The following is a 72,089-nucleotide window of genomic DNA, read 5'->3' on the forward strand; positions in this document are numbered from 1 at the left end:
ATGCCTTCCTTGCCTGGATGGACTGTGTTCCTGTGAACTATGAGCCCAAATAAACCCTCCCTCCTTTAAGTTCTCTCTTCCAGGTAGCAGCAAGAATGGAACTAACACTAGCATGTGGTTATTCTTGTAGGGAAGATATATCTGTATCAACACAGTCTAAAAGGATAAACGTTTTTACTTTCTTCTTTTCAGTTTTTCTAGAAGTGTATAATGACTTGTATAACTTACTTTTTTAAATAGCACATAAGATATGCCCATACAATAATGTGTTTTACCTTTTACAAGCCTGTTTTGAATTTGCCTATATGAAATGTCCGTTACTAAACACCGTCTCAAAAGTATTTTATCATTTCTTCAAAATGTATTGTAATCCAAACTTATTCTTTTCACTACATGTATTTTTTTTATTACTTCTTAGGACTGATAACTTTTTCAAGTACATTTGAATTCTTTCATTCTGAGGTCTGAGTTAGAAAGTGTTTATATTTTAAAATAAAATTGTCAATAAGAAAAAAAATAGCACAATCTAGTTTTTAAACTATGAGACCAAAGCTACTACTAGACAGAAATTCGCTATGGATAGCTGCCACTCTGAACCCTTTTTATTTGAAAGCCAGGAAGGATCACTGGTGAAATGAACATCAACAATAACAAAAGCCTGGTATCGTGATAACCAATGCCTGTAAGAGTTTGGGTGTAGAAAGTGCCAGGACACAGTGTGGTCAGGTCTCTGAACAAATGTCCCTCCAGCTTACCAACTCTATCACATTTTGCTGTGTTACAACGGCTCATAAAGAACCAGACAATGAGGGGATTTCACTGGAAATAATTCTAAACACTCATGGCTGGTTCCATTGGTCAGAAATCAGCCAATGACCCTGTCTACCAACAGTGAAGACTAAAAAATATTTAGTGCTGGGACTAGAAGGATAAAAAAAAAAAATCATTTGAAGCAGCTAGAGATTTGCAGCCCTGCTAGTAGCAGACTCAGACACACTAACTAGTAATGGGGGGTGGTGCGGGGGGGGGGGGGGGGGGGGAGGTGCCCTGCCCAGAATTAGAAAATGAGGATATGAAACTTAAGCTCAAAACAAAAAAATAAAAGGAAACTTAATCTAGCTAAAACCAACACAAATAGATGTGAAATATATCTAAATCTTAGTCATTTGAACAGTGGCTAGGAGATAATTAAATAAATGGCTTAGTGGTTAAGGCCGCCTGCTACTCTTCAGAGGACCCGAGTTCAGATCTTAGCACCTATATCAGGTGTCTCATATTCACCTATAATTCCAGCTCTGGGGTATCTGATAACCTCTTCTGACCTCTGAGGGTGTCTGCACACATAAATAAAAAGAAATCTTAAAAAGGAAATGGAGGAGGAGGAGGAAAAGAAGGAAGGGAGGGAGGGAGGGAGGAAGAAGTGGGAGGCAACAACGATGAAAAGGACAGGGACCCCATTCTTAAGGATGCTCTATAGTCCACAACTTGATCTTTTCCAAGTATCCAACTCATTATCTCCTTGCTTGAATGAAATCACTCCACTATCCATCGCAACAACTACAGGTTGGCTAAATGCAGATGGACAGAGGTCTGACAGCATCCAGGCTGAATTGGGGCAGCTTTGGTCCTATCTTCAGAAACTTGATGTGCTGGGCAGTGGTGGCACATGACTTTAATCCTTTCAATTGGGAGGCAGAGGCAGGCTGGTCTCTGAGTTCAAGACCAGTCTTGTCTACAGAGTGAGTTCCAGGATAGCCAGGGCTACACAGAGAAACCCTGTCTTGAAAAAAACAAAACAACAATGAAAAGAAAGAAAAGAAAAATGAAAAGAAAGAATCATGACTATGTCTGCAGGTCAGAAACACAGCACAGCCAGACATCTATGTAGTCAAAGCTATTAACTTAGGACCAACAGAGTGAAGGATGCTTATTGAAGAAAGAATAATTAACTAATAGGAAGATTCTCTTCTGAAAGTTTAGTAAAAGGAAGAAGTGAGGGTAAGGATTTGGAGGTTTACTCATCACCATTCAGGAAGACATCAGACCACACTTTTATCTTAATCTTCACTGAGTGCCACGGCTTCCTATGACTGAGTTCCTGAGAAAGACTATAAAATAGGTTCTAGGACAAAAAATTCAGGGTCATTTCAGCAGATGAAGAAACCAGCAGTCAGGGATTGTAAGTGAAAACCTACTGAAGTTTTCAGCAAGGAAAGTTTAACTTTGATACTGGAACCCAAGAGCCAACCAGCTTAAGGCAACCTGCATCATATTGATAGCAAGGGTCCCAGGGGTTATACTAAAAATATGATCCTAAAAACCCCAAGTTCTGGAGTGTGCAGGAAAACACTTTGTGAGCACTGAGCATTCCCAGTCAGCGAGAGACTTCCCCTAGCTTCCAAATGGACTGTGTCTCAATCCAGCGACTCAAGTAAGTTTGCCTCCTAGATTCCCCTTTCGTTGGCAAGATCTTTTCTGTATACAAGAATTGGTTAATGCAAGGTCAGTCATTTGTCTATTAACACATCTGAATATTCATCAACAGAGGCTGCTTTAGTGTTCCCAAACTGTGCTTCATGAATAATTCATATGTTTGACAGCAACCTATGTTATTCAATTTATTTAAAGACTACAATCAATATAGCATGCTGCTTCAAAGCGTCACAACCGTGCCTTTGAGTGTAGTGTGCTTTGAATTTTCTCTCCAGCTATTTTTCCATCACAGTGAACCACAAATATAAGGTAATTACTAATAATTCTATCTCCATTTTGCATATCACCACAATCAACATATTGATTGCTTTTTGATTATAATAAATGGTTGGTTAAATTGTGGGTTTGTGATTAAGAATGTTAAGCTCCAATAGTTATTTAATTCAGCTGCACCAATTTAGGTCCTACATGGTAATTTCATAAAAAGCTATTGAGAATCAGAGTAGTTATTTGAATAAAGTTATAAAGACAACCCAGTTTCCCCCAGGAGAATCTGACATTTAAGTCAATTACTCCAAGTAGGGGTTTGGTTTTGCCTCTTGGAGCATACAAAAAACCCTCCAGCATCATGCTCATTTTGGTATGTAAATACAGTAGAACACTTAGTAAATCCTTCCAAATAAAAAGATGGTATGAAGACACACTGACACAAAATCAGACTGTAGATAAAAGAAGGATCTAAACTATCTGGTCAAACACACAAGCAATGGCCAGTAAGATGGCTCAGTGCACGAAGGCACTTGGTACCAAGCATGATGGCCTGAGTTTGGTCCCTGGAACTCACATAATGGAAAGAGAAAACTAACTCCTGTAAGTTGTCCTGACCTTCAAATGAGTGTTATGGCTTGATACCCTTGCATGGGTGTGTACAAATGTGTGTACATACCACACACACACACACACACACACACACACACACACACACACACAACAAATGTTTTTAAAAGATACAGACAAGAAAAAAATGACAAAATAGTCATTTAAAAGACATTATCTAAATTTTAGTTTAACACAGAGAAGCACATTTCAAAAAAATGAAAATGCAACATATTTTAGAATCCCTTAGGAGTAAATGGCCATGTCTTTGTGTAAATCTAGATTTGTGACTAGCAAAGATTAGTCCAAAGTAGAATGATCATTGTTAGGAAATTCTCACTAGAATTGTCTAGGACGCATTCCATTTTGTTTCCTATAATTCTATCTGAATGGCCATCTCTCAACACCTTTCTCATTTTTCATTTAAGAAATGTATCTTCCCATGAGGCCTGTGCCTTTTCCCTTCCATCAACCAGAGGCATGCTGAAGTTACATTGAAGCAGCTTTTGGATTTTCTTCTCAGGGCCTTAAATGTTTACTATTGAGATTGTCTAAAGTCATGATGCATGATAAATATATCATTGTAGATGGAGTTTCTCTGTGTCCTGGCAGCCACTCCCAAATAACCATTCAGAGACTTATTATTAATTATAAATGATCAGCCAGTAGCTTAGGCTTGTTATTAGTTAACTCTTGCATTTTAAATTAACCCATATTTTTTATCTACCCTCTGCCAAATGGTGGTACCTTCTTTCAACATTGCACGTTCATCTTGCTTCTCTCTCTGCATCAGCTCACGACTCCTGAGACTCTGCCCTTCCTCTTCCCAACATTCTCTCTGCCTGGAAAATCCTGCCTAGCTATCTGCACGTCAGTTCTTTATAAACCAATGAGAATAATACATATTCATATTGTACAAAAAGATTATTCCACAGCATTTCCCCCTTTCATCTAATTAAAAAGGAAGGATTTAACTTTAACATAGTAAAATTATACAACAAAAACAGTTATCAAGTAAGAATTACAGTCCATTCGTATTTGGCAAAGTTAGAGAAAATATTCTATTATCTATCTTATCTTTGTGAGTCTATTATTTTATACCTAATTTGCCTTCTACCAAAACTAAGGAAAACGATAAGTTTAACTACTTAGTCTTTAACTCCATTAAAGATCCTAGAAGGGTGAAATGTTACCTAATGACAGGGATGTCTGGATGCCTGGAAAGTCACCCAAAATTCTTCTGTAATATTGGGGCATCCATCTTTGGCCTACAGGCTCAGAATATCTGACAGATTTTTCTGTGAAGCAGGAATTTTGAAGGACTGTCCTGCCTAGTCTTGGCAAAGTTTGGCAGTCATTGTGTGTGTGTGTGTGTGTGTGTGTGTGTGTGTGTGTGTGTGTGTGTCCTGCTTGTCCTACTTGGACAGCATACTGTCAGCAGTTGAGGCAAAGGCAGTTTCCTGTCCAGTGGCTAGTTTTGCTACAAAGAAAGCAAACTCCATATGGTATTTGTTTGACGCTTATCATCTTCTCTGAAGTAGATTGGTATTGCCAGGAGCAGACATGTCTCATTGTCATAAAAAATCTTATATTATTAAAATACCTTAAATGCCATATTCTGTAGATCTTTGAAGTGTCTGAATACCATCTATCTATTAAATGTCTGTTTATGACCTTGAAAACATACTTAACATGACTATAAGTTTGACCATTATAGATGACTATTAATCTGTATTTCTTTCTTTTTTTTTAAAAGATTTATTTATTTATTATGTATACAGAAGAGGGTGCCAGATCTCATTACAGGTGGTTGTGAGCCACCATGTGGTTGCTGGGAATTGAACTCATGACCTCCGGAAGGGCAGTCAGGGCCCTCAACCTCTGAGCTATCTCTCCAGCCCTAATCTGTATTTCTTAATCACACATTGCACTTTTAAGTGAGTTACATAAACACAATGCCCCAAACAAGAGTAGAAACATGCATACAGTATAACAAGATTAACTTTAAATTTGTATCAATAAACCAAAATCCATACCAATGTAAAATATTTTGAGATTAATAGCTGTTTGTGGATTAAAATAGATTCAGTAATCTACCTTTTTCCTATCATTCCTATATCATATCCCCCTTTTTCCTTTAGAGAGAGATCTTTGAATTCAAGTCTTTTGTTTAGCCCTTTTTCTGACTATGACCAATGACAGCTTGTAACAAACCCCCCTTAAATGATAACAAACATCCATAACCCATCTTTTGGGAATGTAAGAGTCATTCTTTAGACTATTTCCTGTTGTCTGTGGGCACTGGTATGTTTGGGAGAACCTTGAAAAAATCAGGATAATTGTTAGGTTTTAACTGGAATATTTTATGAGCCTGGATCTCAGTCAGCAACCCTTAAGTTGTTCTGGATGCTCAATCACCTGTGCCATCCATTTTTATTGGTGTCTAGTCCCCTTGCTCTGAAAATATATAAACTTTTAAAGGTAACATACATATCAGCATTAATACAAGTATAGACTGTGCATTGTACACAAGTCAGCCAAAGACGATTTTTTGTTTTATGTTTAAGCAGGTAAAATATACATCATGTGTCCTGTAGCTCTTCTACGTTTATTTCTCTGTGTTTGTAGTCAGGATTTTCAGGGGATCTTCCCCAGTCAAACCTGATCCATATCAGCCTGGAATGAATCCACAGCCTCTCATCTCCTGTGGAAATAAAAGTATAACTTTTTCCCCAAAGTAATAAATCTTTTGACTTCCATTTTGAAGTCAAGACATTTAAAAAATATATAGATTGGTTTAATCCAGCAGTTTTCATAATCCAATGTGTCTTAGCAGCAGCTGTTGTTCATTAGCAATCAAAAAATCTAAAGACAACACAATAACATACAGCTGTGTATTTTGCATCTTTATTGGCTTATTATATTTTTTATTACTTTATTCCTTTTTAAGAACTTTATTTTATTATTTTTAAACTAATTTCTTTTCATCTATGGCTGTCTTTCTTTGTTCTCTCCCAAGCCTATCTATATTTTTAAACACACTGTAGCCCATTTAGAAGTTCTTTTGTTTGTTTGCTTTTCCTTCTGGACCTGTCTTTACTGAGCATTTGTATCGTTTTTTGATTGAATGAGATGAATCTTAAGCTGCCATGTTAGTCACCAGCACTGCTCAGCTTGGTGAATGGTTCCAGCACTTGACAGTTGGCTCCTTCCCCTGTGGTTCCCTGAGAGCTTAGCCTCATAGTGGAGGTACTGGTGGGAGCCATGTTTACCACCTCAGCTCTGTGAAGTTGTTGGATCCACGCTGCCACCGAGTAGCACACTGCCTGCTGTTCATAAACCCTATTTAAATGTTCAGTAGCAGGGCCTCTTAAAAGAGCTGCACCTGTGTTAGCCACTAGCACCAAGCCAAGGCAGCCACCTCTTAAAGGAGCCATGCCTCTGTTTGCTACTAGCAATCAGAGCTTACCTGAGAAAAGGTGGTTACCAAGACGCCATGTTTGATTCCATCTTTGTGTGTTTGGAACCTTTTTTTTTTTTTTTTTTTAAGCTTTCTCAGGTTTTTGTTGTTTTTTTTTGTTTTTTGTTTTTGAGCTGAGGATCGAACAGAGGACCTTGCGCTTGCTAGGCAAGTGCTCTACCACTGAGCTAAATCCCCAACCCGTGCTTTCTCAGGTTTTATGTCGATCTATGTTGCCTGACAGTGGGTACCATATGTAGGTGGAGTTTCTCTGGGTCCCAGCAGCTGCTCCAAAATTACCATTCAGGGATTTATTATTAATTGTAAATGCTTGGCCAATAGCTTGGGTTTGTTTCTAGCTAACACTTACATTTTAAAATAATCCATATTTCTTATCTACCCTATGGCCACATGGTGGTACCTTCTTTCAACATGGCACGTTCATATCATTTCTTGTTTTCCCTTCAAAGCTGCTATTAAAATGGATGGCCTCATTATTCATGTTGTATTAAAATAGAGAAATTATGGTACATTCATTGCTCACGGGCTCATCCAGCTTGGAGTTCCCTTGGAGGGGTGCCTGACTTCTTACAGAAACCCAGGTCACTCCTCTGCATAAAGCTACTCTCTTAATTACTATTGCTGTGAAGAGACACCATGACCAAGGCAACTTATAAAAGAAAGTTTATTCACGACTTGCTTACAGCTTCAGAGGGTTGATCCATGACCGTTATGCTGGGAGCTTGGCAGCAGGCAGGCATGGTGCTGGAGCAGTAGCTAAGAGTTTACTTGTTGAGACAGTAGCCATGAGGCAGAGAGAGAGAGAGAGAGAGAGAGAGAGAGAGGTAACTGGGAATGTGGAAATAACTGGAAATAATGGAAACCTCAAAGTCCACCCCCAGTGGCACACCTCCTCCATCGAGGCCTTTCTAATCCTTCCCAAACAGTTCTATTAAACATACAACACCCTGGGGGCCATTCTCAAACCACCACAGCTATGGTGGAGACCTAGTCTTCCAAAACCTGGTTGTTACTCATCATGGCTTACCCCATGTCAGCATTTAACCACATTCATGATGAAACTTCCTCATCAACTCTTTTCTCTCAGACTCCTGTCCTCACACTGTTTTGTCCTTCCTTTCTCTTGCTTCAACCCATTGCTCTTCTCCTCCTCCTCCTCCTCTTCCTCCTCCTCCTCCTTCTTTTTCTCCTTCTTCTTCTTCTTCTTCTTCTTCTTCTTCTTCTTCTTCTTCTTCTTCTTCTTCTTTTTTTTTTTTGAGACGGTTTCTCTGTGTAGCCCTGTCTGTCCTGGAACTCACTCTGTAGACCTAGCTGGCCTCAGTTTCACAAAGATTCACCTGTCTCTGCCTTCCAGGTGCTGGGGTTAAAGGTATGTGCCACCACTGCCCAGCACTGCTTTTCTTCTTTCAAATTCTGCCCATTATACCCTGGATAATTCCTCTGGATTTTTAATTCCATAAAATGTCAGTAGGTCCTATTGCCTGAGTAAAAACCCAGCCTGGAAAGAATCCACTTGCCCTCTGCATCCCTCTGAATACTCTGACTTCTCTCTTCTCCTATTTGGGTATCCCCAGGACAAGAGATTAGCTGGACAGCATCTTCCTTCAGTGACACTGAATTCAGCCACCATTCTTCCACCCCAAATACCATCTTCCTTTCCTTGAAGGTCCCATGATTTGGTTTCACTTTCCTTCTTCTTCATCTATCTGTCTTATTGACTTGCTCATCATGTCTCATCACTTCCTGTAGACCCTGGTTCCTCATGCATCATCTCCCTCTTCCCCAAGTCTGCCTCTGCTGATGATTGTTTCACTGTCCGTATACAAAAATGCATCCAGCATTCCCGAGTCTTGTTTATTTACTCTTCAGCCCCATTTTCTAACATATTTGCCTACTCCAGTTGCTATATGTGAGACCCCGACACCATCACCCAATATCATCCTACTCTAACTCTCCCAACATCCACTAACCTCATCATACTCTCCTATCCTCACATCTGTCTTACCCTCAAGTCTCATTCTTTGGTCCTTATTTTCCTGTATCTTCACTCTCTATATTTCCTTTTCAGCCTGATGTAGATGGTACAGACCACGGCTCCAACACTGCCAGTTTCCTCCAATCCTCCTTCTGTGATCCTTCCCTCATATCTGCCAAAAAAAAAGAGGAAAAAAAGTACCAACCTGGATAACCCATCCATCTGCTTCCTATATCAGTCAAGATCTGAAGTACAGCAGATGTGCGGGAGGTTTGCTGCGTGTGTGATCAATAAAGGGGAGAGAATGAGTGTAGCCTGTGACTATTCAGATCAAGATGTTATTGAGATGCTTGTGGAAGGAGAGGAGGAAGGAAGGGCAATCAGGTACTAAGAGCCTCAGACTGCCAGGCAGTCCTAAGACCGTCTCAGCCAGGCCCATGGGGAACTATGGATCTAAAGTTGCTTAGAAGAACTGCTATATTGTCCAGGAAGTAGGGTCTCGGCCTGAGCATGGTGCTGATCCCAAGTGGGACCTATGTCTGTCAATCAATGGCTCCTCATATAAGGTTCATCCGAGGGAGGTCTGAGCGATGCACTGTCATGATGCCCACACATACTTAGACATTTCAGTCTTGGCAAGGCCAAAGGATCTCACTGGAGCCCTTTAAAAATATATTTAGGGGCTGGAAAGATGGCTTAGAGGTTAAGAGCACTAGCTGCTCTTCCAGAGGACCCCGGTTCAATTCCCAGAACCCACATGGCAGCTCACAACTGTCTGTAACTCCAGTTCTAGGGGATCTGACACCCACACACAGACAGACATGTAGGCAAAACACCAATGCACATAAAATAAAATTTAAAAACTAATATTTAAACTGTCCCCTGACATTTTTGGGTCATTTGCTTGAGAATGAAGTCAGTCAATTTCATTTGCTAAGACACCAGCAATTCTGATTCCAAAAAAGATATGGGACCACTTATCTTTACAGCAATAATTCAGTTTTCTTTCAGTTCAGATCTCTATCTTGAGGTCCAGATCCATATGAAACTACCTGCTGGTTCTTCCTATTTGGATATATTGACACAATTAAAGCCACCATAATTTCCCCAAGCCTAATCCTCCATGTGCATTTTATACTTCACCAATATCTTTCCACTTTCTATGGTAGAAATTGGAAACCATAGTACCAGCTGACTCCTGGGGCCAGTTGCCCATTACAGTCTGTTGATTCTGCCTTCTTGATATTTTCTGTATAGCTCTCCCCTTTCCCAAGGATGCTCTATTTCCAGTTAACCTTCTTACCTCCTTCGGTTCATTCTTTACACCACAGCCACACGATGTCTCCTTGATGCAGGTCTCATAACATCACCCTTTGGTTCCTCTTTACACCCAAAATAAAACCCGAAATCCCTTGTTGTAGTACACAAGGCTCTACACATCTGGACTTCTGTTCACCTGTACTATTTTTGTCTCTCGCCATCCTCTTCTCCCACCTGAGCTGCTTGCAGTCTGGAAGAACTTTCGGGTCTTCATACCACTTGTCCCCTCATGCCCAGCATACTGTCCCACTTCCTTGGGATCTCTAGTTTCTGGAGACTGCATTAGAATGCCCTTCCTTTGCAGGTCCTCCTGAAGGCCAATGTCTCTTCCCATCTTTACCAAGACTGGGCTAGGTGCCCTTCTCCTCCTATAGCATCCTGTCATTACATGGTCCCCAATGAATAATGGGAACCTTGAAACTGTGGGCAAAACACTTCACTGTATCATCCCTAGCACAAAGTACAGTGCCTGGTACAACGTATGTACTCAAAATAAACACTTGTGTAGAATTGAATGGACAAGAGTACTGTCCTCGTATAGAGTTCTGTCCTCTATACCAGACATGGAGTCTAAGTGATGCACAATGAAAACTATGAGTAGTGGACAGAATGCAGGCCATTCTCTGGATTAAGCCGTATATGTGCAGAGCATCTTTGACCTTCCATTTTCTCATCTATTAACTGGGAAATACCGACTCTGGGGTTGCAATGATTAAGGCACTCTTTGTAGTATAGTGTCTGGAATAGGGAAGGTATACTCTCATAGTTTAGTTTCTCGGCTTGCTCCACTTTTACGACATCTCAGTTTAACTCTTCATGTTCTGGAATACAACACGCCTTCTTCATTCTTCCCCCCACAGAGCTGTTTCTTTCCTGTGCATGAGCCTGCTTTCCCACAACTCGTCTACACAGCCACCTTCCTCTTTTCTTAGATTTCTTTCAGGAGCCCGATTCCTGTGCCCTGCTGCTGAAGCAGACAGCATTAATGATTTTTGCAGGAGCTGTGGCGTCAGGGGCTGCATTGGATCCATAAGTGACTACACATCCTTGTGAGCAGAGCATAGGCTTAACTCCCAGGTGAGAAATGATAAATATAATTGCTGAAGTGGATGCCATTAATGGTTTTTGCAGAAATTGTACCGTCAGGCCCTTTATCACATGGATACTTGAACTCCCAATAGCAGCTGGGGTGATAAATTCTGGTGTGACAAAAGTTCTTAGACAGATCTTCCTTATTAAAACCCAGTCTTGTGTGAGCAGCCGACGGGAACAAAGCAAAAGCTAGACAAGAAATTCTTCTCTGGCTTAAAAAAGAAGAGGAGGAGGTGGGGAGAGGAAGAGGAAAGAGGAGGAGGAGGAGGAGGAGGAGGAGGAGGAGGAGGAGGAGGAGGAGGAGGAGGAGAAGAAGAAGAAGAAGAAGAAGAAGAAGAAGAAGAAGAAGAAGAAGAAGAAGAAGAAGAAGAAGAAGAAGCAGCAACATCTGATGGTCTATAGATCAACAAATATCGATTAGCTAACTAATGAAATCTGGTAATATTTACTAAGTGTCTTCTATGTTCTGGGCACTGAGAATGGGCTAAGGAAATGTGGAGTTTGGCATGAGGAATATTTAGCACAGGGCTTGACATCGTGGATTCTAGATCGTGTATATCTAGAACGCAAGTCTAGACCTCAATTGGTTGACTCCTACTCTGTAAGTGGCAAGGAGTGACAGCAGTATTTTTCTGATCTAGGTTGTAAGAAATGATGAATTAGCCCCTACTAAGGCCACTAAGACCCCGCTTGCCACAGACTTCACTTTTATATGTTAGTCAATATTAGTGTCAGACCACAGAGAATGAAAGGGTACTCTATTCAGGCTTGGGGACCAGGACCAGTTCCCTGGAGGAAATGATCTCTAAACAGAGGCTGGGTAAGAAAAGCATAGAATACATGGAGGAAAGACTCTTAGAGAGAGAAACAGCATGGACAAGGACACCATGCAATGGCAATGAGTCAAGGTGGAAGACTGCAGGGAGTTGCGTGTGTGTGTGTGTGTGTGTGTGTGTGTGTGTGTGTGTGTGTGTGTGTTAGGAGTAGAAGAACAATAGGAGGTGAGAGACATTGACATGTGTGCCATGGCTTCCATTTGCTCCCTCTGGTTCTCTTCTCTGCCCCTCTCTCTGTCCCGTGGTTGACTGCCCTGGACTACTTGGTATCTCCCTTGCTTCCTGATGGCCAGGTGTATGTAGCCACTGGGGATCCCTGGAAGGCCAGGAGAGGGAAGAGGGTGGTGGAAGCTGTGAGGAGGAGAACTAATTCTCCTCCTGTGGGTTTCCCTGAGCAGGCTCCCCAGCAAGGTGAGGAAAGAATCCCAGGCCAGGGACACCTCAAACCTCATCCATCTTCTTCTGATCCTCAAGTTCTCTAAGACCTTCCTGATATTTTTTTCTCCACATCCATGGTCAGACTTGGGAAGCAAAGAGAAGCAAGGCCACTCTCCTTCTCTCTGTATACCCTTTCTTTGCCTTAAAAACCACCTAGTGTCAAAAGGCTTAGAATTCAAATGTTCACTATTCTGCTGTTTTCCTGGTTTGTCGTTTGTTGGGGCCAATACCTTCATGGCCTCGCCCTTTAATGGAAGCGTGTCCACTTCAGGCCATGATGTCAATCTCATGAGTGACTCTAGGGTAGTCCATATCCGCAGGACAGCTTGGCTTCAGGGACTACTTAGGCTAAAGACTTCCTTTTACTCTGCTTACAATCTTTTACTTTATGCCATGAAGCTAAGCCTTAATGGATGTATTACGTGCTATGCAATGCCTCACACACAACAAAGCTTGGCGTAAGTGCCAGTTACTATCTTTTAAGTAATAGTAGATGATGCGTTACCGTGACTACTATCAATTTTTTCTCTCCCTCCCTCCCCCTCCCTCTCTACTTTCTTTCTTTTTTTCTTCCTTCCTTCCTTCCTTTCTTTCTTCTTTTCTTTCTTTCAACACAGTCTCACTATGTAGCCAAGGCTGACCAGGAGCTCACTGTAGAGATCAGGCTGACCTCAACTTTGCATAGATCCACCTGTCTTAGACTCCCAGATACTACGGTTACAGGGCACCACCTGGGCCTTGGTTAGTATTGAATCTTAAGCAATAATTCTAAAGGGCTCTCTCTATTGAACCCACAGAACCTACAGAACTATTTACAAAGCACTTTGATCTTTTGGTGTTTTATGGTGTCAAACCCCACATCTGGGATTCCTCCTTGTGAAGCTAGGGTGGAAAAGAGTTGTGTCAATCCTGAAATCATCTTGCAGGTTTATATGTCAACTATGGTGGTTCCCAGCACCTCTTTATTTGGAAGGAGTCTGGTGGAAGATCCACCTCAACTCCCCTCCCCATCTCTTTCCCTAAACCCGCCCCTTCAAAGCCCACCAAACACAGCTCCTCCCCCAGGGAGGCTCAAGACCCACAGGGTATATAAGTGGCATCCCAGAAAACAGACATGTGGTTCTTCTGGTCTCTCAGCCCGGTCTCCTCTCTGAGGGGCCGAGGAATCACCCAGGAACATTTTACCCATTAAACCTGGGCTTTTTCAATTTGGTCTGATTCGGTTTGCTGCATTGGCGGAGAGGCCTTCAGAAGGCCTTAAACTTATCATCTGGAGGTTCCACCCAGGGGGTACTGATTTTTCCCCACTGGCCTAGGGCTGTGTGGTGGGAAAACAACCCTCTCCCTCACACCTGCTCTCCGCCAGACTAAGATCTGCTCTCGACTGGGTAAGTTGCCCTTTCAAAGTCCTTATCTAGGAGGCCCAGGGCCTCTTCGTTTTTCAGGGTGTCTTGCTGGGGATGCAGCCACACCAGGCCCCTGAGCCGTTCCAGAGCACATCCTACCCATTCCAGAGCACAGGGCTGCCTTTGTTCCGTGGGACCCCTTCTCCAGAAGATGTTCTGTTGAAGGGAACCTCCCCCCCCATTTTTGACCCAAGACTTACCACAGTGGACGCATTGTGCTAGGCTTCGGGTCCGGCATAGACTTGAGAAATGGCACTTGCCATTCAAAGCCTGATCCCCAAACACCCCTGCGGGGTCTTTTACAAAATATTCAAATTGGGGCTGCAGAACTGCTCTAAGTCCACAGTTTTTGGGGTTCTGTGTTCCTGCCCTCCCTACAGGGGCCAATGTCTCACAGCACCGGTCCATTTGCTGCTGGAGACACTGACCCCCTCCTCCACTTCCCCAGAACTCTACCCAACCCCCTCCTCCAGGGTCACAAATCTAAGACCAAATTCCTCCTCCTTACTCTCCTTCCTGTCCTCCCCTCCCACCACTGCCCCCCCATCTCCCAATGCCTCAGTCTACACACTGGCCTAATGCCCCCAAATCTTCCCTGGTTTCTTCTTATACTCAATCTCACCAGACTCCTGACTTCCCACCCATTTCATTTCTCAGTCAACATGAGATATCGGAATTTTTTTTTTTTTTTTTTTTTTGGTTTTTCGAGACAGGGTTTCTCTGTGTAGCTTTGCGCCTTTTCCTGGAACTCACTTGGTAGCCCAGGCTGGCCTCAAACTCACAGAGATCCGCCTGGCTTTGCCTCCTGAGTGCTGGGATTAAAGGCGTGTGCCACCAACCCCCGGCCAGAAAAAAATTTTAAAGGCTGAGGTGATCCCCAAACTCCCCTACAGGAATTGGTGAAAATGGTTTTTAAAGTTTTTAATGCTCGAGAATGACAGCCGAGTCAACCTGACAGAAAAGACTACAACAGAATACACTCCAAGCCTTAGCAGATGCTCTGAGGCCACCAGGGCTCCCACAAGGGGTACAAGGGAAGTTGGCCATGAGGTTCCATCATGCCGGAGCTCAGTCCAAGTCAACCCCTCCAAAAACCTGCTTCAAATGCAGAAAGCAGGGCCAGTGGTCATGGCATTGCCCTGACCCCCAGCCGCCGAGGAGGCCATGCCCTGTCTGCTAACAGCCTGGGCACTGGAAATCGGAGTGCCCCCATGCAGGCTCGTCCTCTATGCCATGCCATGGAGGTCTAGCCTCATCAACTCTGACAACTGAGAACTCCTAAGCCTGGTGGAGAACTGACATGGCCTAGACCTGCTGACTCCCATTGCCCTCTCCGAGCCTAGGTTGTTGACGCTGCAGGTAGCAGGGAAGTCCATTGACTTTCTTCTGGACATGGGAGCTACCTATTCTGTTTTGACATCTCACTCAGGTCCTACAGTTCCCTCACCAATTTCTGTCACGGGGGTGGACAGGATCCCTTCCTTCCCACTTAAGACCCTGACACTTCCCTGCATTCTTGCCGGGCAATTCTCACAATCTTTTCTAGTCATACCTGCTTGCCCTGCACCTCTGCTTGGTCACAACATTCTCAGCCTTTTTGGGGTCACACTCACATTGGCCCCCACACTCTCCTGAGTATCTCACAGGTCTGTTCACAGGGGCCTTCCAGATCTGTCATCCTCTGCACCAGCGTTGAGGGCACCAACCAGGCGAGGATTGGCAAGTGGACTTCACTCACATGCCCACACCTAAAGAACTCCGTTACCTCCTAACTATGGTTGACACCTTTGTCCTCAGGAAAGGTTGAGAAGGCCAATGGACTCAACAAACAACAGCTCATCAAGCTCTCCATTGAAGTCAGGTTATCTTGGCCCTCCCTTCTCCCCATTACCCTTACCTCCCTCCGGGCCACCCCACGCTCTCCTACAGGTTTGAGCCCTTTTGAGCTCCTTTACAGAAGGCCCTTCCTCCTCAATTACCACTTCCCAGCCCAAACTCCCCCACTGGCCGGGTACCTCCCCTACCTCTCTCTTCTGAGGTCCCTTCTCTGTTCATACTGAGATCCTCACCACCCCCTCAGCTGCCAGGCTCCTGGGATATTCATGCTGGTACCATCTCTCGGCCTTGTCTCCTCTCTGAGGGGCCAGGAATCACCCAGGAATGTTTTACCCATTAAACCTGGGCTTTTCCGACTCGATCTGATTCAGTTCACTGCGTTGGCCAAGAGGCCTTCAGGAGGCCTAAAACTTCTTGCTCTTCACTCTGCCCCCGCAAAGAAACAATACAGACATCTACTACAGCTATTCCTGAGACCAGCCGTAAGAGGGTCTCCCCCATGTAAGTCACTCGGGATGGCTAGCAACACTTTCTATAGATCTAAGTGCTGCTGACACTCCCAGGCTTGGTCTCAGAGGTCTTATTATCTCCCTACTCACTCAGTAGGAAGGGCTCAGGTAGAGATCACAGAAACACAGAAGTTTTTAATCCTAAAAAGTCAAAGACTGGCTTTTGTTTGCAAACTCCATGTCATAGAACTCTCTTGGTGAGAGTTCTGTGCATGAACTCTGAGTTGAAGACAGTTTGGGGGTAACAGTACAGAAAGACAGGGTGGTTTCTACAGTTCCTTTAGAACCCTCTAATTCTTTACCTGTAGGGGCCTCTTTGTCTTGTCTGGCCTTCAGAAGCACTGCTATGAGGCAGCCCCAGACTCTAGGCATTCTACCTTGTTTCTTATCACTGTACCTAGACATTATGGAGCCTTCTCGACACTGGAAAGCCTGTCTCTGCCCATGACCTATTTCTCCTAATTCTGTTAGTGTTACCTGACTGAAAGCAGTGGTTATTAGAGTTGGTTCTTCCAACATGTGACCTGAGGATCAAAGACATCGGAGTCACTTCCATGTACTATCACAGAACATTTGTTAATTGTTCAAAGATATGTTGCATTTGTTTAATTATGTAAAAATGTATTGCATTTGTTCTTGTTGTGGAATATTTGTTAAACTGTGTAAAGATGTGCTGCATTTGTTTAATTATGTCCCATTGAATTGCCTGGGGATTCCTGAGGCTGAACCAATCCCATCTCAACTCCCATCTCCACCTTCTGACTTCCCGTTTATTTTTAGGTTTCTTCTACCACAAATTTTTCTTAATTACCTCTCAGCTTTCTCTAAACGCTTTAGCAGGTTGTCTCTCTTTTGATACATCAAATTTTGAGCCGTGTGTGTGTGTGTGTGTGTGTGTGTGTGTGTGTGTGTGTGAACTGTAGTGATGTATGGTAGTCTGTTGTGTGTAGAACAGTCTATGATTGACAGGAGATAGTGGGTACAAATGAAATGCCATCTTGGATGTTTTCCTTGGAAAATTGTGAAGTTCACTAATCTTGCTGAATATCCCATTAAAATTAGAGCTGGCCCCAAATTCTGGTGTTCTTGATAGCCTAGCTTTTAGATTTATAGATCATAAATCTTCAAAAAGAATGGATAAGCCAAGCATGGTGACATATGCCTATAATCCCAGCCCTCAAGAATACAAGGCAGGAGGATTGCTGCAAGTTGGAAGCCAGCTTGATCTACATAGTGAATACCAGGCCAGTCAGGACTACATCAAAAGACTCTGTGTCAATGGTGATAACATAATAATATAGCCGGGCAGCGGTGGCGCACGCCTTTAATCCCAGCACTCAGGAGGCAGAAGCAGGCGGATCTCTGTGAGTTCGAGGCCAGCCTGGTCTCCAAAGCGAGTTCCAGGACAGGCTCCAAAGCGACACAGAGAAACCCTGTCTTGAAAAACCAAAAAACAAAAACAAACAAACAAACAAAAAATAATATAAAATAATCACACTTACCCCTCAATTATGAATGTTACTTATCACTATTGCTCATTAATTACACCATGTTTCTCAGTGTACATTCTTGTTCACAAAGGTTAACTAAGCATGTCTAAAAACTTAGAGCAAACACTGCTTACATACAACTATTTGTGTGAATGGAAGATAAATACTTCCTTGTAAATACATAGCAGTGAATTTTATATAGAAAATTCCAAAAACCATACTCCATATTTATTTGTATGAGAGTAGCCATGAAGAAAAAGCCATCCATTTGGCATTCTACAGGAAAAAGCTTGAAGGCCTGAGGTAATGGCTTAGGAGTGAAGGACCAGCAAGATGGCTTGGGGTAAAAAATCACTTGCATCACCAGACCCACATGGGAGGAATGAATAGACAAGACTCCCACAAGTTGTCCTCAGACCTCTCCATACATGTGCTGTACCATGTGCATGTGCGCACACACACGCACGCACGCACGCACGCACGCACGCACGCACGCACGCGGAAGGGCCAGACATGGTGTTGTATACCTTAATCCTAGCACGAGGGAGGCAGAAGCAGATAGAACACTGTGAGTCTGAGGCCAGCCTGCTCTACATATTGAGTCCCAGGCCAGCCAGGGATATGTAGTAAGACCTAGTCAAAAGAAAAAAAGGAAGAAGAAGGAAGAGGAGGAGGAGGAAGAGGAGGGGAACAGGAAGGGCTACATTCTAGTGAATGTTGTCAGTGGTAGTAGTGCACTCCTTTAATCCCAGCACCTGGGAGGCAGAGGCAGGTGGATCTCTGAGTTCGAGGCCACCCTGGTCTATAGAGCAAGTTCCAGGACAGCCAGGGCTACACAGAGAAACCATGTCTCAAAAACAAAAACAAAAACAAAAACAAAAAACAAAAAAAAAGCAGAGAGAGAGAGAGACTAATGTAAAACTGCAATTCTGTTTGCTTTCATCTTTCTCTGCAAGTTGGATCTACTTTTTATTCGAAAGTCACCAAATCAAACTAAACCAAAATGAAAGCAGAAAACTAGAACAAAAGCCACAAAGACTTAGTTTCCCTGCTCTGTCCACGATATTCTGAGCAGAGCCACCTAAGCACACAGGTGAGACAATCGTCTGCGGGACCTCATTTGTGCAAATGGGGGGCAGCTGGTGAATCTGAAGACCCAGACCAGCGCGTCAGCCAGAGCGAGGAACGCATTATGCAGAAAGCAGGGGTGGTTCATGACCCTTCATTTACTCAGTAAATATTTACTGCGTGTCTGTCGCTATATGACGTGGGGTGATAAGACAGACACAGCCCACCTCCTGGTGGAATTTATTGTAAAGTGAAGGAGATAAATAATTGACAAATTATTGGAGAAATGGCTGTGTGGCATTGGTGACAGTAATTACCACAAAGGAAGTGTGTACAGTGCGGTCTGAGATTGCCTAAGAGGCCCCGGCTGCCAACTCATTTTCTTTGTTGCCAAGCTTTTGACATTTACATAAAGGATTAATCTGGAAGTTGTTAAGCTTGTCTCTTACCTACGGCATTGGCCTTGTCTGTGCAGTCCACCCTCTTTTCTAGAGTTCTGGCGAACCACCAGACGTGTGTGGCTACCGTGCACCCAGAGTTTATAATCGTCAGCACCACCTTGCTGCACTGCATCTTGTCTTGGGCACAGCTGATTAGGAGAGCTATGGCTCTGGAAAATGCAGAGAATATCTCTCGATTTCCTTCACTTCAAAAGTGGATCTGCATTGTCTGTACAATGCAACGGGGCGGGGGGGGGGGGTCTTCATTAAAAGACAATGATCTATGGTCCACTCCCTTCTCAAAACTTCTCTATTCCTGTCAATGGCAATGAACAAAATAAGTTGGCCGCTTACAAAAGAAAGAAGTTTATTTGTTACCAGGATCTAGAAGTTCAAGGGCACAAGGCTGGCATCAGCTCGGCTCTGGTGAGCTCTCAGTGGTGGAGGGCATCAGAATGTATGTAGTATGGTCAAGAAGGAGTGGTCGCCTGGCATGTCCTTCTGTAACAAACCTCCCAAAAGAATTAACCAGAGGCCGGGCGGTAGTGGTACACGCCTTTAATCTCAGCACTCGGGAGGCAGAGGCAGGCGGATCTCTGTGAGTTCGAGGCCAGCCTGGTCTTCAAAGCGAGTTCCAGGAAAGGCGCAAAGCTACACAGAGAAACCTTGTCTCAAAAAACCAAAAAGAATTAACCAGAGAAGGCTAGCGAGATGGCTCCTAGGTTAAGAGCACTGGCTGCTCTTGCAGAGGACCTGGGTTCAGTTCCCAGCACCCACATGGCTGCTCATAACTGTCTGTAACTCCAGTCCCAGGGGGATCTGACACCCTTTTCTGGTCTCTGCAAGCATGGTCCACATGTGGCGTACAGACACAGCTGCAGGCAAAGCATCAACACGCATAAAAAGATAATTAACTAAACATTTAAAAAAAAAATTAACCAGGGCCCTTTGAGAACCACATCGGCTCTTTCTGAGGAAAATATCTCCATTTGCTCCCCCAAGAGATCCTGCCTCTTAGAGGTTCTACATTACTGAGGTGGTGTGGAATCTTCACATGCCCAACACATGGGCCCTTGGGAGACACTCTCAAACTGTATCCACACTGTAGCAATACCTGGAATGAAATGCTAATTGTCAGTCTCTGCGTCTGAAAGTATCAGCTCTACTCCGACCCACATGGCCTAGTCAGTATCTACAGGCTCGACTAGCTGAGATAATGCATATATAACACATTATATATAATCTGGTCTTGATTTTCACCTTTTCTTTCATCTCAATTTATGAGCAATGATGTCTCCCAAGAAACCAGCATTTATGACTGTGGACATCAATTTACAGAGGAACAGAACTGAAAATAAGCCGAGATCCACGTATTCAGACTTTTCAACGTTTGTTCGGAACTTCTGCAGACATTGGCTGGCTTCCATGCTCAAGAGGACTCAAGATGAAAAAAATATGATAACAATTTCTGGACAGTACACTGGATTGAGCTGATATAAAAGGATCAAACAGTGATGTGACTGAGAGGGGAAAGTCTAATTTAATTTAATCCATGGTAAGCTAATGTCAAATAAGGGAAACTCTCATGTGCCAGACACAAGACAGGAGTTGAACTCTCAAAAGACTATTGATAAATCAGTCTAGGTGCAGAGCTCAAGGACTGGGGGATTAGGGTTATTAGTCTCCTCGTGGGGATGGGAGATCATAAGGCACTGGGCTTCTTGCTAATGAGGCTGTTTCTGCCCAAGATAGTGGGCAGAATATTAACAACTGTCCAGAGAAATCAACAGAGGTTTTTATCAAGGAAAGGTGGTACCTCTTAATAACCAAGGGCCACACTCCTGGAGGAGGGACAGAGGGAGGTCACAAAGGCTAAGTAAACAGCACACACGCTCTGAGGGGACAGACGGCCAGCTCCACGCTGAAAAGCAGAAGGCCAGGGCTATTCGTTTCTGCAACAGAAAGAGGAGCAAGAAGAAGATGGGGTGGGTTACGGGTAAGTCTACAAAGGTCAAGAAACCCAGACTCAGATGAAAGGGAAGATGAGGATGGAAAAGTGTCCCAATCTGAAAGGGCTCCTTGACAGCTCCAACTGGGCGGCACCGGACCGGAAAGATCACTCAAAAATGGACCTGGAGGGGACAAAGAACTTTCAACAAGATACGGAGAAGAAATCAAGATGTAGAAAGCAAGAGAGCTGCATGGAAATGCGCTATTCTGGGAGGACAGCAGGGCCAAAGCTGACCTTCCCCAGGTGCCAGAATGGGGAGACACCCGGAAGCAGAGAAAGCAAGCCAACTGGGGGAATGGCCTGGGACTTTAAATCCTCACAACCTACCCTTGGTGACATACTTCCCCCAGGGAAGCCACACCTCCTAAACCTACTCAAGCAGTGCCACACACTGGGGACCAAGTATTCAAATCTCAGAGACTAAGGAAGGTACTATCACTCAAACCGCCACACCTGTGCTACACAAAATGCTTGAGACAGGTAACAAGGGAAGATTTAATTTGGCTCAAGACTGGTTTACGGCGACAGTAAGCTGACTCTGCGGAATTCGGAGTGTATTCTGAGATGAGGAAGCATGTTGTAATATATTTTAACATGTGGTGGAACAAAGTGCTGTACCCAGAGTCCCCCCAAAGACCACCAAGAGACCGAATTTGATGCAAAAGCAAAGATTCTTTGTATCGTTACAAGTTAGTTCAGGACCCTCCATCCATCTGATGCAGCAGCAGAGCAGGAGAGACCCTGAGTAGCAATGGGGCAGGGTTTTTAAAGCAAAGGGGGTCTTGGGGTCTACAGACCACATAGGAACAGACTCAGGATTGTTTATGTGAGTGGCAATCATGTCAGTAATTTTCAATTGGCTAGAGTTAGTTGGGAGTTACAGTTACCAGTTTTGGGCAGGCTTAGAGAAGTCCCAAGCTTTGTCCTTGAGCTGCCCTGGAGGCTGGCTGGCCTACCATGTTCACATTGACCCATGCACGTAGCTCTAAGTTGGTGAGGGGTCACAGACAGTAAACAACTGGCTGAACCTTGAGTGGTCAGAGTACATGCAGAAAGGGAGCTACTGCAAGGATTATGTCTTTTGTTCATGGCCCTCCCAGAGACTGCTTGCTCAAGTCTCAGGAAACTGAAATTGAGGCCTGATCTCTGAGAGAAGACTGAGCAGCCTGTTATGGCGTCTGCTTGGTCCTTTCAAAAGCTGTTCACTTCACAGTAGCCAAGATGCAAAATAAGAGAAGGGACAAAGTGCCCATATTCTTTTCAAAGGTGTGTTTGCAGTGGCAATTTCAACTTCCTCCCGGTGGGCCTCACCTCTTAAAGTTGCACCATGTGATGAAGACCAACTCTTTGTTTGTTTTTTGTTTTTTTCAAGACAGGGTTTCTCTGTGTAGCTTTGGAGCCTGTCCTGGAACTCACTCTGTAAACCAGGCTGGCCTCGAACTCAGAGATCCGCCTGCCTCTGCCTCCCAAGTGCTGGGATTAAAGACGTATGCCACGGCCTATGTCACACTGTGTTTGGGAGGTGTGAGTTAAGAGTGCAAAGTTTGGGGGACTGGAGAGATGGATCAGTGGTTAAGAACACTGGCTGCTCTTCCAGAGGACATGGGTTCAATTCCCAGCACCCACATGGTAGCTTACCACTGTCTATGATTCCAGATCTAGGAGTTCCGACACCTTCACACAGATACACATGCAGGCAAAACACCGATGCACAGTAAATAAAATAAATAGAACTTTTAAAAGAGTGCAAAGTTTCAAGTAGGTAGAAGAAATACATCGGGGGATCTATTGCAGGATGTAGTGACTGTGGTTTATAACTTGCTGAGAGAGTGGATTTTAAACATTCTCACCACAAATGAGTTAAGTCTGTTAAGTGTCCGGTACATTATTTAGCTCTTTTTGACCATCACACAACAGACCCAGACTTTGAAACACTATACTTTGTAAGTATATGCAATTGTTATTTCTCAATTAAAAATTACGAAACAAAAAAAAAAAATCCACCCAGCCAGGCGGTGGTGGCGCACGCCTTTAATCCCGGCACTTGGGAGGCAGAGGCAGATGGATCTCTGTGAGTTCGAGGCCAGCCTGGTCTAACAGAGTGAGTTCCAGGACAGGCTCCAAAGCTACACAGAGAAACCTTGTCTCGAAAAACCAAAAAAAACAAAAAAACAAAAAACAAAAAAACCCACCCATGTGTTATAGGGTATTTGCCTCAAAATAATACAGAAAGGGGGCTGGAGAGTTGGATTAGCAGTTGATCTCCAGTACCCAGCTGGTGGCTCACAACTATGTGGAAGCCCCATCCTAGAAGATCTGATACCTGTGCAGCCATTCCTTTCTGAGGTCCACAGTTCCTGCTGTGTTCATCTTTTCTGCACATCTCCATGGCTGCTGCATGAGAGATTGCGGGGGTACAACTCAGGAGAAGATCAGTTTGAAGTCAAAGTCACTTTGCCATCAAGGAAACAGAGCACAACCCTCCACCTTTTACACACGGGCTCGGTAGAGTGTCCCCATCTCTCCTTCACAGAGAATTTCACTTCTGTCACCTGATAAGCACTACCCCTGTGAGATATACAGTAGTATGGTCCTACATGATATCATGAGAACAGGACCTCACCTCTGCGGTCCCCGTCCCCAAATACATCCTTCCAGTCTAGTCACGGGGAAAATGTCACACAATGCCAGCAGAGGAACACTGCAAGCCAACTGATCGACACACCCCAGCATGGTCAGAAACATCAAAACTAAGGTGAGGTTTGAAAAACTGTCACAGGCAAGAAGAGCCCATAGTGAGAATCTGACACCCGGTGCTTTCCTGGAGGGGACCTCAAAACAGGAAAAACGACATCAGGTAAAAACTTAGGAAAATTGCCGGGCGGTGGTGGCACACGCCTTTAATCCCAGCACTCGGGAGGCAGAGGCAGGCGGATCTCTGTGAGTTCGAGGCCAGCCTGGTCTACAAAGCGAGTTCCAGGAAAGGCGCAAAGCTACACAGAGAAACTCTGTCTCGAAAAACCAAAAAAAAAAAAAAAAAAAAAACCTTAGGAAAATTAAATTCATTAATTAAAATTAATTAAGACCTACAGTTTATCAACTTTGACGAGTATGCTACATGAAGGGAACATGTTTATAACAGGGAAGATGTATAGAAACTGTACTCTCTTCATTATTTTTCAGTAAATTTCAATTTTTTTTTAAATAAACGATTAACATTGGCGTGTGATGTTTTTATAATAAAGTTAATCAAATGTAACATAATTTGTATTATATACTATTTTAGATTGTAATATTTTGTATGTACATGGTAAGTATGATATTTGTGTATCTTATTATGAGGACATGGACCTCCATAAGGTGGAATCAGTAATTTGAGCAAGTGTGAATTTTAATACCCCGAGAACCGCTGATGACAAGATGGGACTGCCCTCTGCCCCCATTTTGTCTCTGTGCCCACCATCTGTTCTCGAACAGAAACAACCTTGTCCCTTGGGATGATCACTTACTCGTCGATATTGATAGTTGTATACAAAGATACTGGAGGGTCCCCAGAGGAGCCAGGGAGGAACTTTCTCCTCTTCCAGTCACACATGGTAGGTGCAGGCCTGCCTGATACGCACAGGTGGTTCCAGCCCAGGAGCTTGAAACAGGAACCACTGGCACCCCAAGGGAGTGTGCTACTGGCTCCTTTCTTTCCTGCCCTGCTGTTTCTTAGCAGGAAGTGGTTCAGGAACCATCTTCCAGTCAATCAGTCAGTGACACTCTCCTGGTAAACCTTGGTGACTAGAGGTGTAATCTAAGATGCGCAATAAGAGTGAAGAGAGAGACTTACATTTCTAGTTTGCAGCCATCTTGTAACCAGAAGGCTATCTGTGCTAAGAATAAAGCTGACACAAGGAAAATGAGGCCCAAGAGGATCGTGGAAAGCTAGAGCTGAAACCACATGTGTATCCTCACCTCATCTGGACACTGTTCCCGAGACTGGAGGGGCTGTTGAACCGTTATGTCCAAAGACATCCCTACACCTTCCACAACAGGAAGTGAAGGGGCCTGTGTTTTCTCTTCCTGTCTCTTGGAGTCTTGGAGTGTACAGATGCTCAGTTTAATCAATCTGTTGAGACTACCCTGTGCCTCTGTACTGCAGAGACCGGGTACATGCTAAGAGAAGCAAGGGGAACAGTGTGGTAGGGTCAGCAGAGTTGACCAGTGTCCGGTGCAGTTCCCCTGCCTGTCCCTGTGTCCTGGGCCTTTGCTGAGTTATCCACAGCCTTCCCATCAGTTCTATCATCTATATGGTATTCCTCTAATAACCTGCTTCTCTGATTAAGTTACTCAAAATCTATTTCTGCTGTTTGTAACCAAGAATCTCTACTTGCGCCCAGGGCACATAGCTTAGTGGCAGAGCATGCGTGATGTCCTAGCTTCAGCCTCTGATATCAGAAGTCAGGAGAGAAATGTGGTGGAGGGAGGGGGAAGGGAGAAGTTGGAGGCAGAGAGTGGAGGGTAGACTGGATCAAAATGCATTATGTCAAAAAAAATGCATTATGTCCTTATATGAAATTCTCAAATAATAATTTGTTAAAAAAAAGAACCAGTGTGTGTGTGTGTGTGTGTGTGTGTGTGTGTGTGTGTGTATTTAAACAGTGTGAAAAAGACGTTGCAATAATGTATAGCTTCTGTAGCCTCAAGATTTTGGCACGTGGATGGGCAAGCAGAATATATATATAGTGTGGTAAATGTTGAAAGACTCTCACAAAATACATAGAGAACTTGGTAGGGGGAGGACCCCTTTTTCTCTTGGGGTGAAGGGAGGGAGCGGGGTCAGGCCTTACATAGAAATGGCAGCAACTGAAGATTTACAAGGCCATAAAATTTCATCAGAGAGACAGGAAAGGAAAGGGACTGTGTGTAAAAAGAGTGAAAAAAAAAACACGCTGAGAAGGAGCTGAAGATAAGGTCATTTAGGTGTGAACAAAACTAGATCTAAGATTAAAGAGAGGCCTGCAAGATGTCTAAGTGAGAAATCAGTTTCCTTGAAAGTCTAATGACTCAAGTTCAGAACCCGAAGCCCATTTAAGGTAGAAGACTAGAACTCACTCTTGCAAGTTGTCCCCAGATCTCCACGTGAGTAGCATGGCATGTGTACTCACACTCACCCCCACATATACATTACACATACAGGCATACATTAAGAAGGAAGGAAATGAAGAAAAAGGAAGGAAGGCGTGAACAAACTTATTGATTGAGGAGTAAATATGAAGAACAGATGAGAGAAGATTTTTGAGAATGAAGAGCTGGATAATTGGATCAAGCACGTTCTTAAAATGTTTCAGTTGGCCTTCCAAAGTGCTGGAGACTTATTCTAGCCTGAATTCTATCAGGCTTGGGGAATTTCAGCCCCAAAAGTTGGCAGCAGAAAAGGCCACCAGACTGAGGAACGGACAGGGGCTAGAGAGCAAAAATCCAGCCCCAAGGACAGTCACTGAAAACAGGGCAAAAGCATGAATTCTTTCAGGTTTCCAAAGCTTTGTTCAGGCAGAGATGGAGCAAAGCAAACAAGGAACATATGGGGAAAATGGAAAACAAATATCAGCATGGCAAATTCAAGTCGAACTACATCAACAATTGGAAGCTGTAATGTTTAGACACCCTAATTAAAACACAGAGCATCTAACCTATCAATATTGGCTCATAAACTGTGCTGTGGACTGAATCTCATCCTCTTTGAAATTCATGTGTTAGAGCCCTGACTTCCCAGAGTACCTGCATCTGGGATCAGCAGATGTACGATCCTTAGCTTGGGAGAGAGTCTTGAAGTTAGCAATGTTTTAAGGGTGGATTCCTAACTTGATACAACTGTGGCCTTAAAAGAAATTCTCTTCCCTCCTCTTCATAGCAAGTTCCAGGCCAACTAGAGTGATATATGAGATACCATCTCAAAACAAAACCCAACAAAACAGACAAAGAGAATTTAAAAGTAAAGAATACCACTGTAGCTGAAAGATTACCTGTGTTCTGACTGGTCAGCAGTCAGAACAAATCTCTTCCACTCCTGTCCCCCAAGTAAGCATACAGAGACTTATATTAATTATAACTGCTTGGCCATTAGTTCAGGCTTAGTATTGACTAGCTCTTACACTTAAACTCAGCCCATTTCTGTTAATCTATATGTCGCCACTTTTTCCATGGCTTTACCTGTGTGCCATTACATGCTGCTCCCTGGATGGTGGGCTGGCATCTCTTGACTTGGCCTTCCTCTTCCCAGAATTCTCCTTGTCTGCTTATCCTGCCTATACTTCCCGCCTGGCTACTGGCCAATCAGTGTTTTATTAAACCAGTGTACTAAAGCTTTATCCCACAGCATTCCTCCTTTTTTGTTTAATTAAAAAGGAAGGTTTTTAACTTAAGGTTTTAATTTAACATAGTAAAATTACATATAACAAAACAGTTATCAAGCAAGAATTACAGTTACAATATCTAGTCTATTTGTATTTGACAAAATTAAAGAAAATATTCTATCATCTATCCTGTATTTGTGAGTCCAAGGTCATATCTAACTTATCTCTTATCATAATCAAGGAAACCTATAATTATAACTATCTACCCTTCAACTACATCAAAGACCCCAGCAGGATATAATATTACCTAAGTAAACAGGAAATGCATTGTAAGCAACTTCTAAAAATTCTGGAAATGACAGAGACAGCTGCCTGCCTAGACAGTCATCCAAAGTTCCTCTGCAATGTTAGGGAACCCATCTTCAGCCTAAAGGCCTAGAGTTTTTTAGTTACTTCTCTCTGTGTCCTTTAGAATTCCTGGCAGTTTCTTCTGCAAAACAGGGACCTGAAGGACTATCTTGCCTTGCAAAGTTCAGTGGTCACCTTCCTATGGGTCCTGTATGTCCAGTTTACACAATATACTGTCAAGCAGTCGATGTAAGGGTGTTTTTTGCCCAGTAGCTAACTTTTGCCACAAAGAAAGCAAACTCCATAATGAATTTCTTCAATGCCCATTATTTTCTCTGAAGTAGATTGGTGCTGCCAGGAGCAGACATGTCTCATTGTCCAGGAAAGTCTAAGTTTTTAAAACATTTTAAATGCTATATTCTATAGGTCTTTGAAGTGTTTGAAGATTACCTACCTAACTGAAATCTATGTATGTATATCTAGAAAACTTAATTTGACTATAAGATTGACGATCATAGAAGACTTATTATTAATCTGTATTTAATTGTCCATTGTAATTTAAATGAGTTACATAAACATAATACCTTAAACAAGAGTAGAAATATACATATAGTATAACAAGATTAACTTTAAATTTGTGTCAATAAACTAAAATCTATACCAATGTAAAACATCTTAAACAAGCCGGGCGGTGGTGGCGCACGCCTTTAATCCCAGCACTCGGGAGGCAGAGCCAGGTGGATCTCTGTGAGTTCGAGGCCAGCCTGGGCTACCAAGTGAGTTCCAGAAAAGGCGCAAAGCTACACAGAGAAACCCTTCTCGAAAAACCAAAAAAAAAAAAAAAAAAAAAGTAGATTCTTTAATCTACCCTTTCATCCTATCATTTCTACATCATATCCCCCTTTTTTCTTTAGAAAAATATTACTGTGACCAATAACAATTTGTAATCAACAACCTAAACAAAGACAAACATCCATAATCCATTTTTTGGGGGGAATGTGGGCATAGTTTTTTAGACTACTTCCTGCCAATAAAGAGTGCTGTATTCTTATGGGGATCCTGAGAAAATTAAGAATTATGGTCAAGTACTGACTGGAGTAGTCTGTGATGCTGTATTTTCTGAGCCAGTTGTCTGCAAGCTGTTCTGGATGTTGGATCATCTGGAGACCTCTCAGGGGGTCTTCCTTGATCAAACCCTATTAGCCTGGAAGCAATCCACAGGTTCTCATCTTCTGTGGAAACAAAAGCAGAACCTCTTTTCCAAAGTAACATATCCTTAGACATAAATTTTGAAGACCGGATACCTTTAAAATATATATATTGGCTTAACTCAACAACTTTTACAATCAAATGTCTTTCTGTAGTTAAAATCCCAAAGACAATATAACCCAGACTCGTTGTGTGATTTCCATTTTTACATGGGTCATTTTTTATATTACTTTTACTATCCCTTGAAAAGACTTTATTTTTTTTAAACTATTTCTTTATGTAACTGTCTGTATTCATTTTTTTTCTCTTCCAAACCAACGTACATTTTTAAACACACTGTAAACCATTTAAAGTCTTATTCCATCTGAATCTGTCTTATTGTGAATCTATTGCTTTACACTGCAGTGGCTAGTACTGAAGCAGTCAGCTTGGCTGCGGACTCCGCCCATCTCAGCTTTTCAACATGGTGGAGATAATTCACCCACAGCTCTGGGAGCCATGTTGACCATTGACTCTGTGAAGCAGTGGGTCTATGCTTCCATCCAGCAGTGTGTAGCCCAAAAACCTTTTCTTTCTTTCTTATTTTTTTTTTGTACTAGCAAAAGCTATATCCACCATGCACCATGCTGCATGGCTTGCAGATGCCACTGTGTACAGTGGCAGGAATCCGCCATGCTGCACTCAAGCCCATACGCCATGAACCCTCCATACTGTAGCTCAACCCTGCAGGCTGCAGCATCTCTGTATCACAGCTTTCCTGAGAGACACAACTAGGGAGCTGCTCTTGGCTCCATTTTAGAACCCTTTTTTAAAGCTTTCTCAGGTTTTAGGTAGAAATTCTAAATTCTTGCCCCACATTGGGCGCCATTTGTAGCTGAAAGTTTTCCTGTGTTCTGACTGGCCAGCAGTTGGGACAAATCTCTCCCCATTGTGTCCCCCAAGTAAGCACACAGAGGCTTATATTAATTATAACTGCTTGGTCATTAGTTCAGGCTTAGTACTGACTAGCTCTTACACTTAAATTCTGTTAATCTATATGTCGCTACATTTTCCGTGGCTTTATCTGTGTGCCATTACATACTGCTCCCTGGATGGTGGGCTGGTGTCTCTTGAATTAGCCTTCTTCTTCCCATAATTCTCCTAGTCTGCTTATCCTGCCTATACTTTCCGCCTTGCTACTGGCCAATCAGTGTTTTATTAAACCAGTGTATAAAAGCTTTATCCCACAGCATACCACTGTAGATAAAGTGAATTCATAATACCAAGAGACCAATCAATCATGAGTACATACTAATCTTAACCATTTATGTGCCCAATAACACATCTTCAAGTAAACATGAAGGAAGTAGGCATGCTGGCACACATCTGTGATACCAGCAATCAAGAGAATCAAAAGTTCGAGGCCAGCCAGTGCTACACAGTGAGGCCCTGACTCAAAAAAAAATGCATGTGTGTGTGCAAGAGTGCATGAGTGGATGTCTAAGGACAACTTACAGAAGTCAGTTCTCTCTTTCTGCCATGTGGGCTATGAGGATCAAACTCAGATTGCCAGGCTTGGCAGCAAGCACCTTTACCGCACTGGGCCATCTCAGCAGCCCCAGGCTTGACAAGTTTTAAATGATCCATGTCAGAAAAGGCATATTCTTTGTCCACAGTAGAATTAGTAAGAACTGATAACAGATAAATTCTCGAAAAATCTAATCAGAAACTAATACCATACAAATACTGAAGCAAAACTGATAGTCAATTCTTTCTTGTTATTTAGTTTTTGTTTTTGAGATGGAGGCTTTCCATGTCGCCCAACCAGGCCTCAACTTGTGGTAGTTCTTCTGCCTCAGTCTCTCAAGTGTGGACCACAGGTGAGTGCCACAATGCTTGGCTAAACAGCCACCTCTTAGTGTTTCCAGTCACAGGGTTAAGTTTCAACATAAGTTTGGGACTATGTAGTGAGATCCTATCTCAAACAAAAACGAAATAAAAATTTATAAAAAAAAGTGGGCTCTTGTGGGTATAGTCAAGTTATAAGGACTCAACCCTTCTAAAAGGAATGAAGGGAACTATCATGGTTCCTTTCTGAACTTCCATTCTAACACGTGTGTGGACATGTGTGTACAGGTGGGCATGCTCATTTGTATATGGATAGAGAGGGGTTAGGTCTGCCTCAACTGAATGTACCAGGCTCTACTGACTTCCCATGGGAGGCCTTACCTTGTCAGAGAAGGGAATGGAGAGTGGGTTGGAGTGGGGGAGGAGGTGAAGGCTGTGGGGCTGGAGGAGGGAAGAGAGGGGGATCTATGGTTGGTATGTAAAATGAATAAAAATTTCTTAATTAAAAAAAAACTAAACTAAACCCAAAAAAGAGGGGGGGGGCTGGGAAATGGGGCGGCGGACATGTTGGGAGTTACCAGGAGGAATGAGAGGGAGGGAGTTAGGCATTCCTGGGGGAAATCAGGGGTTTGGGGGAGTGGGGAGGAAGAATTGAGGTCTGGGGAGGAGTGGTAGGAAGCAGTTGGAATACATATGATAAATACACAGTTTCCATCTATGAAATTGTCAAAGAATAAATAAAATATTCTATTTAAAACTTGTTTAAAAGTTAAAAAATAATCTCTGGTTTACTTTCCGTTGCTGTGATAAAGACCATCACCAAAAGCAATCAGGAAGCAAAGGGCTTGTTTCACCTGACACCTCACATCCATCATGAAGGGAAGCCTGAGCAAGACTCAGGGCAGGAAGCTGGAGGCAGGAACTGAAGCAGAGGCCATGGAGGAGTGCTGCTTACTGGCTTGCTCATCATGGCTTGCTCAGTCTGCTTTCTTATAGCACCCAGGACCGCCAGCCCAGGGATGGCACCACCCACAGCAGGCTCTCCCCCATCAACGGTCAGTCAAGAAAAATGTACCACCGTCTAGTAACCATTTCATTCTACCAACTGGTGAATGGATAATTGTGGGAGAGCCACCTGATAGGCAGCTGCCCAGCTCCTTTGTATTATTCTTTCTCATTAAAAAAGAAAAAGAAACATGGATAAATCACAAAACCATTCTGCTGAACAAAAACAGTCAGACAGAGCAGTACTACATACTGATGATTTAATTTATACTAAGTTTAGAAACTGTGGACTCAAGAGTGGCAGGACACAATCCGTAGTTAGCAGAGTTACATGCAGGGGGGAGTACATGGGAGGGGGGGACAGACTACAATGGGACAGAAAGAAATGGCAGGGGGATGTTGGACGGTTTCATTATCTTGATTGTGATCATAAGGTCCATGGCTGTATCCATATGCCATAATCTAACAAATTATAGACACTAAATTGTTCCACTCACTGTATGTCAATTGTACTTCAATAAAGCTATTAACAAAATAAATAAGAGAGCTTTGTGAACTCAGACTCGATCTGCTTCGGTGGATTCCATCTGTTGGTGGAGACAGAGATTAAGGACCATGACAATTTGGAATTTTCACTTCGGGAAGCATCCAAGGGAGGCGTGGTATTTGGTGGGATGAAACAAATGTCACTAAGCAGGATGGAGGGTTCTGAAGATATTAAAAATTTGCTCTACACTTAATCAACATGGAAAGCCTCGAAGTCAGAGAACACTGGATCCAGGAGGAAGCTGAAAGAGGAAATATAATCAAATTCCTTTTGCAGATGAGGAAAAGAACGAACAGAGATGAAGTGTCATCTTATAGAGCCGAAGATAGAACATGGGGCCTCCAAGTCCTGCTCTGGTAACTGCTTTATCCCATACCTGAAAACTACAATCTCATCTATGGATGAAAGCAAAATAAGACAGTTGCCATGGACACCTAATTCTGACACGGCCAGGTAAACAGCCCAGAAAGTGGAGGGGGATCCATGATCCCTACATTCAGATGTCAGTCCCCAAGCCCTCCTGGATAGGCCATTACTTCTTGGACAACAGCACTGCCTTCCTATCCTGAGAGTTCAGGCAATCTGCAGCCTCCTGTGACATGAATCCTAACAAACAAGTCAGTTCTGCGGACCTCGGTCTGGAAATCACATGTATTCTAAATATGACTGGTGTGTTAGTAAAAAATGTGAGTCTGAAGCAAATTATCCTTTGCCCAAGTGAGATCTCAGGAGCTAGGACCCCTTGGTGAAACTGCCTTCAGCTCAATGGAGCTAGCTGGTATACACAAAATGTTCACGCATGCACGCATGTGTGCACACACACACAGACTTGCATACTCACTCACACATTTACGTGCACAGTCACTCACAAACATCTCTCTGCTCTCTCAGTGTTCTGTGTGTTTTATGTAAGTAATACCCAAAGCCAGTCGTGGTGGCTGCCACCTATAATTCTAGCACTTGGAAAGCTGAGGCAGGAGAATTGCCATGATTTGCGGGACAGTTTGGGCTACTGAGTGGGTCTCTGATTCAGAAAAAAAAAAAAAAGAAAAAAGAAAAAAAAGCCACTACCAAATCTTTTCTTCTGAGGTCCTATAACCTCTTTCCCATCAAATCACAGCTGCAATCTTCCACAAACAATTCCAGGTCCTTTAAAGAAAAGCTACCCCACTTACTGTATTATCTGTGAACTTAACCTTTTAACATCTGTAAAACTGCTGTACCAAAGGATGAAAGTCCACTATATCCACGTATGAAAACGTCATAGTGAAAGAACCACATAACATGGTGATTTCACAACGGTCTGTGTGTAATTAGTACAGAGCTGTCCTGGGAGTGTATACCTTTGAGAAATTAATCTTGGGTCTAGTCACTGTGCAGGCTACTGTACACACACACACACACACACACACACACACACACACACACACATCACACACATCACACACCTCATTCCACCACTACCCACTACCGAGCAGGTGTCCTAACTTAAATTTCAGGAATAATAAGAGAAGAAAGTGCCCTTTTTAGGGTCAGGCCCCATAACAGCTATCCTCACCTGTAGAATACGGGTCCCTTGTTCCTCCTGACCTGTGACTTACTAGGACAGATGGAAAGGGTCAGCAGTGGTCAGCTAACATGACGGACATGGCTTAGCAATCTCAGGTGCTGAATATGGTATAGGTCAGAGCATGTTCCATCATGAGCCACATCAGGATCTCCTAGGAACCTGGATAGAGTGAAGAGTCTTGAGCTCAACCCCATGACCCACTAAACCAGAACATCTAGGATAAAACCAAAGAATCAGCAATCCGGTGAGGTTTCAATACCCCCAATCTTTGGGCTGAAACCAATGAACTACACTCCTCCTGAAATACAGTGAAAACACATGTCACAGAACCAGGTTACCCGGAGAGAGGTAGGGATAGGGCTCAAAGGCTGGGAGTTCCAGAGGGACACGAATGAGCTTGGTTCTTAGCACCCACAACAGGCAGCTCAGGGCTTCTGATGACCTCATCTGGGCTCGGCAGGCACCCTGACACACACGCCTCCTCAGACACACATTGAAATAAAAAAATAAATTTTTTTGATAGAACAAAGACAAGCTACTTTTACCTAAAACAACTGGCTCTTGCTGTTTTGTGTATCATTGCTGTTCAGTTGCAATGGCTTTTGTCCAACGTCAGACGTTATCGTTAAGGATTTTTCACGTGTTGACTTACAATGGAGAGTTGGTTTTAAAAAAGGGACGTGCCAGAGAGGGCCTTGATAGATTAGAGAGTGCTGTTCCGTAGCTGGTTCATTAAGTTTGTATCCCATCTGTCTGTCAATATTTCTTCTAGAACTTTGAATTAAATTCTCTGGTGTGTTCTGAAACAAAAGATGGGACATCTGCAGCTTCCTGATGGATGATTTCTCTCTTCCATCATCTAGCTGCTGATTAAATGGAATGAAGTTCTGCATTTGTGTACGATGATATAGGTTGGATAAAACAGCACTAAAATTGCATAGATATTATAAGAACCTTAAAGGGATATAATTTTTTTTTCTGGAGCAGATAGCCGTTATAATAATGTGTGTGATTCCTTTGCAATCATTACCAAGTGTTGCTCTGATAGTTAACATCTTTCACGGTGGGAAGTGAGCATTTTATTATGCTTCAAGTCACAAGCAAAATATTGAAATACCTTGAGCCTTTCCTTATTATTCCCAAATACACATTATAAAATAATTAATGACAGTACATAATACGCCGGGAGGCAAAATGCCAGTTCTACCTTTGAGTATGCACTTGCCACAGGACACTGTCATGAAGATGCCATTCTTGAAGTCAACTGAAGAAGACGGGCACACACAAAAGTGTGCTGAATTATCGTGGATTCGCTTTGTCTCCTTAGAAGCCATTAAAGCAAGAGTTACTAAAATGGAACGTAGCGCACAACAGTTGGAAAATGGCACCACTTACTTGAGAATCAGCTACGTGCTGGGAACTTACATTCTCAGGAGCGGTGTTCATCCTGCCCACTGTGTCTCTAAGACTTCACTTTCCTGAAGACTCCCCACACCGTGACTGTCAAGCTCGATGAAGAACATAGTTGATACTCACAACTTACAATTAAATAAGATGATTGGGGGGGGGAGGAAAACAGACAAAATGTTTATCATTGTTGATACTGAGAAGTCCTGTGGGTGCTCATCGACCATCCTTCAACTTTGCTGGATGTTTGGAAATGTTTGTAACAGTAGAGAGACGGCTGAGGCTATACAGTGTGCTTGTCTAGTGTGTGAGCCCTGAGGTTGAGCCTCAGGACTGAAAAAGAAAATGGAGAGAAACGGGCATGGTGGCCTTGTCTGTAATCTAGCGCTTGGGAAGTGGAGGCAGGAAGTCTAGTTTTAATGAAGGAAAGGAAGCTGGGTGTGATGATCCACACCTTATTCCCAACATTGGGAGGCAAGGGCAGGCAGGTATCTGTGAGTTCAAGGCTATCCTGATCTACATATTGAGTTCCAGGCTAGCAGGGGCTAAATAACAAGAGCTGAGAGAGACAGGGAGAGACAGAGAGAGACAGAGAGACAGAGACAGAGAGACAGAGAAAGACAGAGAGACAGAGAAACAGACACAGACAGAGACAGACAGACAGAGAGACAGACAGACACAGACAGAGACAGAGAGACAGACAGACACAGAGACAGACAGAGACAGAGACAGAGAGAAATAAAGGAATAGAGGCTTTAGACATTAAAAATCCATAGGGATATTTCCAGTCACCCTGGAAACCCCTGAAAACATATCCAAGCCTGAGAGCATGATTTACCATGTGATTCCTGTTTTTAACTGCTCAGTACGGCCCTCCTCAAAAATCATGGCCAAAGAAGGAACTGAAACCTGCATCTGCCTGCCCCACACAGTTCTTTTGACACTGAGGATATCCCCTTCAAGGTGCGATTGTATCCTAACAGTCAACAGCAGCTTCCTGCCTCTAAGCCTGTGGCCGCAGACTAGTCCTCTTTCTTAGGGTGAGTGTCAACTGCACTGTGGGCGTGCAGATCAAAACAAGGAGGTTCCTCAGACAGCACCATCCTCAGAGTCTGCAAGATGCTTTTACAGGTTGCTGTAAAAGGCGGGAAAAGGTTTCTAAATAGACGTGATTCCAGGCTGAAATATCACTTATCAAAATAAAAGGCACGGTGGATTCAGCCATGGCATGGTGCTGGAGAACCACGGTTCTCTTCTGGAGCAGTCACAGGTGTCCATGTGTGGTATGGGTTTAGATCACTTATCTAAGCTATACACGTTTTCATTAAGAGTTTGAAGTAACAGGCTGGTCTCAGATTCCTTTTTCTCCCTCCCTATTACTGGCCTCTGGCTTTCTTCTCCTGTCTGCATTAGTCTTAGCTCTGCCTGTTATATTTGAAGGTGGGCAGGAGTCATACTCTCCTGCAAAATCAGGAGGGGCCTACTGGACCTCACGGTTCTCCCAGAACTGATTGGTAGTATAGTCTCATTTTCTTTCTTTCTTTCTTTCTTTTTTTTTTTTTTTTTTGGTTTTTCAAGACAGGGTTTCTCTGTGTAGTTTTGGTGCCTGTCCTGGACCTCGCTCTGTAGACCAGGCTGGCCTCAAACTCACAGAGATCCGCCTGGCTCTGCCTCCCAAGTGCTGGGATTAAAGGCATGAGCCACCACCGCCTGGCATTAGGCTCATTTTCATTTGCAGTGAATTGTTTCACTTTATACTTCTCATGCACAAGGAACCTCCCAGCCACCAGCCTTGACCTCATGATCTCACCAATCCATAATTTCAATCCCTCCTCACCCTTCCTCCTTCCTTCCTTCATTTCTATAAGTCCGACAAACACCCACACTTTATGTTCCTAATGCTAGGCCTGAAGCTCCCTGACCTATTATCTGGTCCACAGCTGGTTCCCCTCCACACCTGCCATACCATCATAGTTCCGCAGACTCTTGAGCCCTACTTAGTAAATGCTGGCTTCCATTCTCCTATAAAGATGCAAATTTATAGAAACAGTATGTCTCCTATAAACAGCTGGACCTACTTATACTGTCTTAAAAAACTCCTCAGGTATGTCCCCATGAGTTCCTGACAGCCAGACATCTCCATCGTCCTCACTGTGAACATCTGGTTCCAGGTGTATGGCAAAAGACCCGGCCGGACCAACCCAGCAGCATATGTCCCTAAGGCACCTGCAGGGTACCAGGTGCCATGCCCATCTGCTCCTGCTGCTAGAAGCACTACGTGCTGACTAGGCTGGTTTTGAGGGTGACGTGGATTAGGACTATGAGTGTGAACAGTAACACAGGGCACAGGACTTTTAGGGCAGAGTGCGTGGCGCAGGGTTTTATTCAGCACCACAGCTCAAATACTCAGCAAATGGCCCGAGTGAAGGGCACTCCCTAAGCGGCAGCTCCATTTCCAAGGTTTGTTGATTCATCCAAGGTGTCTTCTACCCCAGCCCAACTCTCCTTAGGAGACAGGCTGCCTGGAGGCAGTGTCACAGCGGGAGAAAGGTAAAGCAGGAGATTGGGAGCAGGGAACAGACAAGTGTCCACTGACGGACGGGCAGAAGAGTCACCTTGTGCCTGTTTTCCTGTGAAGGTTGAGGACAAGAACACGTAGCTCTTGTCAGTGAGGCTGTTTGGAGGGCTGCAGATAACTCTGGCTATGTTCTTCAACACTAAAGATGCCAGAGAACAAACACAAAGAGGACCTCAAACCCCAGGGGGCCCTTGAACCAGAGGCTCTTCCACAGGAGGACAAAACTGTATCATTTTCGTAGTGCATTAATTCGGGCATAATACACGACGGTCTTGTTAGTAGACAGCTTGTTAGTAGCTGTCTGATTAACAAGACTATCCCATAATACGTCTATCAACAAAGCACTCGACTTCATTGAGATGTGGCTGCCCCTTAAGTAGGGTCCTGGAGGTAAAACAAGACTAAGAGCCTTTGACAAGTGCATGCTGGGGACTCTGATTCACCACCAACTACATTTGTAGGGAGTATAGGGAGAGAAGCAAATAGGTGTAGAAGATTCCAGCAAATTCCAGCAGACATGGGATTAAAGTCCACCAGAATGGGACCTTGAAGTAGTGCATGTGTACTGGCCATTTACTGTAGCTCTGACTCATGGACCCTCCCTGAACCTGGCAGGAAAGGCAGGAACCCCGAAGACAAAGCGTGTCTTAACGAGACTCGAGAACAAACCGAGAACACGGGGCAGTCAATAATAACACGAAGGCTGTGGGGACATTCCAACAATAAGGGGCATCATCTCAGACTCATTCAAGACTCCTGGCCAGAGTCTCTCCAGCAGCCAGAAAAAAGAAAACAGGAAGGAGGCTCTGTCCTTGGAGTCGTGTTTTAGACACATCCTGTATATTACAGCACACACACACACACACACACACACACAGGAATATGTCTGTCACGTTGTATCACACCATCAGCACGCTCACAGTACAGCCTCTCACCCTAATATCTGCTCCAGCAACTAACACGGAGTCAGGTCAAACCCAGAGGAATACTTCCCACATGCTCGGCCTCTAGCCTCCCAACAACTGCATAAACGCAGGGAATACGTGTGGATTGCTCCGCTCTCATTGAAAGCCAAGGCTTTTGTGGAGTTCTGGGAAGATCTGAGCAGTAGAAAAAGCACCAAGCTAAGAAAAGGGAGACACGTTTGTGAACTTGTCACATCTTCCTCAGGGAACTTTTAGGTAATAGAGTCTTTCATAAGGAACTCTTTCCTAGCTGTGTGTGTGTGTGTGTGTGTGTGTGTGTGTGTGTGTGTGTGTGTGTGTGTGGTGAGAGGGGGCAGAGAAAGAGATGCAGTAATTAACGTTGCATCCTCAACAATGGCAAACAGAAGCAAAGGAGCATTCCGCAAGGTATTTCATTTCACTCTAACTGCTGTCTAAATTTTTCACTGCCAGGGGGTGAGAGATTTCTTCTCTTGTTTGCCAAGTGCTCTGGTCCGACCCAGAGTCCCACTTCTGTGTAGCATTCCCAGAGCTAGCTAGCATCCTGACATCACCTTGGAAAGCAACAACGACTAGACAACTCTCCTCCCAGGCACCAGGCCCACGCACTCAGGGTAGCTCCCTCCCGCCCCTGCCCTTACCTGGGATAGTTCACTTCCCACTTTTCCAGGTGAGTTGTTGGGGTGTGTGTGTGTGTGTGTGTGTGTGTGTGTGTGTGTGTGTGTGTGGTGTTTAATCAACCAAGGTCAAGCAGCATTACATGGAAAATTCCAGAATTAAAGAATTCTTCCGTTTTAAATGGTACTGCATTCTGGGCATTGGGAAGAAATCTCGGTCTCTCATGCATTGCCCTTGGAGGGCGTAAGTCTTCACAGTCCAGTGCGTCCACACTCCCAGCTTTTGCTACCCTGAGTGGTCACATGGTACCTGACCCAGTCACGTGGTAGGATAAGCCAACTAGCAGTGGTTAAAATCTTCAAGTAACGTTGGTCCCTTTTTTGACTCTTTTGATTCTTACATGTTTAACTGATTCCAGTTTTATTTACTGTTAAAAACTGGTGTGCCCAGTGAGACGCCTTGGGAGTTGGGGGGGGGGGGTGAGAGGATGGGGCGTGGGCAAGGAGTGGGGGAGGGGCACACCTCTAAGTGCCAGTGGTGTGGTGTGTTTCCCAGCAGGCCCTGACTGATGCGGTGAGTCTGAAGGCAAAGGAACTCGCCAACTCTTCTTTCCCATGAAACTAGGTGAGTGCTGGAATTGGGAGTGGTTTCACGTTTACTTGATACAATTTCATTACAGCATCAAAAGAATTTAAAATTCTATTTTATTTCAATTCTTTGGGTCTTAACCTTCCGTACTAATGAGTTATGGTTTGCATTGGACTTCTTTGGTTTGATTTTTTTTTTCCCCCAAGACAGGATTTCTCTGTGTAGCTAGCTGTCCTAGAACTCACACTGTAGACCAGGCTGGCCTTGAACTCAGAGATCTGCCAGCTTCTGCCTCCCGAGTGCTGGGATTAGAGGCGTGCATGCTCCACCACTGCCTGGGCTTTTTTGTTTTATTTTGCTGGGTTTAGGGGGGAGGGTTGTTTTTTCAGAGGGGATCACTCTGGCCTAGAACTCCCTATGTGGTGATGACATTGAGTTCTGGCGTCTCCTCTCCCACGGCCAGCAGCACCGCACCCAGATGTATTATGTTTTAAGGTTTTTTTTTTTTTTTTTTTTTTTTTTTTGGTTTTTCGAGACAGGGTTTCTCTGTGTAATTTTGGTGCCTGTCCTGGATCTCGCTCTGTAGCCCAGGCTGGCCTCGAACTCGCAAAGATCCTCCTGCCTCTGCCTCCCAAGTGCTGGGATTAAAGGCGTGTGCCACCACCGCCCGGCATGTTTTAAGTTTTAATCAATGATTTTTTAATATTTTACAAGAAAAACACTTTTTTAGAATGCTGAACTGAGCACAGGGGCACGTGCTTGCCAAGACCGTCAGCCACATAGCAAGTGTGAAGCCAGCCTTGGGATACCAGAGGCCCTGGGAGGATGGGGAAGAAAGGAAGAAACAGAGTTGTCTGGTGGTTTCTACAGAGACACATCCCAAGAAACTGCACGAGGGGGCATTGCGGGGACTGGCGGGCCTGAGTCTGTGGGAGTGAAGCTACAGTTTGGGGTACTTCTCTCCTTGTCCGGGAGACCTCAGATTTTGCTCTTCCAGCCTTGGGCCACATCGGATGAGGCACATTCACATTATCATGTTACCAAGGAAACGGATCTTAGTAAAGGTCAGCTAGACAGTTCTCTATTAACTGCATCTACAAACACCATCCCAGCCCCTGCAGACTAGTTTGACAAAGTAACCAGGTCACGTGATGCCTACCCAAATGATGCAGAAACCCCACCGGCTCACACACGTAAAACGTTTTTAAAAACCTACCTGAGAGTTTTATTGGTGATTTTTTTGCCTAATGAAAAGCGGCGTGTTTGTATTGTTTTTCAGATTTTTCAATTAAAATTTTGTTTTCTACTTCCTGTTTGTGGGGGTGGACGTGCCACAGAGTGAGTGTGGTGTTTGGAAGGCAACTTTGTGGAGTTGGTCCTGTCCTTCCACCTTTCCATGGGTCCCCGGGATTGAAGCTGGGTTATGAGACTCATGTGACAAGCCCCTTTACCCACACTGTACCTTCCTGCCAACCATGTTCTCAGGTCTGACGTGTGAAGAAGGGCTAACTCTTTCCTGGTGATAATCTGATTCAGCAATATTGTTTAAGTGTACTGCAATCAGGGCATAAAAATGTTTATGGCCTTTTACTTATTCTCTCAAATTACTTTGTAAGAATTCATAATAACATACTGAGGTCAATCATTTTTCTGGGTTAGTTTTGCTAGGCCACACTGATGGTCGGCCAAGATTAAGATACCTTGGGTTAGTTTTAATTATTGGTAAATGGAACATCTCCTAAGTGTGTACTTGAACTAGTAAAATCAGCCATAAGGTATATACTTATAAGTCCTGATATAAGTCCTGGCCAAGTGATTCTGTTTGCCCTTTTATTCTAGAAAAATGGATCATTCATTGTAGGAATAAAAAATATTTTTCTAAAGTGATTAATTATGTTGAAAAAATCAGGATCAGTGTTCCCTTTTGAGGACTTAATGTTTAATTATAATTAATTTGTTTATAAACTTTAAAAGTATGCCCTGGCTGGCTGCGCTGTTGTTTCTAGAACTAGAGTCTAAATAAAGAGAACACACACACACATGCACGCACGCACGCACGCACAAACTAAGCAGTATAAAGGGAAGGGGCAAGGGGACTCCTAAGTAGAAAACAAAGTGTCAGGAAATTAATTAATGTACACTTTAAATACATTAGCAATTTAAGAGAATGTTCAGGAAAGGGCAGAAGGAAATGCATGGAAACGTTAGTGGTGATGTCCAGGGACAAAACTCCCAAAGGATGACATTGGCTTTACTTTCCATTCCTGAATTGCAAACATCTATTCTGTTTTATGAGCTAAAGAGTTGCCTGATTCCAGAATAGAAAATAAAGCCAATGAAAACCTTCAGATTGTTGCCCTTTGACCGTGGTTACAGTAGGCTCACGGGACTGTGGGTGGTGTTCTCTCTAATTGCCCAATAAAATTGTCCATGAAAGCGTTTTTGTAACTGTTTCATTGGAAAGAAAGGTTTTTAAAAGAGAATTCCACATACCTGTGAGACTTTAGAACTCATAGTAAAATCTGTATTGTTTGGAACTAAATGAACTATTGGACTTCTTCTCTCTTTGGATAACTTTATTTGTATTTACCACGAGGGCTAGGATACCTGAAGTGAGCTCCGTCATGTTCTCTGTCACCACCTCCAGATGCTGTGTCGGGCTGCCCTTTCTCACTGCCCTAAGGAAATATTTCGTAGTGTTCGAAAATGCATTTTCCACTGTGCCCTAGCCCTGACTTCCTTCTCCATGAACGTTGCCCATGAGCTATGGCCTCTCTCTGTGTTCCTGGGTCTTCTCCCACTGCACGCCTCCTGACAGCAGCTAACCACGTTGAGCAGCCTTCTGAGTGTTTGCCGAACAGTTGTGGATATATATTCATTGGAAGAATAACTCTTCAAACTCTTTGCCAGTTTTTGAAAACAATTATGTGTATGAGTGTTTTGCATGCGTGTCTGCATGTGTACTACATGAGTGCCTGATGATCTCAGAGGTCAGAAGAGGTCCAGATCCCCTGGAACTGGAGTTTCAGACAGTTGTGAACCACCATGTGGGTGTTGGGAATTGAACCCAGGTCCTCTGCAAGAACAAGTGCTCTTAAACAGCTGAGCCATCTCTCCAGCCCCACTCTGCCCATTTTTAACTGAGTTAGCAGTAACTTTAAGAACTCTTCATGGGGCTGGAAAGAGTTTTTTTTTTCTTTTCAAGACAGGATTTCTTCATGTAAACCAGGCTGAACTCACAGAGATCCTCTTGCCTCTGCCTCCTGAGTGCTGGGATTAAAGGCATGCGCCACCATCACCCGGCCAGAGAATTATTTTTTAAAATTTATTTTATGTACACTGGTCTTTTGCCTGCATATGCCTGGATCTATATGAGGGTGTTAGATCCCCTGGAACTGGAACAGTTTTAAGCTGCCATGTGGGTGCTGGGAACTGAACTGGGGTCCTCTGGAAGGGGGTGGCCAGTGCTCCTAACCACTGAGCCATCTCTCTGGTCCATCTCATGAGTTTGAGTTTTAGCTCTTACATTTGCGTTATGGCCCATTGGGAATAAATTTTATATACAGCGCAAAAGCAACCTTATTTAAAAAAAAGTTATATTTGCTTCATTATTTGTTTTAAATTTGTCTATTGCATTTTACGTTTCTTGGCATCTTTTGAAAAATCAGTTGGCTACAAGTTGAACATGTTTTTAGAATTTTAGTCATTTTGTCCCATTTATCTAGATGTCAGTCATTGAGCTAGCCCTAGTCTGTCTTGGTTTCTTATAGCGTCATGGGAAGTTTTAATATCTATAGATTTCAAGCCTGTGTCTATTCACATTACGCTGAGACCTGCCTGGTGTTGCTATGTAGTCCTGGCTGACTTTCAACTCATGATCCTCTTGCCTCTGGCTCCCATAGGATGTATTACCACATCCAAGCTGTGTACCTGCCACTTTTAATCTTAGACATACTTAATTTTCTCAATTTCAGTTTCCTTATTGTGTTCAATAATGACTTAAAAATGCATTGTTGAAGTTATAAAAAGAATATGTTCTCCCATCCCAGGGAGAAATGGATTGTTCTGAAGTCATGGAAAGAAGTAGTCACCGCTGTCATATTTGAACTCATTTAACCCACCAAGAACAGCTTGCCTCAGAGAACACACTTCTGCAAGCCAGTTGGAGCCAGCTCTCCGCTTCTGAAAGCCAGCCACTCGGGAGACACTCCGTAAGAGGTTAGAGAGAAAGGATTCCATTGTCAAATAAATTCGGGAAATAGTTGCTATTTTACCTCCTTCTTGGAGGTTCACTGTGCCTCTCTCTGTCTCAGGTCTGGTTTCCTGGGAAAGCCTGGGCTAGAAATCTGTGCGCAGGTGGGGGCTAGGCAGCATGTCCTTTGCAACACCTGTACGGGTTAGCGGGACAAGCACGTGTGCTTCGGACCCCAGAGCCGTACTGGGCAGGAGAACCCAGAGGGCAATCCGCTTGCCAAAGAGCCTCCAGCTGACCCCACAAAAATCTCCGGAGCTGGAATAGCCCTTCAGAGTTACCCTGCACTGAGCCAAGAGGGATCCTATTTCTGTGAGGACACAGGCTGCGCTCTCAGAACTGAATAGTTGTAATAGATGGTCATCAAGCGACATGTCCATCCTTCAGCTGGGAGGGTGACTAACCTGCTGGGACTGGCGGGGGTGGGAGTGGGGGTGGACTCATTCAGGGGTGCACTCGTGAGAAACACTGGGTTCACTGTGGGTTTTATTTGCATTAATGTTTTGTTTTTTGTACATTCAGGAACCTTTTTCTGTTGTTGTCATACAGGGCTGTGACCCAAGGCTTAAGAGCTGTGACCTCACCCCATTCCTTCCCCGGAGACTGGATGACTGAAATGTCCAGTGCTCCAATCATGTCTATTCTTTCTCCTAACCTGCCTGAACCTCAATGTCCCTCCCCAAAGACAGAGGTCACTTCATTTACATAACTAAGACATAACTAATTTACATAACTAATCGGGGAAACCCCAAAGGCTTTTGAAATTCTGTGGCAGAAATGGAAACCCAAATCTAATATTTCTTATTATTCTATAGCTCATTATCATGTTAATATTCTGAGCTATTTTGTGTTTTTTTTTAAAAAGAAAAAAAGGATTTACTTTGCTTACCTAGTAACTACTCTTTCATGTGACCCTGGAGGCCCATTTTATGGCCCCTACTTCCTCCTAGATACACAAATTCCACCTTGAAAAGACACTTCCTCTGTTTCTCTTCCCCACTTTGTCCGGATCTGGGTTACAGGGTGGAACACATAATTTGTATGTTTGTTTTATGGTGTTCCTTGTTTCAATGTATTAAGAATCCCTAGGCAGTGGCAGAGAGTAGAAGCCAGGCATGGGTCCTGTAAGCCCAGGTCAGAAGCCCAGAAAGCCAGTTAGTTTCCCAGGAGAATGGCTCCAGCCTTCTTTTCTTCCCCTTGACCCTCACGTACAATGCATCACACACAGCTTTCAGAATCCTTCCACTTCACTCTCTCTCCAACTTGTCCACGCCTCCATATCCCTGTGCTAACCTGCCTAGCACAGGCTGTCATCACCCCTCACCCAGAAGACTGCCTCAACCACACACCTCTGCCTTCCATCTGGCTCCTTACAAAGACAGGGGATGACTTTAAATGATCCCGTAGTCATTCCTCATGCCCTCCCCAGGGGTCCCCTTGCCCTTGCTCACAGCACACATCCACCCCAGATGCTCCTTGGGGGCAAAGTTCAAATACCTTCCCAAAGTATGGCCCCTGAGGCTTCCTGCTTACTCTTCTATTCCCAACTCTTTACTGTGATCCTTTCCATCCTGGTGGCCATTCTATCTTCTCTGTCCTCGTGTACTAGACGCTAAGGCGCTCAAGTATGGAGCCAGACATGTTAACAAAAATCCAGGACAGGCAGGATGAATAGAATTTGTGGGGACATGGGAACGGCTGTACAGAGGGCCTGACCTGGCCGTGGCAGGGTGACCACAGCGGGACAGAACAGAGGGTGGACGCTGAAACTACTCTGCCAAGATGATGAGTGCTGCTGCTTCCTCTCAGTTCCTTGTCTGTAGAAAGGAAGGAGCAGTGACGTGCCTTGTTTACCTTAAGGATCAAGTGAGTCCTGGGCATGAACACTCGGAATATCTAGTGGGCAGCAGCAGGCACTGTGAAGCATCCTCAGCATAGCGCACGTGGGTTTCCCTTCCTCCTACCCCTGCTAACCAGCTACCTCCTGCCCTCCTGCCCTCCTTTCCTCGTGCTCCCCCCCCGACCCCCCCCCCCCGGTTCTGTTATATGACAACAAGGGCTGACAGGAGACTTCTACCCTCTCCTGTCACCTGTGTATTGGTCTCCCTCTGCTACCCGAATTTGTCCACTGCTCTGTTGTCTCATGAAAGATTCCAAACTCTCCTAGAGAATCTGATTGTCTCAGAACATCACTGCAGTCCCCCAGGCACAAGCTACTGCTGTCGGTGAAGGGGGGGGGCGGGCGCGGGGGGGGGGGGGGGGGGGGGACACGACAAGACCAGCATCATAACTTGGATCTAACTGCCTTCCAACCTGAGCAAACAGTAGAAACAAGAACAGCTTGAGCTTGCTCTGCTGGGGGAGGGGGGGATGTCTAGGAAGGGGTCTTTCACAGAAGCCTGGACCCATGCTGTGTCCAAGCATGCACAAGGGCTTGAAGTTAAAGGCTTGACGCTTGAAGCTACTGAGGACTACACCCTCAGTAATTCCATTACCTTTCTTTTTAAAACCCTGTCTGCAGCTGATCCTGGTAGCGCACACCTTTGATCCTAGCACTCTGGAGGCAGAGGCAGGTGGATATCTGTGAGTTCAAGGACAGGCTGGTTTACAGAGTGAGTTCCAGGATAGCCAGAGCTACACAGTGAGGCCCTGTCTCAGAATAAATAAATAAATAAATAAATAAATAAATAAATAAATAAATAAATAAATAAATAGATTCTGTCTGCAGCGGAACCTGGTGGTGCTTGCTTAGAATCCCAGCACTCCTGGGGTGACAGCAAAAATTGAGGGATCTAAACAAGGCCAGTGTGGGTTACATGAGACCTTATCCTAAACAAAAAAAAATGGCACCACATAGATTTTGTGATGGAAAGCCATACATTAGCTTCATATGCTGTCTTTCCCAAGACAGGGTTTCTCTGTGTAACAGGTCTGGCTATCCTAGAACTCACTCTGTGGACCAGACTGGCCTCGAACTCACAGAAATCTACCTGCCTCGGACTCCCAGGGCTGGGATTAAAGGTGTGCTACCACCTGACCATTTGTTGCTTTTCTAAACACTGTACATTTACTTCTATACAGATAGAACTACTACCTGTATTTTGGATAAAATTTATCTAGGAATAAGCTGGGCATGGCAGTACATAATCCCAGCTATACAGAGACCTTGTCTCAAATATATATATATGTGTGTGTGTGTGTGTATTTAAATATAATTTATATAATATAAATATATAATACACATTACATGTTATATATTTGTTTTCATATATTTATTATATAGTATATTTATATATTTACATATTTAATATATTATGCATATATTTCATTACATATTATATTTATTATATTTGTTATATGTGTATTTATATATTATGTGTTTATTATATATTTTTTATATTGTATTTATTATATTTTATATGTAATGTATTACATTTATATATATATGTATTTTTTTTTTTTTTGGAGCTGAGGACTGAACCCAGGGCCTTGCGCTTGTTAGGCAAGTGCTCTACCACTGAGCTAAATCCCCAATCCGCATTTATATATTTTTATATATGTAATAAATATATATTACAGCTGCACTACAGATATTTCCGCATTTTTTAAAAGATTATTTTATTTTGATGTATGTGTATGTATGTGTACGTGTTCGTGTGCATGCATGTGCGTGTGTGTGTGTGTGTGTGTGTGTGTGTGTGTGTGTGTGTAAGTGTGTAAGTGTAGGTGCCCAAAGAGGCCAGAGGGCATCCGTTCCTCTAGAGCTGGAGTTGCAGGCAGCAGGGTACTGGGACCCCAAATCAGGTTTTCTCTGCCAGAGCAGCCAGTACTGTGACCTGCTGGGCCATCTTTCGGGTTCTACTCCCTCCCTCCATTTTTCATGTGTTTAAAGTAACTCAGTCAAAAATTGTGGACAATGACTCTGTCATTCTAACAACTCAGGAGCTTGGGAAAGGATTGCTGTAAATTTAAGGATTGCCAGAACTACATAGCGAGTTCTAGGCTACCATGGACTGTCTCAAAATGTAAGTAAAGAAATCTAACTCATTGGCAATATACTTAAAGAAATTATGAAACTCAGAATCCCACATCCCGTAGTAACAAGTGTAATGATTTAACCACGGAAGTCACCTTGGCAGGTGCAAACAGAGCTCATTTGGGGGGTTTACGGGGCAGGGGATGCAGAGCACCCTGTGAACGAGAGCAGAGGAAGAGAAGTGGGGGCAGGCTTGTTTTTTATAAGGGGATTGGACACTTGCATCACTCCTATAGGGAGAGTGCGCTACTCAGTGGTCCTGCTAGGCCTCTAGAGGCTGCAGCTCAAGCTGCCTCGTCAGCTCAGTTATTTCCCTTAGAGACGACAGAATTGTTGGCCTGGTGGGACCCACAGTTCCTACAGCTATGGGGAAACAGGAGGTTTTTAGCATGGCCATGATTTGGTTATTGATCCTCCTTTTGTTGTAAGTAATCTTTGCTCTTTCTAGATGGCAGCGTGGGACAGAAGGATGTGGAAGGGAAGGCGTATTAGATCTTTAGAGATGGTCCTTGTGCCAACTGGAAGGCATGGGTGAGAGCTATTAGCTCCTCCTGTTATTAGTTTTGTGTGGGCAGGGAGTGCCTGTGCCTCAACCACCTCAGTATCTAACACTATGGCATAGCCCACTTTTCGGGCCCCCTTGTGTATAAAGGAGCTGCCATCTGTGCAGTGTACCAGTATGGATGGCCAGTGTGCCCTCCTGTATGTGTGGGGGATAGGGCAGTATTTCCTCTAGAGCTTCAATGCAAGAATGGGGGGGGGGTCCATTGGTCAGGGAAGATTTGGGATGTTGAGGGGTGGCATGATTGGGAAGTAAGGGTGGCACCTGCTGGAGAGAGAGAACCTGGGAAGGAGGCAGAGTTTGTAAGCCTTTATACAGGTTGGGAAGAGAAGAGAGTGTGGGTGACCCAAAAGTTAGTTTTATGGATTTGCCAATCGGGTGCATACGCAGAGTGCCAATCCTGGACAGGAGGCAAGTTGTAAACCGATCTCCAGCTAAAATGCCACTTTGGGTGTTGGGGATCCTGGTGGGGGGAACCTCGTTCTCTGCTTGTTTGGTGGGGTGTCCTGGGCATGTGCTCTAGCATGTTCCCGTGCTCTTCGGGAAGTAGGTTGTTAATTAGAATCACATACATATGTCATTAAAGGTTAAGACTATAGGACTGGGTGATATATTGGAATTCTTTAATGAAAGGAGTGGAGTTAGACATAGAAGAGCCCAGTATTGTAGTTGTTGTTGTTGTTGTTGTTGTTTTCTATTTGAGAGAATTCACTTAATGAAAAGGGGATAGGTACACATCTGGGCCTGCCCGGTCGGCTGCCGCGGCAACCTTCGGCAAAGGGAGAACCGTGGCTGGGTTAGGCTAGCGAGGCTGGCTAGGTTAAGCTAGCTAGGGAGAGAGAGATGGAGTGGAGGTCCCACAAGGGAGGAATGAGTAGCAGGAGGCTGATGTGAGTGAACGTGGGTGCCAGAATGGGTTCCTGTCACTCAAGGGCTAAAAGCCAAGCAAGACAGAGGGCAAAGACCACGCTCAAAAGATTCCGCCTCACTCATGAGAAGTGGCCAGAGGTGGGTGTCAGCAAAGAGAATCAACCATAGTCTTAAAGACTGTGGTGGGGGTTCTCCACCTCCAAGAATACCAGAGGGATACAAGACGCTCAACAGTCACTCCCAGGGACCCAGGGAAGCATTTACACCAACCAGGAGAAGGGGTACTTACCAGTCCTTGCCGGTGTTGGGTGAAGTGCCCAGCGATCGGTTTGGAAATGAGCCCATTGCAGGCTGTCTGGTACACAGAGACGTTGTTGTCGATCAGCATAAGACACCTGGGTGGGTTGAAGCCAAGGGGCGCCACAATGTCATACCATGCAACAGAACTCATGTGAGAGGTTTATGGGCAGGGAGGGGGTGGGGAGGAGGAGTGGGGAGCACATACAGAGGCAGCCTCTGAGCACCACCAACAGGAAGAGAGAGAAGGGAGAGAAGAGCTTCCTTTTTATAACGGATGTAGCACATGCGCATGCGGAGAGCGCTCTCAGTGACGATAGTCAGTGTCACATTGGGCTGACAATGATGACATGTCCTGCTAGGTCCCCAAGGGCAGGCCAGTGTAAATGCCTGAATGCTAACGCCACCATATATATGCTGCTTCTTTCAAACCAGCATGCCAAATGACAAGGGAAAATTTATGACCTTTCAAAATAATGCATGCATACAGTAAACCCTAAATATTCACATACGCTGCATGAGATATAAAATAGAAATTACTTTATATATGTTATACGCAACCTCGTCAGCTCATCTGTCCACTCTATATCTGAGTACCCACGGATAACTAAGAAGCTAACTGCCTTGTATCACACCATGTGCTTGTCACCTAAGAAGATCTCAGAAATCATCTCCGCTCATGTCTGGGTACCTGGACACCGAGAGAGGTTCAGAGCATTTCAGACCGCTGCCTGACCTGTGCCCAGGTAAATGCAAAGAAGGACATGCTTCCCCCAGGCCAACGGAGTCAGGGTGCAGTACCCGATGAATTTTGGGCTGTGTCGAGGGAACATGTCTGGCTCACTGGCCCTGCAGCAGCCAGGATCTATGTTGATGTCTGTGGCTCCTGATACCATCAAAGGCAATGTGGATGCCAGGGGTCTTCACTGACACCTGGGGCCACACAATATATCACAACAGAATATAATCTCTGGGTCCATTTAGAACTAAAAAGTCAATGAGAAAACTCCTGTGTCAGAGGAGATCCCTCTATTCCTGGGCTCTTAAAAAGAAATTTATGTGGAATAGGGGTTTCTTATGAAAATTAAACAAGGATAATGGGGGACAAAGTGGAACATGCCCCCACTAACGTTTTAAAGGCTGTGGCTGATGTCTCCACTGATAACGTCTTTTTCCTCCACTGACTATGTTTTGATTGCACAAATAATGCCCGTTCTTATTGTAATTCCACTTCTAATCACACCCTTCCTATTGGTAAACAATTGCCCTTAGGATGGACTTTTTTTTCTGTGAAAATAATACAAACTCTGCCCTCCCAGCAGGATATAAGGGTTTATGTGGGATGGGACGTGTTACACCTATTTTACTCAGCAAATCTTTACAATCTGTTAATAGAATTAGTAGAGCTCTTCTTGAAAATTGCAATGATTCCTTACATCTGTTAGATCTCACTGTAGTTGCTGCTGCTACAGCCTTTCTGTTACCTGTCCCAGGACTTAGTGTTGGACTACAAAGAGAGGTTTCTAAAATAGCCTAATTCAAAGACTACTAATATTACAGCAGAAATATTAGCAGAAATTAATCAAGAAATGGGAGAACTGAGAACAACTATTCCTCAAAATAGAGCTGCTATAGGTCCCTTCTTACTTAAACATAATCTTGGTCATCAGCAATTTACTGGTAGTGTGCTGTTTTAATATCTCTGATTTCTCTCATACTATTGACAACCAAATTGATAATCTGTGTAAAGAAATAGACAAACTCTCTCAAACAAATTTAGACTGGCTTTGTCTCCCAAGTGCTGGGATTAAAGGCGCTGCCTGGCTCTCTCTCTCTTTTTGAAGTTTATACCTGGGCCACAATTTTCGCCCCTCCCTCCCACCTCCAGTCTCTTCCCACCATGGCACCTCTGTCCTGACCCCCTCCACTCCCCTTCTGTTGATTCCTGTATTTGTCTTTGTTGGATGGGTGTTTTGCTCCTTGGTTTCTATTTCCTCTCTGGTCTTCTGGCCTAAGTGGCCAAGGGTTCTAGTAACTAGCAAGTCTTCAGGTCCAGTAGGGTGTGTTTGTGGGGTTTTGGGGGCCTGCAAAACCTCTGTGGTTTGGGGTGCCAACATTGCCTCTCTGGTTCCAAGTACCTGTGTTGCCTCTGGGGTTCTGGGTACCAGCTTGGCGTCTAGGATTTCTTGTATAGTGTGGCCTCCAGTTCAGCAGAAGTTTTCTACAAGGGCTGGGGTCGCTAGATCTGGCCTGGCCTTCAGTAAAGCCAAAGTCTTCTTCCACAGTTGTAGACCAGAAGATGGAGCTCGGGGCGGGGCTGCAGTCTGGGGTTGTTGGGTGGGCTTCATGGAGTTGGACAGTGTCTTACCTGTGGTCTCTAGATCCAGCCTGGCCTCTGGTAATGCTGGAGTCTTCTTCTGAAGTTGTAGGCTGGGATATGGATATTGTTATGATACCCTGGCTGTCTGGAGCAAGGTGCCTCATGGCGGGTGAGAGAGACAGAGACGCCATGTGGATGCCATGTGGATGCAGCGGCGTGTGGGAAGTCACTCACACCCCAGGCACTGCATCCACATGAAGTGGGTTTATCATAATAATAGAAAGATATAGAGAAAAACATGGAAAGACGGAGAGAGAGAGAAAGAGAGAAGGGGGAGCAGAGGTGTGCACACCTCATGGTGGGAAAGGGAGGAAGGGGGGAGAGAGAGAGAGCAAAGGGGGAGGAGCTTTTTCTTAAAGGGAAGGTAGGATGATGTCAGGAGGACGCTGGGTGGGTCCCCAAGGAGCGGGTCAGAATACTAACAGATAGTCTCTTATTTTTAATTAAAAATTTAAATAATAACTGGTTGGTGATGACACATGCCTTTAGTCCCAGCACTTGGGAGGCAGAGGCAGGTGGACTTCTGAGTTGGAAGCTAGTCTGATCTACACAGTGAGTTCTAGAACAGCCAGGGCTACTCAGGCAAACCCTGTCTCGAAATAAAAAAAGAAGAGAAAATGCCGGGCGGTGGTGGTACGCGCCTTTAATCCCAGCACTCGGAAGGCAGAGCCAGGTGGATCTCTGTGAGTTCAAGGCCAGCCTGGGCTACAGAGCGAGTTCCAGGCACAAAGCTACACAGAGAAACCCTGTCTCAAAAAACCAAAAAAAAAAAAAAAAAAAAATCAAAAAAAAAAAAAAGAAAGAAAATAAATAAATTTTTTTAATTGAAAAAAATTAAATAACACATAAAAACATAACACGTATATAGGAGAATATGGTAATATGTTTTGATCTGTTTATGCTCTCACTTGTTTTGGTTTATGGACAAAGTCTTACCATATAGCACAGGCTAGTCTGGAAGTCATTGTGTGGCCTGAGCTAGCCTCAGACCCCCGAGTGCTGGGATCACAGTCCAGCACAGTCCTGCACGATCATACCCAGTTGGATTAATTCTTGACATCTGGTAAATTAATGTTTCAAAGTCAATTCTTCCAGGTCATGTCACTATTTGCTATGAATCTTTGGCTTTTAACACATACATTTCACATTTTTCAATTAACTTAAGAAATGTCTACCTAAAAAGGAAAAGGCTTGGCTCTTCTCCTTCCTTCCGCGATTGTTCAATTACACCTGGCTCGGCTTCCGCCATGTCTCCTCAGAAGAATTTCAGAATCAAGCACTTCCTGTCCAAGAAACAAAAGCAAAAACCTCCTATTCAATGGACTCGGATGGAAACCAGTAACAAAGTCAGGTGCAACTCCGAGAGAAGACACTGGAGGAGAACCAAGCTGAGTCTGTTTTTGTTTCTGTTTTCCCGGAGCTGAGGACCCGAACCCAGGGCCTTGTGCTTGCTAGGCAAGCGCTCTACCACTCAGCTAAATCCCCAAGCCCCCAAGCCGAGTGTGTAAGGATTCACACAATGACATGACTGAGGGCTTATACTGCATCCTGGTCATCCATCAATCCCACCAGATGGATTCAACACTTTAAACCTGGAGAAGTGGGCATGTTTAAATGGAGGGTATGGTTTGTCCAGTAATAAAACAGACTCTTAAAAAAAAAACCTTGATAAGATTTTTATAGAATTACATCAAACCTGTGTATCATTTTGGAGAGAACTGACATATTAACAATCCCAACACTTAGGAGGCAGAGGCAGGTGGATCTCTGTGAGTTTGAGGTCAGCCTGGTCTACAGAGAGAGTTCCAGGGTAGCCAGGGTGGCTACACAGAGAAACTCTATCTCAAAAAACAAAACAAAACAACAACAACAAAATAGATAAAAAGAATCTGAGTTTCGGTTTAATCCCAGCACTCTGGAGGCAGAAGCAGGCATATCTCTTGAGTTCAAGGCCGGCCTGGTCTACAGAGTTAGTTCCAGGACAGCCAGGACTACACCAAGAAATCTTGACTTGAAAAACAAACAAAAACAAACAAACAAAAAAGAATCTGAGTTCAAGATGCCTAGAACCGCCCCACACACACACAAAAATCAGGTGTGTTACACACCTATAATCTTAGTGCTAGGGAGGTAAGACTGAGTCATCCCTGGGGCTCCCTACCAGTCTAATCCAATCATTGAGCTCCACGTTCAGTGAGAGACTGTGTCTCAAGAAAACAAAATGGAGGCCCAGCAAGAGAGCTCAGCACATCAAAGTTCTTGTAAAGTTCTTGTTCTCAAACCTGATGATCTGAGTTTGATTCCCAAACCCCTCAAGGGGAGAGCCAACTCCACAAAAGTGTCCTCTACTCTTTATATGTGTGTGATGTTACAGATGCACCGACATGCCACACACCATACCCATGCACAGTAATAATAAATATAAATTTAAAAAAAATAAACAACTATGTACGGTGGCACACTCCTTTAATCCCAGCCCTGAGGAGACAGGAAGATCTCTGTGAGTTCGAACCAGCCTGGTCTGCACAGCAAGTTCTGAGACTACATAGAGTAGTCTCAAAAACAAAAAATAAATAAAATAATATGGAAAGTTGTAGTTGGAAGTTTTCCTGTGTTCCACCCAAGTAAACACACAGAGGCTTATATTACTTACACATTGTATGATCTAATGGTTCAGGCTTCTCACTAGCTAGCTCTTACAACTGAACTCAGCCCATTTCTATTAATCTGTGCATTGCCACGCAGCTTCGTGGCTTACTTGTTCTTTCACATCTTGCTTCTCCTGGCAGAGGCTGGCAGCGTCTGCCCCACTCTCCTTTCTTCTCCTCTCTCTCCAGTAGAAATGTACCACCTAACCTTATTCTGCCTCACCATTGGCCAGACAGCTTTATTTATCAACCAATCAGGGCAACACATATTCACAACGTACAGAAAGACATCCCACAGCACTTCCCCTTTTCTGTCTAATCAAAAAGGAAGATTTTAACTTTAACATAGTAAAATTACAATATAACAAAACAGTTATCAAGCAAGAATTATAGTTACAATATCTAGTCTTTCTATTTAGCAAAGTTAAAGAAAATATTCTATCATCTATCTTAGTTTTGTGAGTCTAAAGTTTCATATCTAATTTATCTTTTATCATAACTAAGGCAGACTATAATTATAACTATCTAGACTTCAACTCCATCAAAGACCCCAGAAGGATATACTATTACCTGAGTAAATAGGAAGTACATTGCAAGCAACTCTCATAATTCTAGAAATGAGAGAGACATCTGGCTACCTGGACAGTCACCCAAGGTTCCTCTGTAACATTGCAGCATCTATCTTCAGCCTACAGGCCTAGAGGCTCTGGCAGACTTTTAGTGAAGCAGGAAATTTGAAGACTTGTCTTGCCTATTGGCAAAGTTCATCAGTCACTTCTCCCTGTGTCCTGCAGAATGTCTGGCAGTATCTCTGTGAGTCAGAAACCTGAAGGACCATCTTGCCCTGTTTAGGCAAAGTTTAGTGGCTATTTCCCCATGGGTCCTGTATGTCCAGTCTATACAACATATTGCCAAGCAGTCCAGGCAAGAGCAGTTTCTTGCCCAAATGGTCAGTTTTGCCAAGAAGATAAACTCCATATGGAGTGTCTTTGATGCCCACCTTCCACTTTGAAGTAAATCAGTGTTGCCAGGAGCAGACATGTCTCATTGTCCAGAAAAGTCTAAGTTTTTAAAACAAATTTTAAATGCCATATTCTGTAAGTCTTTGAAGTGTTTGAAGATTACTTACCAGGAAGAGAAGTCACTACAATGACAAGAAGCACCGCCTCCTTCGGGCCCTATAGCCCAAGGTCATGGGTGGAGCAAATACCACTACAGAGAATGATAGAGGAGGGCAACTGATGTTGACCTTTGGCTTACACACACACACACACACACACACACACACACACATGCACACACATACACACACACACACACACAGAGTAAAATTTTAAGAACTCAAATGAATTTTATGCTTTCCTCTCATCAACCTTTTGATATATTTGTGAGGCGTATGTGGCAACTACTACCTTTGCCCATTGAGACATCTTAAATTCCCCCACTTCCTACATTAAACCTCCAGTCTTCCACTGAGCAATTGTGCAGGGTTAACCCGCTAGACAGTTCCGTTGTAGATGCAGCAGACAATGCATCTATCTAGCCTCCTTCCTATGCGTGTGCATCGGATTTACACAGTAGCTAAGGTCACTTTTGAAGTGACTGTGTCTACTTTTAAAAAATGCTCCCTTTTTGATACACCTGCAGGCACAGTCCTAACTCTGGTCTTTATTACAATCTCTTTGGGGTGTGTCTTACAGAAATTAAGAGAGATGCAAAGTATGATTTTACAAATCACATGGTTTACAGTCAAACAAAAGAATTTTTCTCAGGTTCACTATTCTTAATGAAGAGGAAAATGCCGTGTACACTCTTCCTAAGGGACTCACTCCATGGATAAGGTACATTAACCACACAGTGCACAAAACACTAAAATTACTGAAGTGAAGTTGCTCAATTAGGAAAAGAAGCAAGTAAGCAGGCCTCTTTGGAACGTCAAGCCTCATTAAAGCTTCCAGTATATCTTCATATCAGTGGTTCTTGGAAGACGGTTAGTTTAACACCACAGTGAAGATCCATGACAGCACATAGGTCCTATGATGCTAGAGGAAGAGCTGGGGTGGACAGTGACCTTCCACAACCTGATCTCTTTCTGTGCAAAATGGCCGGCAGCACAGTCTGTCCCAGCACATACTCTTGGTCTTTGGAGAAGCCAACAGCAAGTGTAGCCTTGTGATACCCTAAGCATCCAAAGAAACAAATCAAACTATTGAGCTTGTGCCTAAGACCTCCTTGGGTGGGGGGTGTTTCAAGTCCCAAAGAGGATGTGAGTGGGGGGTGGTGGGGAGGAAGGGGCAGGGACATGATCTGCCAAGCAGCATTTAATTGAAAAAAGACTACACCTTTTATTGTACAAAAGATTAAATGAGAGGAAAGGGGCATGTAAATTGGGCTCTGGCTTGAGATCAAGGGGTGAGGAATCTAGCATTGACCTTGACAATAGGCACCAGTCATTTGTTAATGAAAGGGCCTCAAGTTCCTCTTATGAGAGATAAGAAGGACTATTTTATCATGCAGGAACTTTCCTCAAGCCCTCCAGGGAATGGAGACCCAAATTCCTGACCTTGGGAAAAGGACTTCTTCTGGGGAGCAGACATTGTACTATAACTTCTTAGTCTTGCTGTATGGGACTGGTCCCTCATAATGGTCCAGAAAAGGGAAGGTCCTGATATCTTACTCTTTTCCTATTATACAGTACCATTCTGATTTTCTGTGTTTATTAACTGAACTCTTGCCCTTAATGGCCTCAGGCTAAGGATCTAAAATATAGGCATTTCATCCTTAGGATCAGGTGTGTCTAGTAAATCTCTAACTTTCCTATTCTTGGTGTAATTAGGAGGGCACAATGGAATTCTTGGTTCCAAGGAGGCAGGGATTTTTTCCAAAGAATTATTTTGTTTAGAGAGGCTACCATTATACACATTTTCATCCTTTACCAAAGCCCATACAAAATTTCCCAAAGGGAAGGCATTAATAGTCAGAATCATTAAAAATAAAAGTAAAAAGGTGCTTAAGAATTGTCTGCAGCTGGGCGGTGGTGGTGCACGCCTTTAATCCCAGCACTCTGGAGGCAGAGCCAGGTGGATCTCTGTGAGTTCAAGGCCAGCCTGGTCTACAGAGCGAGACCCAGGACAGGAACCAAAACTACATGGAGAAACCCTGTCTCAAAAAAAAAAAAAAAAAAAAAAAAAAAAGAATGTGGTCTGCAATGCCAAAATGCTGGAACTTTGTCAAGCACCAATGGTCACCCTTTGGTTCACACCAAGCTTGGATGTATTTTAACATCCAATAGTAGAGGTCAGTTACTTTCATGCATCTGATAAGGTTGGGCACAGCATTCCTGTGAAGGTTTGAATGAGAATGGACCCCATAGGGTCATAGATTTGAATACTTGGTCATCAGGGAGTGGCTACTTGAAAGGGATTGGGGGTGTGGACTTGTTGGAAGAAGTGTGTCACTGAGGGTAGGCTTTGGAGATTCAAAAGCTCAAGCCAGGCCCAATGAATCTTCCTGCTGCCTTCAGATCTGGATGTAGAACTCTCAGCTCCTTCTCCAGCACCAGATCTACTTGCTTCCCACCATGCTTCCACTCCATGATGATAAAGGACTAAACCTCTGAAACTATAAGCTAACCCCAATTAAATGCTTTCCCTTACAAGAGTTGGTATGGTCATGGTGTCTCTTCACAGCAATAGAACACTGACTAAAATAATCCCCAAGATGAAGGGATAATTCAGGAATCCTTACTTATGTCCACTCTTAAAATGTCAAAACTGAAAAAAGCATCAGGTAACAACCTATGAGAGCATTTGGATTTTGAAAGCCCCACAACACTGTACTCTGTTTTTCCCTCTCCCCACCCTGGCTGCCTTTCTTGGTAGGAATTGTTTGAGTCACTTCTGTGACTACCCTACTTCTGTGCACAGACTATTCCAGAAAATGCAAATACCTTGAGTTAGCATGCAAGGTATAGTTGTTACACAATATGAGAGAAACAGATGGGATTGGGCTCTGGAAAGAGCACGGGGAAGGTGCAAAGCAGATGTGAACAACATCAGGGTCATGGGTGTGTCTGTGCAGCAGGAGACAGCCAGTCCCCAGTGCTGAGAGCTGGAGAGTGATGATAGGGAGTAAAGAGTGGAGTCAGAGACAAAGGCATGCTGGGAAACTGTAGCTGAAAGTTTTCTGTAGCTAGAGTTTTCCTGCCTGGCCCACAGTCAGGACAAATCTCTGTCACCCGCCAGTCCCATAGCCACTCAGACCCAAACAAGTAAACACAGAGACTTATATTGTTTACAAACTGTATGGCCATGGCAGGCTTTTTGCTAACTGTTCTTATATCTTAAATTAATCCATTTCTATAAATCTATACCTTGCCACGTGGCTCGTGACTTACTGGCATCTTCGCGTGTTGCTTGTCATGGTGGCGGCTGGCAGTGTCTCTCTCTCTCAGCCTTCCACTTCCCAGAATTCTCCTCTCTCCTTGTCCCGCCTATACTTCCTGCCTGGCCACTGGCCAATCAGTGTTTTATTTATACAGAACGATATCCACAGCACTTCCCCTTTTCTTTTTTTTCCAAAAAAAAAAAAAAAAAAAAGGTTTTAACCTTAACAAAGTAAAATTACATATAATTTGGGAATTTGGGCGTAGCTTCTCTTACTACTTCCTGCTGGAGGGGGGCGCTGTATCTTATGGGGAAACAAAGAAAATTTTAGAATTATGGAATAGTCTATGAGGCTGTATTGTCTGAGCCATTTGCCTTCAAACCATTCTGGATGTTGGATCATCTGGGCCATGGTGTCATCGGAGACCTTCAGGGGGTCTTGGCTGGTCAAACCTGATGTATCTTAATCTGGAACAAATCCATAGCCTCTGGCTTTCTGTGGGAACAAAAGCAGAGCCTCCTTTCTAAAGCAACATATCCTTATATCCAAATTTTGAAGTCAAGGTACCTTTAAAATATACATTTTGGCATAACTCAACAGCTTTTGCAATCAAATGTTTTTCTTCGGTTATGAATATCAAAGAGAACATAATCCAGATTCTCTGTGTGGTAGCCATCTTTACGTGGCTTATTTTTTTATATTATCTTGAGCCTATTGCTTTAAACTGCAGCATTTTAAGATTGAAACAGCGCTGTGGCTGTTTGCTCCGCCCACTTCAGCTTCAGCCATTGTGGGTCCATGCTTTTATCCAAGCAGCGTATAGCCCAGAAACCTCTTTTTTTTTTGTTTTGTTTTGTTTTGTACTAGCAAAGGCTAAATCCACCACACAGCTTAATGTGCCACTTGCAGAGGCCTCATTCCCACCATACTGCTGGTCGAGCGCCCGCATGCCAGGAACCTGCCATAGTAGATAGTAGGTCAAACATGCAGGCTGCTTCTAACTTGAAAGAGACAACTAGGAACTGTTTTTAGCTCCATTTTAGTATCTTTTTACTCGGGTTTTAGGTGGAAACTCTTGCCCCATGTTGGGCGCCATTTGTAGCTAGATATCCACAGCATTTTTCCTGTGTCCTGCCTGGCCCACGGTCAAGACAAATCTCTCACACCCACCAGTCTAGCAGCTGCTCGGACTCAAATAAACACACACAGGCTAATATTATTTTTAAACTATGGCCATGGCAGGATTCTTGCTAGCTAGCTCTTATATCTTAAATTAACCCATTTTTATTGATCTATAAGTTGCCACATGGCTGTGGCTTACTGGTCTGCTGGTATGTTGTTCCTTCCCTGGTAACTGGCCTCTGCTTTGCCTTTCTCTTCCTGTCTGTCTGTTTGGATTTTCTGCCTGCCTCTAAGCTACCTTGCCATAGGTCAAATGGCTTTATTTATCAACCAATCAGAGCAACATATTTTCACAGCGTACAGAAAGACATTCCCCCAACAGGAAACTCTACTATTTTGTGGGGGAAAAGAGTCTTTTCCCACTGATTTTAATAGAGCAGGTTTTTTTCTGCTCCAATCCATCTTTCCAATCTTATTGCACACTATTGCTTTTGACAAACCAGTTAATCCTAACCATTTTCCATATAGTTTCTGAATATGAGATTTCCAATTACATACACTTTGCCTCTGGCACTTGAAGATGGTCCTTTGTACCAAATACCTGCTGGCCATAAACGTCAGTTCTCTACTTGACCCACATAAAACATGAGATTGGCTGAGTTCCTTATACAAATTATCATCATCATCATCATCATCATCATTATTTGCATGATGTGACAGTGTGTGTGTGTGTGTGTGTGTGTGTGTGTATGTGTGTGTGTGACAGTGTGTGTGTGTATCATGATCCATGCATGGAGATCAGAGGACAACCACTGCTGTGGTACTCCAGTACAGAGTTATCTGAGAGTGGTCCACACCTGTAATCCCAGCACTGGGGAAGTACAGACAGGAAGTTTGGGAGTTTAAGGTCATCCTAGAGAGCTGGGGGGATAGCCTAGTTTGCATGCGACCCTATCTCGGAAAAAACAATTATCTTATTTTTCCCCTGAAAAAAAATCAAGAGTTTCCTAGAGCAACCTAGATTGCTTCAGCCTTGGATTCCCAAAACTTCTAGAGCAGTAATGGAGACCAATGGCTGTAAGTAAGGGTGATGTGTTGTGCTTGCATCATGGAAAGACAATGGTCTCTGTCTTGGTTAGGGTTTATATTAGACATAATAAGAGATCCCATGATAGAGAATTTGAATTCTCCCTTTCTCTTGCGAATTATCTTAGTCAGTGTTCTCCTGCTGTAAAGAGACACCATGACCACAGCAACTCTTATAAAGGAAAACATGTAATTGGGGCTGGCTTACAGTTTCAGAGGTTCAGTCCATTATCATTGTGGTGGGAAGCATGGCGCTGGTAGACATGGTGTTAAAGGAGGAACCGAGAGTTCTACATCTGGATCGGCAGGGGGCAGGCAGAGAGAGTGACATATGTCCTGGCTTGAGCTTCTGAAACCTCAAAGCCCACCCCTAGTGACACACTTTCTCCAACAAGGCCACACCTACTTGAACAAGGCTACACCTTCAATAATGCCACTCCTTACAAGCTTCTGGGGAATGTTTTCTTTCAAACCATCACAGGCTCCATTTCTAACTTGTTTTTTTATTACTGCAACCATTTGACTTATTTCTTTTTCTTAGTGGCAAACTGCTATGTAACATAGTTGAAAGTGAGTACAACCTATCACTTTTTGGTTGTTTAATTTTATAGTGTTTTCAGGCAGAGCCTTGGCATGGAGCTCAGGCTGGTCTAGTCAGTGCACACAGTCCAGATTGGTCTTGAATTCATGATCTCTCTTCCCTAGCCCCTCAAATGCTAGGAATACAGGTGTGCAGCACCAAGTTCAACTCAATTATTGCCTTTTAGAGAAGTCTTTGCATTCTAGGTCCCCTTCAAATTCCTTTTATGAGATGATTCTTTGCAATTTAAATGTAAATATATCTAAAAACCCATGCCACATTTTATCTTCTAAGAAATTACTGGACAGTCAATGGAGTCCTTAATTCTCTCCTGGCTATGGTTTTCGTGTCTCCCAAAACTCCATGGGAAAAATCTTGGTTCTCAAGATGGCATTAGTAGGAGATAGTAGGACCTTGAGAGGTGGACCTAGTGGTGGTCTTTAAGTCACTGGAAGCATGCTTCAGGGGTGTGGAACCTCCAACTCCTTCCTCTTCATTCACTGACTTGTGATACAGACACACACACATACACACTTGCAAACAATAAATAACAAAAAAAAGTTTTGGATTTTTTTAAGTGAACACTCCTGAATCCTATATAAAATTACAAAATCCATAGAGGTCAAAACAAGCCAATTAACTAAAGACATGTGGCCACTGTTTTTATAGCAGCTCTTAATCTAATCCAGGTAATGGTATGACTTTCTTGGATTCATCCACAAGAATATCATGATCATTTTTATCAATAGTCTCAACACTGTGCCCCCCATAAATATGTGTAACATTTTTGTGCAGGATGTGGTAGTGCACATCTCCAATCCCAGTACTTGAAAAGTGGAGGCAAGAGAATCAGCAGCTCAAGGGCAGCTTGAACCCTTTAAAGAGAGAGACAGAGACAGAGATAGAGACAGAACCAGAGAAACAGAGAGAGACAGAGACAAAGAGACAGAGACAGAGACAGAGAGATGCCAATCTTGGTAGTTCACCTGGAAGGTAGAGGCAGGAGGATAAGACATTCAAGGTCATCCTCCGATACATAGTTCCAGTTCAATCAGGGCCACAGAGAAAACAAAACCCTCTGCCTACTTGAAAATAAGTTCACCTGGGTGTGCCTTACTCTCAATGAACCCAGGCTGGCGCCTGCTGCCAAATAACAGAAATCTAATTTGTTTAGCAACGTCTACTGCTTCTGGGAAGTGTGCACCTCCTGGCTCTCTCTACACCGAGGGGAAGGTGTTGCCCTCATGGAAATAAAACAGCCTGGTGACTCATTTGCAGGAGAGAGGTCATTCCTCTTTATTGCTACTCACAGCCTGACAGCAAGCACGCAATGTCAATCCAGGTGACATTATCAGCCCCTAGACTTTCCACAATGACACTTGTTTCCCCTTACACACAGGCAATCCGGGGTGTTACAGCCCAAGCCTGGCCTTGATGTAACCTGAAGGTGCACCCCAAGGTATACCTCCCCATCACTCTCCAGTCGATTGACCTTGTAAGAAAACTGCCATTTGCATACTTTTCACTTCCAAGTAATTTCCCCAAAATTCCTGTTATTCTGGCATGGACATTGGTTTGTTGTTGTTTTGTTTTTCTCCTCTGAAATGACTTGGGAGGACTACATCCAATATATATTTAAACTGAGTTTTGTCACCTGTTGACGACAAAATCTAAATCCATTAGTTTTAAAAATTAAAAATTTTACCAGTAGTGATGGTGGCACAGTCCTTTATTCCCAGCATTCAGGAGGCAGAGGCAGGAGGATCTCTGTGAGTTCAAGGCCAGCCTGGGCTACAGAGTGAGATCCAGGAGAGCCAGGGCCTCAAAGTAAGACCCTGTCTCAAAAAGAAAATACATTTTTAAATTTCAGTTATAGGCTTTCTTCGGGTCAGAGGCAGTGTTTCTAAACATAGTAGATTTTAATCTTTGTTCCTTTGTTTCCAACTCCCTTTTTAGATAGAGTTTATAATTCTGTTCATTCATTTGTCATTTGTGTAAATTAAAGGATCTTTTTAATTCAAATTATAAATTTGATATTTAAATTCTAATAAATCCCCCCCCCCCAAACTCCAGGATACATTAGGTTCTGTCCTTGCTACCCAGGATTTCTGCGTGGACATAGAATACAAAATAATTATATTCAGTATTTTTTTTCTTTCATGAAGAGAGAACAAAAACTTCGCCTTTCTAGGCTGAGACGAAGGATTTCAACTTTCAGGTCAGCCAGGGCTACATAGTGAGTTCAAAACCAACCTAGCCTACATAACTAGATCCTGCCAAAGACTTTGTAAGTGAAACTGCGTTTGTCATAGATGATTTCTGCTGGGCCGTGGTGGTGCACGCCTTTAATCCCAGCACAGGGGAGGCAGGACAGGCGGATCTCTGTGAGTTTGAGACCAGCCTGAGCTACAGAGCAGATGCTATGACAGGCCAGGATTGTTACATAGAGAAATCTTGTCTTGAAAAACCACACACACACACACACACACACACACACACAGAGAGAGAGAGAGAGAGAGAGAGAGAGAGAGAGAGAGAGAGAGAGAGAGAGAGAGAGAGAGAGAGAGGTGATTTCCAGCTGCTAGGCCTTGACAGAATTTTTTCAGCTTCCAAGAGAAGTATCTCAGATGGACAAAAATGATGAATATCAAAATCAAAATGAAAACTGACAGCTGGGAAGGCAAGAGGGCTCATCAGTCAAAGTGCTTGCTGCACAAGCTGGAGGACCTGAGTTCAAATCCCTGGAATTAATACTGGAAGGAGAGATCCAATTCCCAAAAGTTGTCTTCTAAGCTCCGCCTATGGGCTCTCTCTCTCTCTCTCTCTCTCTCTCTCTCTCTCTCTCTCTCTCTCTCTCTCTCTCCCTCTGTGTGCGTGTGTGTAAAATATAAATAAATAAATATTGGCCACTTACAGGCAGAAGCAAGGGTAATACTCAGCAAGCTTGGGTCTAAAGCCCTCTGGAAGCTGAGCACAGTGGTCCATGCCTAAAATCCCAGCACCGAGGAAGCAGAGGCAAGCCTAGGCTACACAGAAGAATCATCTCACAAAAAGAAACAGAAGAACTATTTTGTGAAGTTTCCTCAGTGTTCTCCTTCCTTACACAGTTGACCTTGGACAAACCTCCAGGCCAGAAGGTGAGTAGACAATCGATCCAAGCCAGTTCAGCGATGGTTGACTGCTTGCTGTAGCTAAATGACCTAAGAATCGAATCCAGATCATTGTGTTATTTTCCAGATCATACTTCCTGGACTTCAAACTTGCCCTGGTTTAAAAATAAGACTTTAGTTTTGAGAGACCCGGGGCACACAGCCTTTCCCCCATAAAGTGCTGTTTCAGGGGAGCTGGGGGGCCGGGCGTGCGGGGGTGGAGGGGGTGGATCTCTCCTGGTCCTCCCGAGTCTCTCTCTTAAACATTCAAATCAAAGCATTAGATTTTACAGATCTTTTGTAGTAGCTTTAAAAATAATAATAGGGGCTAGAGTGATGGCTCAGTGGTTGAGAGCACCAGCTGCTCTACCAGAGGACCCGGGTTCAATTCCCAGCACCCACATGGCAGCTAACAACTGTCTGTAACTCTAAGATCTGACACCCTCACACAGACATACATGCATACACAAATGCACATAAAATAACGATAAATTATTAAAAAAATAAAAATAAAAATAGTAATAATAATAATCCAATCTCCAAAACCAAACAGGAATAGGGATAATACAAAAGGTGTTATTGCTGCCTCGGTAAGCCAGATGGGAGCCACTGCCAGAACCATGGGATCTGGTGGTTGTAAGAGTTGGCAGATCCCACTAGGAGACTTCTCTCCCCCTCTCCTTCCTGATCTTCACTCCCTCCCTCACTGCGGGTCTCTGGGGGGGGGGGGGGCCAGCTGGCCAGTTGCAGCCATCCCCCTGCCTCTGTCCTGCTGAGTGCTGGGATTTCAGTTGTGTGCTCGCTGCTTCTGTGCTACTTGCTTGGTTTAATTGTTTGTGTTTGGAGACCGGGGTCTCACTCTAGAGTCCAGGCTGGCCTTGAACCCTGAGCAATCCTCCTGGGTTCTTTTTCTTTGATATCTGTCAGCCGCCCGAGGGTTTTAAGCCCACAGATACAAGTCGTTCAACACCCGGGATTTGAGTTGGCATATTATGCGGTGACCTTTATTCCACATCAGCTGCATCCTCCCCTGGGCACACCTGGGCCTTGTGTATCAGCGAGTACTCCACCTCTGATTCTACATTCCAGAAAGTTGCTCTCTGACCACAGCCTTCTGTAGCTCCCACATCTGAGTCCTCCCATTGGCCTTTGAGCTACCCGAGTGCTCCCCCCACCTGGGTTTCCTCTAACTCTCCCCACCCCCTTTCTGTCCTCACCAATTTCTTTTCTGAGTCTGTGTCAGGGCCACCGGAGGTTTGTTTGTGCTTTTGCTTTGGCAGGCTCTTACGTAGCCCAGGCTGGCCTATAGCCCCTGGTCCTCCTGCTTTATTCTGGGGTTGTCTTGCCCTGACTTCACTGTCTTTTGCCCCTCTGTTTCCCATCTCATCCCCAGCTCCATCCATCCCTTTGTACTCTTAGTCCCTGCACGCCTGCTCCTTGAAGAGGACTGAGAAATTCTCTAATTGTGGATTGTTTGCTACAGTGTTTGCCAAACATGCACAGAGCCCCGGTTTCCATCCCAAGTACCATATAAACTGGACTTGGTGGTACTTGCCTGTAAGCCCAGCTCCTGAGAGGTGGAGGCAGAAAGATGAGAAAATTCAAGGTCATTCTTAGCTACATAATGGGTTATAGGCTAGCCTGGGCTACATGAGACTCTGTCTCCACACCCCCCCCACAAAAAAAAAAAAATGGGGCCAGAGGAGATGGTTCAGCTCAAAAGAGCTTGTTGCTCAAGCGTGAGGACCTGAGTTCAGATCCTCAGCACCCACATTAAAACATGAGCGTTGTGGCTTGCACCTGTAACCCCAGGACTGGGGAAGCAGAGACGAGAGGATCCTCGGGACTTACTGGCCAGCATCGACACTCAGCATCAACCTCCAGCCTCCACACACACATACACAGATGTGCATAAGCACCTGTGCACAAACATGCACACATGAACATACATGCATGCACTCACGCACATGTACACACACACACACACACACACACACACACACACACACACACACACTATGTAATAACAGTTCTTATTCCTCCAAGTTCCAAAGTGCTTTGGTAAATGTTTTTCTAGACTTTTCCTTATTCCTCCTGGAAGCTATTCGAAACTTCTACCCTCTACCCTCCCACTCTGAGGACCCCTCCCTTCTCAGAAAAGGATGCTGGCTGCATCACAGGTAATATTTAGAAGGTAGAATGCTGACTTAGCATGGACCACTCCCTGCACCACAGACAAGAAAAGAGAGGCAGAGACCACCCAACAACAACAAATAACCAACCATGGCCAATGTGGTAGCACACTCAGGAGGCAGAGGCAGGTGGATCTCTGTGAGTTCAAGGCCAGCCTGGTCTACACAGTGAGGTTCAAGCCAGCCAGGGCTACATAGTAAGACTCTGTCTCACATATTAACGATTTAATCAGTTAAATAAATAACCGGGAAGGAACACCTGCACTGTGGGACATCAGGGAAGAGAAGCCTTCTACGTGCATGCCTGTGGAGCGGAACCTTCTTTAAGTGGTCTGAAGAGAGACACTTGTGCCCCTCCCTTTGGCAGCCGGCTTAGTGAAGCAATAGAGCCTAAGAAATTGGAATTCCCCTAGGAGGCCTCATGCTAGAAGAAGGTAAAGGCTGAAGCCTGGCGCTAGCCCCAGGAGGAACTGGCCTCAGGAAGAGATGTCTCACGGTTCTGACAACTTCTCAGAGAGACTGAAACTGAGACTGTGTGCGGTCCATCATGGCGGGGCCACACCTTAACCGGGACTGCTTAGTTTAGTGGTGCTTAGCTTGCCTTCTATTGAACCTGAAACTCTAGAAGTTGGAATGGGGTTCACTGGACTTCTTGGGGTTCACTGGACTTCTTTGGGTTCACTGGACTTCTTTATTTGTTCTTCTGCCCAATGTGGCTACAATGAAACAAAAATCCTTTCTCTACATTTTATTGTTTCCTGTCTCCTTAGTGGGTCTGCTGAGGATGGGTGGTGGAGCCTAGCTTGAGGTTGCCAGGGCACAGACTCTGACCTTAAGGCATGCTAACCCTTCAGCATCTTCTTCTTGAAGGCTCCATATTGCTTCTGAATGGCTCCAGAACCTTAACAGTTTCCATGGCCAAAGGATCGTCAGTTTAAGCCACGTAGGTGATGGTGGTGCACGCCTTTAATTCCAGCACTCGGGAAGCAGAGGCAGGTGGATCTCTGTGAGTTTGAGGACAGCCTGGTCTACAGAGCGAGATCCAGGGCAGCCAAAGTTATGTAAAGAAACTCTGTCTCGTGCAGTGCATGGATCCACCTAGGAAGGGGAAATAAGACCTCCTGAGTAAATTGGGTGGGGGGGGGGGGGAGGTAGTAAGGGGAGGTGGTAAGAGAACATGAGGGAACTGGATGGTCAAGTTGGAGGAGGAACAGAGAAGGAGAGCATGGAAAGAGACATCTTGATAGAGGGAGCCATTATGGAGTTAGGGAGAAACCTGGTCCTAGGGAAATTCCCAGGAATCCACAAGGATGACCCAGCTAAGACTCCTAGCAATAGTAGAGAGGGTGTCCGAACTGGCCTTCCTCTGTAATCAGATTGATGACTACCTTATTGTCATCATAGAACCTTCATCCAGTAAGTGATGGAAGCAGCACTGGGTGGAGCTCCCAGAGTCCAGCTGAAGAGAGGGAGGAGGGATTACATGAGCAAGGGGGTCAAGATCATGATGTGGAAACCCACAGAGACAGCTGACCCGAGCTAGTTGGAGCTCACTGACTCTGGACTGACAGCTGGGGAACCTGCATGGATCCGAACTAAGCCCTCTGAATATGAGTGACAGTTGTGTGGGCAGTTTGTGGGGCCCCTGGCAGTGGGACCAGGATTTATCCCTGGTGCATGAACAGGAGTTTTGGAGCCCAATACCTATGGAGGGATGCCTTGCTCAGTCTCGATAAGGGGGGGGGGGGGTTGGTCCTTGTTAATATTTTAACTCGCCCCTTGAAATCCCACCCCCTTGGCTCCGCCCTGCATCCTGACATTAAAAGCCTCATTCTAAGGAAAAACTCCTTTCCTTCCTCTCTCTCTCTCCTGCTTTTCTTCCCACAAGGTGTTCTCTCTCTCTCTCTCTCTCTCTCTCTCTCTCTCTCTCTCTCTCTCTCTCTCCCTCTCTCTCTCCTCCCTCTCTTCTTTTCTCTCGCTCTCTCTTTCCTGTCTTTCTCTTCATCTCCCTATTACAATAAACTCTCCACGTGGATGCAGCGCTGGGTTGTGACTCACTGGCTGCTGTCCTCACCGCCACCATGCCTGCAAGGCCTGCATCTGCCCAGCATATGTTTCCCTGCACTCTCAGGGTACCCTCGGGGGTCCCCCTGAGTAATAACTCATAACAGTCCTGCCTCAACTTGATGTGCCAGACTTTGTTGACTCCCCATGGGAGGCCTTATATCTCTGAGGGATGGATGGGGGGGTGAGGTGGGGTGAAAGTGGGGGGTAAGTGGAAGGAGGGGATAGAGGGGGAACTGTGGTTGCTATATAAAATGGGGAAAAATTTAAATAAAAAAAGGGGGAAAAACAGACAAAAAAATTAAAAAAAAAAAGAAACTCTGTCTCAAAAACCCAAACAAACAAATAAATAAATAAATAGGAATCGTCAGACTTCTTCCCAAACCAAGTAGATATGGCCCTGGCATCTCACAAGAGCTCACTGCTATGAGTTCTAGCTGGCATATATGTTATTGATATCTTTGTAATTCAGCAACATATGAGCCTCCCTCCACTGCTGTCCCTGATGCTGGGATTACTCAGATGCCCCACCAGTTCATTCAAGGATGCTGCAGGGGCTATTTCAATCTCAAACAGAAAAATTCCCCTCTCACCTCAAGCTCCCCCAAGCCTAGTCTACTTTGAAAAGTTATAGTAGATTTAATATCCAAAGCCCAACAAGAACACAAGCTGCCGGGTGGTGGTGGTGGCGGCGGCGGCGGCGGCGGCGGCGGCGGCGGCGGCGGCGGCGGCGGCTGCGGCGGCGGCGGCGGCGGCGGCGGCGGCTGCGGCGGCGCCGCACGCCTTTAATCCCAGCACTCGGGAGGTAGAGCCAGGCGGATCTCTGTGAGTTCAAGGCCAGCCTGGGCTACAGAGCAAGATCCAGGAAAGGCGCAAAGCTACACAGAGAAACCCTGTCTCGAGAAAAAAAAAAAAAAAAAGAACACAAGCCTCAGTGGCTTTGACCCAGCTGTGAGGGGCCCAAAACCACACAGCTGCCGTGACAGGCTGAGGCCCAGACACAGCTCCTGTGACAGGCTTACTGGAAAGCAACATCCAGATCCAGGAGAAGCCATAAGCTGACCCCACCCTGGGAGGGCCTCCATCTAAGGGGAAGTACCTGACTTTCCGAACATTCCCTCACCCCTAGACAAATGTCAGCCAATCAGGGGGTTCAGGACCCCTCACTCCAACCTCTGCTATAATAAAAACCCCACCCTGCCCAGGCTTGGGGCTCTCTGCTCACACCCCTGCATTAGACGGAGAGACCAAGCTCCAAGCTTGAAATAAAGGCTCTTTGCTTTTGCATATGGGATTCCATCTCCGTGGTGATCTTTTGAGGGTCCCCACAATCTGGGCATGATACCAGCCTCAGTTAAAAATGTAGTTCTATCAGAAGCTGCATGTTCAGCAGCAGGAACGCTGGGAGATTGCAATATCCACGCTGACATTTTATATTTACAGAACAGTGAGCTGGCCACTGTATATTGTCATAGACCTAAGGATGAAAAATGGATGCTTGACCATGCAGCTATCTTGAACATGCTAAAGAGCAAATATTAGTCAGGCTTGGGTAAAGGGCCCATCCTGACACATTTGTGCTCCTTATCGTCTCGAAATGGATTCTGGCTAGTATGCTTTTTAAAGTCCCTGGCTACGTCCTGATCTGTAACTACAATGATTTATTATTGTATAACTCTTCCTCTTAAGGTAGTTAACTCTTGTTTTTCTTGATGTCTTGAGAAATCTTGTTTCTTCATTTTCATGGAAGGTTCAGTTTCGATTTCCTTAAAGCTGTAACTGATCTTATTATAATTAACTCAGTAAGTGTAAAGAAGTTGTGGGGTTCTCTTGGGGTTGGAAAAAGGATATTTATTTTCTTTCCTTTGTGGGTTGTGATTTTTAAAAACATGATGGTTATATTAGAATTTCCAGTAGGGTTTTTGTGTGTGATACACACACACACACACACACACACACACACACACACACACGCCAGATGTGATAATGTACATCTGTAATTTCAGCACTTGGGAGGAAAAGACAAGAGGATCAGGAATTCAAGGGCAACCTCAGTTATGTAGTAAGTGTGAGGCCAGCCTGAGCTACATAAGATCCTGCCCTCAAGCCCCCCCCCCCACACACACACAAAACAAAAAAATCAATTACACAGCGTAGAGGAAGGAAAAAGCAACTCTTTGTGTACCAGTCCTCCCACTTTACAGAGAAATTGCCACGTGCTACAGAACCGTTCTAAAAGCAATGCAAGCCCTCGGCTGCACACATTACTGTG

General features: G+C 44.2%; 1 protein-coding gene and 1 long non-coding RNA gene across 3 annotated transcripts in view; one reads left to right on the top strand and one right to left on the bottom strand.

Annotated features, from left to right (window-relative positions):
• Nucleotides 1-8,078: 8,078 nt before the first annotated feature.
• LOC131921805 (uncharacterized) lies at nucleotides 8,079-50,499 on the bottom strand. Of its 2 annotated transcripts, none has more exons than XR_009382099.1 (3): nucleotides 50,419-50,499; nucleotides 50,203-50,308; nucleotides 8,079-8,937 (listed from the first exon to the last, which is right to left on the bottom strand). It is a non-coding gene; the product is annotated as an uncharacterized LOC131921805 (long non-coding RNA). The 2 variants fall into 2 exon arrangements; XR_009382100.1 differs by lacking the exon at nucleotides 8,079-8,937 and adding an exon at nucleotides 34,614-34,858.
• Nucleotides 50,500-53,837: 3,338 nt separating this feature from the next.
• The window catches only part of LOC131922038 (large ribosomal subunit protein eL39-like), a 19,103-nt gene continuing 851 nt past the window's right edge, over nucleotides 53,838-72,089 (top strand). Inside the window, exon 1 of the mRNA XM_059276761.1 lies at nucleotides 53,838-53,986. Coding sequence (XP_059132744.1) covers nucleotides 53,838-53,986 — 149 coding nt within the window. The remainder of the gene's footprint in view (nucleotides 53,987-72,089) is intronic.

This window comes from Peromyscus eremicus, chromosome 11, assembly GCF_949786415.1.
Source record: "Peromyscus eremicus chromosome 11, PerEre_H2_v1, whole genome shotgun sequence".
Taxonomy (NCBI): Eukaryota; Metazoa; Chordata; class Mammalia; order Rodentia; family Cricetidae; genus Peromyscus; species Peromyscus eremicus.